This window comes from Haliotis rubra, unplaced genomic scaffold, assembly GCF_003918875.1.
Source record: "Haliotis rubra isolate DU_JTF1 unplaced genomic scaffold, ASM391887v1 Scf222, whole genome shotgun sequence".
NCBI lineage: Eukaryota > Metazoa > Mollusca > Gastropoda > Lepetellida > Haliotidae > Haliotis > Haliotis rubra.
In genome coordinates, this window is record NW_025766248.1 from 1,197,705 (window position 1) to 1,269,793 (window position 72,089).

The following is a 72,089-nucleotide window of genomic DNA, read 5'->3' on the forward strand; positions in this document are numbered from 1 at the left end:
ATGTTCTCTATGCGAATATAGCAGAAGACAATCGGAAATAACATCATGATACAAAATTAAATAAACATCCTTGGACATGTTAACAACAGATAATATATTGATTAGGTTCACACATATGTAAACCTGTTTCCTTTAATGAAGGCCTTTGGAAATACTCAGCAGTGACAATGTGGCCTTGTTCAAAATAGTTTCAGAAGTTGAGGTAACTTATTTCCAGTGGTATCCAGCAATGTTTCAGCCATATACCCATATCCCTGTTTGTGGTGGGATTAACTCGAGGGGGTTCAAGTTTAATTTAACTGTCAGGTCACTTCCCAGATGAAGTGGACAAGAGGAACAGACAATCAAGAGGCATATTAACTCACAAAGTGGTGTTGCCATCACACAAGGATTTACATCAAACGGGTTGGCATACACATATTCAGTTACTTGAGAAATTATCTCATTGCATTGCCAAACTCTCCATTTAGAACCTGCGTTTGAAAATTGGACCGATCAGAACAAAAGTGAGGCGATCTTTTAGTGGGATTCAAAATCAGAAGGATAGTTTTGGGAACTTTGGAATCAGAAGTTGCACTTTTTGTTGGTCCTATTTTCAAAGGTTTCTAAATGTAAAGATAAATACTGAGCAATGTAAATACTGATTTAATGAAGGGCTTTGGAAAAAACTCAGCAGTGATCCAACTAGTTTTCTACTTTTAAAGATATATGCTATTATTCAAAGACAATAACAATTTTCCAAATGAACACAAAATTCTATAAGAATACTCCAAATGTACAGCGGGGTTATTTCACGATTCTTTATTTTCTAGCTTATTCAAGTTAAGCTATAACTGTCAAACGTTAGATTACCAAATGGTTAGCACATAAAGGAAAGATAATAATAATAGAACTTTAGAATGCGTTTTTATTGATATACTGATGTATATTTCCTCTAACAAGAAATATATAATGAAATAACCTTTTTGCACACTGGTGGCAAAATCCCGGTGAGGCAATCTGATCGCAAGATCGCTAAATTTACAATAAAGACACTTTCAAGTGACAGATCAATATACTTTTGTTTCCACCAACATATGATATTAAGATATACATTAGAATGGATGGATGCAATAAAGTTATAATTACTCGTAATAATGAGGAACATGTGTCGATTTATGTGATCACTGTAATCTCTATGCAAACGTGCGGAGGGAGGGACGGTGGGGTTTTGATAAAGGCAGAGTGGCGAGGGGTTGTTACTCTGTCGCCAGCAGCATTTTGTCAGGAAGGCAGCTTCTTAACAGCAACAGTGACAAGAAACTCGACGACTTCATCGACAATGAAATACTTGTCAGCGGCATCCATGTTATACTCAGTCATCATCATCGTCAGCGTCTTCTCCGCTATTATTCCAGCAGAACGTGAGTACATTCCTTGTTTGTTCATGATTGCAGTGAGTGATTTGATTAAATGTAATATCGGAATCGTACAAGTGACTAGAAGCACGGCCAATATCGGCTTACCTCACATTCAGATGAATGACGGTAGTCATTATCAGACTGTTATGTAAGGTATTGGATGTTTGCGAATTTGCATTGTGCATTATATAACTGTTTAACAGTGTTGAGGCATGAATATGTAATACAAACATGAGACCAGTAATACACTAAAACAACATGGTAAGTAGTATACTGACTGGGGTTTATGGATCAAGTCTGAATGTTGACTTTATCTGTGGAGGCTCAAGTCTGGCTCAAGTCTGACATAAGCCTCTATTTATGAAATGAAGCCTTCGTTAACCATTATTTTACGCCGCTATTTCTTTCGTTTGCACCCTAAGTTTACTGGCTATGTGGTCTTATTGTGTCGTGGGGTTCACTCGGTTACCCGAAAGATAGAAAGATAGAAATGTTTTAAAAAGTAGCAAAACGTCTCCGGCAGCCACAATTCCCCAAGGGTGAAATCGATAATGATAGTTGCGCTTCTCCCAATGGGAATTGCGTCGGCTGCCTTTCTCTCGCCATGAGAATGCCCCGCTCAGAGAGTGCCCTTTTCAGGGACTCAACTGATATGATCCTGAGCCTTACTGAAACACCTCATATCACCGAAAGTTGTAAGGACTCCTCTGAGGCAACAGCGGGATATGAACTCATATGTATAGCCGCGCAAACTATACATGATAAGCTGCACCACTCAACCAATTGTGCTACCGGGGACTTAGTAAAATGATCTCGGTTTCACGGGTTTTATGACGTCATTCTTAACTCGGCCCCCTCTATACTTGCTACAGCAGCGCAAAGGATGTCTGGAACCTGTTATAAAACTGGTCACTGTTAAGAGTTTCTTACGGATATATACAATGTTGACTTTTGAAATTCTCATAGTGTGTAACTTAACTTTTATCTCGCTATGTTTCATGTGTATCGGGTATTACATCATTAAATTTCAAAATCGTTTGATATATTATAAGATAGAGTGTGACGAACTGCTCAAACAAATGTTCGTTCCGGATGAACAAAACGACGACAAGCAAGAGACTGGTAGCGCTCGTGGTCGGTGGTAAAGCCAAACAATACTTGGGTGGGGGCGACCACACTCCCGATAAAATTCATAAAATGTCAGCCGAAGAAATCAATAAGCTGTACGTCAGATATGAGGCTAGACTCGGGGCCGAGATGACAGAGACCATAGGATTGGCTATGACACAAATCTACACTGGTATAGTGTCGTACCTGCTCCCCATTCCCCGGAGCGTTGACTTAACCTCTGGGAGGACCTTGAGAAAGACCCATTTATTGAACACGCCTGTCAGATGCGTACTGTACCACAAATACGGCATGTTTTTAGCCCCAGTGACGGCGGCGATTATCATGGCTGAGCATTGCCGATTTAATGAGGTAAAAAATAATAGTGATAGTATACAAGATAGATCAGGCAATGATTCGACCCCAGAGGAGGAGGAAACACCTACACCGATACAAGTCACCAAGAAGAAGAACCATAAAAGAGTCGCAGCTGGTAGAAAAGGTGGCTTAGCCAAGCACCACAAGAATAACTATATGTGGATAGTTGTAGGCGCAACTGCTCCTGCTACTACTCTCTCATTATTCATGCTATATCGTAAATCCCAAAAGCCAACCACAACCCCGACCCCACAGAAACAAGTAGAGGTCAACCCCCATATTATTTTATAATTAAAATTATATCTGCATATTATATACATTATTTCTGAGGGGAAAACGTTCGTTAACGACGCATACCATGCCACCTAGCCGTAGCATACGCTCGTCTAAGAAAAATGGTCCTCAAACTCGACTTCGACCTGCAGGATATGGGCATGCTCATCATAGACCTAGGGTATGGCGATGGCTACAAAGGACATCCTTGTGAGACAAGGGATCATACCTGAAAGGTGTATATAGGATGGCTACGATCGCTATGATGGTCGGCGGGGCTGTAGTAAATGCCCTAGCATTTTCCGGGAGTAATTACCTCTTCTCGAAACTACGGGAGTCGAACACGGCCGAGGTAGAAGCGGAACGAAAACGACACGAAAACGGCACGACATAGCCGTGGGGAAACTACAAGCTGCGCAAGCCGAGTACGCGAAGAAACGTATGCAGAGATTCGAATACATTTATAGATGATCTTGAGCGTGAGAACCATGCCTTTCGAATGTTCAAGGACGTCGATGATGCTGCGAAAAAATACCACATGCTAACCCGTAAACAGCTCAAACCCCTCGGTGAACACCCCACACTCTCTCAGTACTACGCGCCCTCCCCAGGTCAAAAGGACCGGGAACCGGCCTTTGGTTGTGCTGGGCCTAGCAGCGACTGTGTTAATCATAAAACAATTAAACTAGGTACCCATATGAGTATACCAAAGATGAGACCTGCTCCGTATCGTTGTCAGTATGTGCTTATTGGAAAAACCGAGACCTGTGGTAGGAGATCTAGGACCGAGGGGTACTGCTGTTTCCACATGAGGAGTGTCATAAATGGGTTCATGAAGTACACCTGCTCCGTGTGCAGCATCGGGGTGAAATGCCACTACTGCTTATGTAGAGACCACGGGGCAAACGTACTCAGACACCAACTTATTTACGGGAAGAAAAAGGACTACATAAACGATTGTAGGCGCCTCCTCAGTATAGAGGTGTAAGGGCCGCCTCGCCTTGCAGATAAGGCTGACAGAGTTACCTCCCTCACATAGGCCCAGGTAAATATTGGTGTACACCTAGGTATAATAGTGACTACTATTCGATTTAAAGAAGATTCACTACAATTCCTTCAAATACCACCCCCGAAAAATTTTGGTTTGAGAAGTTGGTTGATGTTTCCAGGTGAAAACAGTATCGACTACATCAGACCTCTTATCGTTAACAAACTCGAAGAGGAAATACATTAATTGGGGCATATCAACCTTCAAATAACGGTTGTTACGAGGCTGGATGTCTTCAAAGAATGTATCTTGACTGAATCAGTTGATTTATGTTCATGTATCAGCAATATTCTGGATGTAATAAAACGGGAAAATGACACTGAGATCAGAACTGATATGGTTATTCTAGATATAGCGCTGGGTGGGGGGACTAGATTCGTTGTGAAAATTTAAAAAAATGTATGTGCACTTCATTTTTTTGCCTCCCTCCATAGCCGAATATCTAATTAGAGATTGTATACACCTGAGTATAACAATGCCGACTGTCCCGGAGCTCAGACTGATTGCGAGAGAACGAGTCGAACTGCTGTACCAACGCAGAGTAGTCGATCTATGGTTCGTGAGGCCTGAACACACTTTAGATAATTATCTGAAGGGGCTGGCGGATGAATGTAGACATCGACGACGTCAAAACCCTGATCGCTGGTAAAGTCAATGAGGAACTGACCGACCTGGGGAGCCTCAAATTCCAAATCACGGTGAAAATGTCGCTCGATAAACAGCAGGTGGACGGGTCCATTGAGCACGTTAAACCTTACTTCAGGGGTAAACTAGAAGTCACGACTCAACCCCTCGCTTCAGCAAATACGACAGTACCCAGAACGCTACACGCACAGGGTTCCGGGTGGGTAGTCGATAAAATCGATAAGGACTACCTGGACATAGCCGACTACATGCCGTTCAGAGGTGGATCGTAACTGGACTTACCCCCCTACTACAAGAAAAAACATGCTATGATCAATGTTAAAAATAAAAAGAGACGATTGCATGACGGTAGCAGTCAGGTCAGGCTTGTATCCAGCTAACGTTAATTCAGACAGACTTTCCAGCCATCCTGAAGATGACGGGCTCAACTGGGATGAACCCACCCCCATATCTCAGGTCACCAAAACCAAAAAACAGAACAACATAGCTATCAACGTCTTCGGGCATGGAGGCAACAAAACGATCATGCACAGGATCAGTCCAATGGAGGGCCGCAAGACGATCAATATATTCATGATCCAGCGAGGTGACAAGTACCACTACACCTGGATAAAACACTTCAGCAGGCTTTTGTACGACCAATCAACGCACAGAGAAAAGAAACACTTCTGCAAACGGTGCCTGCACGGCTTCACCAGGGCCGACCTGCTGGAATCCCACTGGGAGGACTGCCTGGGCGTGGGGCAGACGGCTATACAAATCGACATGCCAAAAGAAGGCGACAACACCCTAAAATTCAACAACCATAAGAACCAGATGCCTGTACCTTAAATCATTTATGCCCACTTCGAAGCCCTCATCAAGCACGTTGACACTACCACAAGGCCGCCCGATAAAAGTTTCACGTGTAAAATGCTTGAGCATGAGGCCTGTTGGTTCGGGTTCGTGGTCGTCCGATGTGATGGGAAAACGAATGCTCCCGACGCGGCTGAACGATTCCGTATATATTTACAACAGGAAGAGAAAACCATCAGGAAAAAGCTCTATACCATCACTCCCATGCGTATGAGTCAAGCTGACAGCAATTATGTATGCCACATATGTGGCGCACCCCTGGACGGTGATTTGAACCCCGTGTTCTTCCACAACTTGAATGAGAGATAATTTGGTTAAGGCCAACGATACCTTCCCCATCACCAATAGTTACACCGACGCCGAGACTCGGCCCCTGCTGATGAGGAAGGGCGTGTACCTGTACGAGTACATGGACAGATGGGCCAAGTTCGACGAGACCCGACTGCCCCCAATCGACCGATTCTACAGCAACCCGACCGACTCGACCATCACCCAGGACGATAACGACCACGCCCAGAACGTGTGGGAGAAACTGGGCTGCAGGAACCTGGGTGACTACCACGACCTGTACTTGAGAATGGACGTGCTCCTGCTGGCCGACGTGTTTGAGACGTTCAGGAGGATGTGTTTTAAGCAGTATCAGCTCGATCCCGCATGGTACTACACAAGCCCCGGTCTCTCGCGGGGTGTTTGAGGGGGTTGTTGCCTTTTCATAAAATGAATTGAAAGAGGTGAGAATGATTCTGCAGCTTTTAGCTGCAGTATCATCATCAACAAAGGCACCAGGAAAGGCATTCACGGAATGTGGGGAATCGAACCTGGCGATCGACGTGACTGATTAATGGACAAGGATACCTACTGTCTTGCACAATGAAATGACTGATTCATACTCTTTCTCACAGAATATATGGTTGGGATTGAATACAAATTCAAAAGTACCACTGTAGCAGATAAGCAGAGCCTTGCACATAACAAGCATAGTTTTTTTTTAAAAAGTGGGAGAGTTTAGTTTATGCCGCTTTTACCAATATTTCAGAAACGTCACCACGGGGGACACTAGAAATGGGCTTCACACATTGTACCCATGTGGGGAATCAAACCCAGGAATTCGTCTTCATGTGTTACCATATGTTTTTCTTGAATTAAAGTACAAAATATTATCGTAAATAGTACTTATAACAAATGAAATGTATAAATTAGCAAAGAGTCGAACACAAATGGTCCCTAAATCCTTGAATTAGCATTTAAGAGCATGCAGTTTGAAAACTGTTCTGGGTGGCATACCCCCAAACCCCATGTACAGTAGGGGGTTCAGGCGGTTGGTTTCTCTAAGACTTAAAAGAAGTCTAGATGTACACTTGGAATATTCTCATCACTGACCAGGGCCATGTTACAGAAGCTACCAAAGGCAAATGTGCAGTCGAGTGATGTCAACAGTGTTCCCGTTGAACGTCGGCATGTCAACTAAACATGAGGTGCAAGGCCTGAATGACAATAGTCTCTACATGAGCATGGAGTTGGTCAACAAACCTGAAACATAACTGGGTCGAAACGGGATTCGAACCCTTACAAATTTCACAATAAAATTCAGCATTATGCTGTTATATTTATCTTCACGTTTCTTATATACCTGAATTACGTGATATTCCTTCACAAATTTGATCGTGGCTCTGTGATATGTCATCGATGTGGCAAGAGCCACAACAGCAAAGACTGTTTAAATGTGCTAACTGCCATGACCCACATGGCGCTTCATCGAAATTCTGCGCCGCATGACAAAAAGAGGACGCAATAATGGGAGTGAAATGTGCAAAAAACTATAAACTATCTTGAAGCCAAAAAGTTATTTACAAACGAAGTCCCAAATCCGTGAAATATTACATATTCAGCAGCAGTCACTCTCTCTGTGGCAAACGTCCTCTGTTCCTTGTCAGACTTGGCGTGGGTCAGTTCTGGAAATCTCAATGCTTCAGGCTCAGTTACGACACCTACTTCAACAGTCACTCAGACTATGTCTGCTTCTCACACTGAGAATCTGCCTGAGATGCAGTCAAAAACAGTTAACAAACACCCCGCCTCAGTCAGTTCATCAAATATGAAAGGAAAAAATAGAAAATAATCAGAAAACAGACACCTCCGTCCCTTGACATTCAGAGGTTCCTTTAATGGACCGACCTCTTTGGACCTCTGGACATGGTGGTCTCACTGTCCTCACAGGACAAGAGGAGGAATAGCTCCTCCTCACATTCACGAGAGAGATCGGTAACTGAGCCACTACGAATCAAATGGCAAATTAGTCCTGGGGCTGTTTCCCATATAGGCCTTAATTCTAGAGTTGGTTTCTTGGTGTTTCCTTCTGGTTTGAACAATAAATTTATGAATTCAAAACATTAACCCAAAATAAATCTGTCCGTTCGTTTAAAAATGTGTTTACTGTTGAAGGTTTTCGTAAAATTACAAAATTTCAACATAACATGCAATATGCCATAAAATGATGAATTTATGACAAATGATTCCTTAATAACATTTAGGTTATACTGTATATATTTCACAACAACAATTATGCACTTACAATAATGTTTGTAAGTGCACATGTGATAGATTAGCACATTTTTGTCCCAAATCGTATATTTTTTATCTCAAACTTAAACGCTCACAGGTGCATTGTTTGTTGTATTATGACAACTGTTGCTTTTATACCGTGATGCATGCACATTCTTATGTTGGTATATTTAAACTCTATCACACAGAAAAAGAATTATCAAGATCCAATAAGCCTAAAGAAACTAATTAACATTTCAATATCCCTACCCCTAACAACAGCAAATCTGAGTGAAGAGTCCAAGAACATTGAGTTATGGAATGTGTGAGCAAACGCAACTTATGTTATATTTAGACATTACGCAATGCATTGTCTGCTAGGTAACATTGCACAACTGAATAGGATGGAATGTTGATTACATGACTGTTGGGTTGTGACTTCAAGATCTAAATGATGGAGCCTAAGATAAAACGACCTAGTATAGTTAGTACTGGCAAATGGAGCGAATGTTTATGTCATGGTTACCGAAAAATCCGTGAAAATTGGAAAACACCAACATTGTGGAACACATTCTGTCGTGCTGCAAAACGTCGACAAAATTGAAAGAATATATTGATGGTGAAAGTGAGTTACCCAAGGCTGTGACAGAGTTGGTGAAGCATCTCAACTGTTATGCTACATACACCTTAGGCAAGAGTATTGAACTCTCTGAAAAAAAGCCCAAACAGCAGACACAGAAACAAAGTGAAACATCAGAGAGTAGCTCAAGTTTTGTGCCGGATGTGACAAAGAAACCATTGCCACGATCCAGTGTTTCTCAATCAGATATATGGAAGTGTATCATTTGCCAGAAGGACAATGTCTGCGTTGAGACAGGCGCAAATTAAAAGCTGCCAGTTCAATGACTTCGTATTGAGCTGTTGAAACATTACGGTAAGCTGCAACAATTAAACATGATGAGAGGGTACACATGCAGCTGTCAGGAGGTGAAAGAGGAGGAACCGATAGTATTGCCGTGATGTACTTGTGCATAGATCATGTCGAAATTCGTATACCCACAGTAAACGTCTTACATTTGTCCAAGAAAACACATCCACAGACAATGCATATGATGAGGCATTCACACGTCTTTCAAATGAATTCAAAAGAGAATCATTGATGGATTTGAAGTTTGGAAGATGTCTGATGTTGGAAATAGATTTATTGAATTCTTTTCAAGATGTAGGCATCAATCAGCCCAATTACTGGTAAAAAACCCTGAAGAAACGTATCATAAAGACATTTGGAAAGACGATTCCTTTCTAGCATCCAAAGTTTCGAAGTGAATCTGAGATGATTTTTTGTCTGATATCGTCCCAATAGGCATGTATGTTGAAGTTGGCCTCAAATGTCAGAGATTTGCGGGAGCAAGATATGGAAGATTTTGATGATGTTGGACTACAACTTGATGAGGAAGCTGAACAAGTGCGTCAGGAAAGCTTAGTATTACAGATGGTTCACTGTGAGGTACAAACAGTGAGAGACATGCCTTGGCCACCATCGCCGCAGGACATTTCAGAGGAGTCACTAAGCAGTGTGGTTCCTGTGATTCTATTCAATCTTTTGGCATGGAATATTGTCGGAATCGTAGATGATAAAAACGAAACAATGAATTTGGAACATCGGTCTAAGGTTCCGGAGACAGTAGAGAGGCATATTCTTGCAATTGCACAAGACATAGTGTATTGCAGCCGTAAAGGTAGAATACCTACTCCAACGCATGTAACATTGGCTGCTTCAGTGCATCATCTCACAGCTAGTATGGAACTAGTGTCTACATTAAACCGCTTCAGGCATTGTATTTCAACATCAAAGCTCCCAAGAAGTTGAAAGCGCTCTAGCAGAAATGCAACCACAAAATCAAAGGGCTGTAGTGGTGCTGGTAAACATATCTTCAAATGTTCCAGTATGTTTAGTTTGGGATAACTATGACTTCCAGGATGAGACTCCCCTCTGGCAAGAACACAACTCACTGCACAACTGGAATTGTCATACAGCCTAGAGTATCAACGTGCGCTCTCCCACAAAGAGAGGCAGACACTGCTCCAATTGTGGGCCAATTGATTGAAGAGTATACATATGACAACAAACGTGTTGGACCTGGACGAGTTCAGGGGGCAGTGGAACTGTTAGCTTACAGAACTGCAGAAGAACTAGAACATGCATACAATACATAGATGGTATGGTTCATGTCACAGCTTACTTCGTCGCGGTATGGCTGAGATATTGCCGATGTAACGTTAAATACTCTCACTCACTCACTCACTTGACATGCCCACAAGAGGAACACATCTAGGCCACTTCTGTCTGGTGTGGCTTCACTGCTCTAATGAGAGCATGAAGTCATTCCTTTGCTACACACAGTAATAATAATAATAATGAGTGAATTTGTAACGCGCCAATCTCCAGGCCAGCTGGTATGCTCATGGCGCTACAAATAGAGTCTAGACAAAGTACTTCTTAAATAAAAACGTTTTGAGGAGAGTTTTGAAGGAGTGCAGGCTTAGGGCTGTTTTGTGATCTTCAGGCAGAGAATTCCATAGAACAGCTGATTGGTAGGCAAATGATCTGAATCCAAATCGTTTTAGTCTGTGTCTGGGCACTGTGCACAGAATTTGGGACTGGGATCTGAGAGTTCTGGTTGGATTATACTGGCTTACAAGTTCACACAAATAGGATGGCGCGATAGCGTTAAGGCACTGGTATGCGAGTACAAGAACTTTAAACTCGATTCTAGCTGAGATGGGCAGCCAGTGTAGGGATCGTAGAAGTGGCTGTATATGTGCAAACTTTGGAGCAAGACACACAATTCGAGCTGCAGTATTTTGTATTTTTTGTAATTTTGAAACAGATTCTTGAGACACACCGCACAGTAGGCTATTGCAATAGTCCAGGCGTGAGAATATCAGTGTTCGAACTAATGCAGCGGCATCTTCCTCGGATATAAGATGCCTTACTTCGCCGATGTTTCTTAAATGTAGGGTACCTTCCTGTGATAGATACTCCACCAACAGATCTAAATTCCGCCTTAACCTTTATGCACAGATGAACAAGTGCGTCAAGAAAGCTTAGTATCACAGATGGTTCACAGTGAGGTACAAACAGGGAGAGACATGCCTTGGCCACCATCGCCGCAGGACAATGGAAGCTGATCTATGGAGAATTGTGTTGCGCATGGGAACTTTCCACATCCTACTCAATTTCGTGGCAGTTATTGGGCGGCATTGTTTCGAAGCATTCTCCACATGGGAATGGGTGGAGGATTGATGGAGACATTATAGTTGACTGGATAACCACCCCAGCAGCTCCAACAGCTGTGCTTGAGTGTGTTAGCTTCAAATGACATAATTTCGACAGTATTCGTTGCACACGCACCGGTGTTTGTTGCTGCAGTATCAACGAATGTCAGAATCGGACAAACACAACTACAGATATGGATGAACACAACTTATTATCTGATTTTGACTGAGAATCATCTTGCACTAACCTGTTTTGCACACAAATGTTGCTGCCATTAGTTTTCTCAGAAAGGCAACAAACCAACTATTAACAGTGTTGCACAAATAGAGTAAGTGGGTGAGTTTAGTTTTATGCCGCACTCAGCAATATTCCAGCTATATGGCGGCGGTCTGTAAATAATTGAGTCTGGGCCAGATATTCCAGTGATCAACAGCATGAGCAATATTCTAACCCTCGACCTTCACGGGTATGAACAAATAAAAATCAGCTGCAGACAACATATTCTTATCTAACATAATAGGTCTTGAACATAGGAAAATGTTGATATGCATATGGTATAACTTGCAAACACACATATTTGATCAGATAAAACAAAAATACTAATTATGGGCAAATTGCAATAAAAACACAAGAAATTTGTGAAGTACAAAAATATGTTGTAGATATTTTACTTTAAACATCTCTGTAAATGCTATCATCATGTTACCAGGTTAGTTCTGCAGGTTTCCGATAATTTCTGAGTCGATTTTTAGCAAATTGATTTACATATGACACACAATGTTTTGTTCGTCGACTGGTCATTTTAACCGTATCCTCGATTATAAAACTTGATTTTTTTAACAGAACAGACACTTTTATTTTTGGTTAATGTTTTAAAATCATATAAATATTGACACCAAATATTATGAAAATGTCAAGATACCTATATTGGAGTAGGGGTGCAACGAAAGTCATATTTTCTTGAACAGCCCTAGGACTAAATATAATTCAGTGGAGTGGCAGAGGATTGAAGAATAACTTCAATGAAATACAATTACTCATACAAGATCTTCAGCCGTCAGCATTTTGTCTTACAGAAACTGATAGATTTTTTATTACTGGACTTAACGTACTGTAAAATTATTGTTCTCCCGAGAGGGAATATAAGTCCCCGAAAATTCAAAGTAAATATAAAGTATCCTTTTTATAATCGTAGAATATGTGTACTTTAAATGTATATCTATATGTGTATAAATCGCCAACAGCTGAGGAGATGGTGTAAATCCAGCTAGGGTCCATGCAGGAAGCAAATGTCCCTAGCATGGTGCTCTATCTTCAGTTGTTGGCAATCTTCAGCCTATTTTAATTATGTCTTACCATCTATTGTGAAAATGCTTTAGATTTATGTTTTAGATTTATTTTCTAGTTTTAAATTTATATCTGTGATATATTAGTTGTTTTAGTTTCATTCGTTGACAGTTTGTTTTAGAATTCACCTTTAATTATTATTAATCTAACTTGATATAGTCACGATATGTCAGAAATACTGCAAATGTGTCTTAAAATGTTAACTCGCTCACTCACAGATTTGATATAGTTGAATTATTGTATAACATTCGCCAAATGTTCTTATAAACGTTATAAAGGTAAATATTTCTTGAAGACTCGTTCCTGAATTTAGTCGCGCAGTTTACTGACGAACACAAATAGCTTTCATCGATGTTCAGTATCGGTTACAAGAGTATGTAGTTTACAAACGGGGGATGAAACTGCTTGTCACGAAGACAACTGATGAATACGCTTATCCCATGTTCAAATCACCTTGGTTACATGATCTGTTTAGTGAACTGCGACGCAAACAGAGACACCAGTTCCATAAATAATAATATGTACCTAAATATATCACATCCATTTTGTCGTCAAGGCCATCTCTGTTTCAGTACAAGCTTCGTGACAAACTCGCCAAAAATGTGCAATAGCTTTATGGTCAATACGTACACGAAGGAGAAAAAAACATGCAAAAGAACACAGGAAGCTCGTATCATCTACACAGTGTATGTTCCAGAAGTATGTCCACACTCGCCAACTTCTTTCGCAACATGCATGTAGTCTTTTTCAGGAAACGAAGTTAATTATGCCTGTTGGCGTAAAAACGAAATACCTGAAATGTCCAGGATGTATGTTCCCACATTCGAAGCGTAGAGCCGCTCGTGTTGAAAGATATACGCCAACACACACTGTGAAGTCAAAACTTACCATTGTCGAAAGGATACTTCTTGAAATCAGAAACCAGTAATGGGTAACACGGTTGTCTGAGGAAAAGCTATTGATACGTAATACAGAAATCTTTCTTATTGTATAACTTACTGGAAAATTGGAAAATAAAAGATGATTTCGATACTACGTATATAGGATTATTACATAAATATCAGCATAGGCTTTTACCTTCTTATAATGCATCCCCGCCTGTTGCTACCAAGGTTTAAATGAGTCCAAAAGTAGTCTAATTTCATGTAATTGAATGTACAGAGCTGCATCCTTTAGGTAAGCCAGGAATCTGTGATTAAAGATTAATTGCTCAAAGCGGAGTAAACCACCGACCCACTCATTCACCCAAACCCTGTTTGTAACGTCTTGTTAGGGACGTCACATACACACCATCTTGGGGTACACAACGACGCTGACATTTATATGTGGGTGTTAATGTGTATATAACAAGGATCCGGATGATGTTAATTTCAACAGCTCGTCATATTCTAATATTATGGACTGATTTATACGGGAGAAATGAGCATCGCTTTGTAAATTGTTGAGAGATCTTTTTAGATATATTAAATATGTAGTGTTTTGGATTGAAGAAGTTGTTGGTGTCGTGATTGTTTGTAAGTAAGTTATTTGCAAAACTACTGGCTAAATGCATCGCCTTCCACTCTCCTATCCAGAGTTCCATGCTGCAAGCCAGCATAATATCTCTGCCACAGGCCAGAAAAATGTGACGATTCGTCACATCTTGCACCGTCCTTTCAATTTAATTTACATATTTCTCAACTCTTTTATTTTTGACGAGTCTACACAACTAATTAAACATCTTTGATAGAATGGTTTAGTTTCATTGAGAAGATACCCTGAAACATGTAACACTATTTCGATTTGCGTAGCGATCCTTTGTTTACATAGGTTGTACGGCTCCACGTGCTGTCATCGAAGCTGCTGGAGAGCAAACGATGCAGCCAGTTTGATATCTAAGTATGTACTGTCATAGACCTTACTGTCGTAGTTGTGGAAGAATATATATGTAACAATGTAAAACATTATGAAGAGAGCGCCGAAAAGCTTTGGTGAGTCCAGTCTCTTCTTATTATGAATATGCGCGTTTGATTACAAACAAGAGAAAAGTCCGGTCACGTGATATGCTAATTAGCCTGTGGCAGTGATGTTATGTTAAGTCACAGTGTGATCGCCTTCGTTACATCGGCTTCGTTGAACCGAACTTTCTTTCACCCAGACAGATATACTGTAGTGTAATAACCCGGTTTTTAAGATGTCAGTCAGAATCTTTTCCGTTTAATATTTTTGTTTGTTGGTTTGTTAACTTTGTTTGTTTGGAGTTTCGTTTTTTTAATTAAATTAACTTTGTTAACTTTTGTTTTTATGGGGAATGGCGGTGTGTGTGTGTGTGTGTGGGGGGGGGGGTAAAGAAGAATCTTTTTAGTAGATCATAAGAAATCACTGTTACATGGAAACCATGAGTTCATAAACTAAACCACAAATCCATAGCATGCAGTGCTGTGCAAAGAATATCTACCACAATTTTATTTTATGTGTGTCATGTTGAATACGTCGCTGTTACAGTAGATACTTGACTTCTATTCTAATTACACATGGAAACAGAATATCAATTTGATTACAAATAGTAAATCACCTGGCAACTCTCGCGCGTTATCCTCCGGATTTAAAACAAATGCGTCAAAATGCGTGTCAAGATCCTATATTTGAAGACACGGCTTAACAGTTGTGCAATGTTGTAGCTGTACATCAGTAGATAGATTCCAATTATTTGTGGTGTATTTCTATACTGCATACAGTGCAAATAGATTTATTCAGCCAGGATAAGTATAATTGGCCCCGTCGAGGTTTTGGATGGCCTCTGATTCGGTGTGTTATAGAAATTGCGCAGGGCAAAGGAATAGACAAACCTGGTTATTTAACATAATAATCTTACCTTCACACACAGCACAGGGTCATTTACTGGGAAACCCATGTGTGAACACAGGGCCATTTACTGGCAAACCCATGTGTTCGAAAAAGGGTCATTTACTGGCACACCCACGCCTTGACAAAGGGTCATTTACTGGCACACCCATGCCTTAACACAGGGTCATTTTCTTGCTGACGTTGAGTTAGTAAGTTGGGTTTAATGACCCTTTTCACAGTTTATAAATTTATCAAGCACATCACAGTTCACGTAGGAGGACAACCTGAAATGATGCTGGATGTGTATATTTACCACTTTAGTAAAACCAAGGAGCACGGGTATGGTGCTGATGAGCTGGGATTCGAACTCACCACCAAAAGTCTCTTGCAGGCCTAAGGAAGACTGTTTAGAGATCGCCGACGACAACAAGCCTGGTATTTAATTTTAGTGTAGTACCAAATCCAGCTGGTACTAGGGCTTAACACCCCTTTGCTAATTTCATTTATATCTTACTGTTTCGGTTTTAGAGGAACGAAGCATATTAGGTGCTAATTGCCAACTTGAAAACATTTATCATTCCTTCTTTAAATTGTCCATATAGAGCATTTTTGGTTCCATAAATGCATAAAGCTTGACAGACACAGTTTCCTCGAATATAACTTTATATGTAGTGAAACAGTTCATGTGATGAAACTAACTGCCAGATTTGACCTTGTACATTATCTCATGATACGCAGTCATATTTTCCTGAGTTCATTAATAAATCGATCCATCATATGTTTAAAGGAAGCAAGAATATTGCGATGGTTTTCCTCCAATGTACTGAGACCTCCCTGTGAGTTGTGAACCGAAAACAATGTCCTTTATTTTTTCTAATAGTAAAACGCTAAGGGAAATAAAAGACATTTGGACATTTGAACATTTTTAACTTCGATTTCAAACTGAGAACAAACTATAAACGACGATCGCCAGGTAGAAGTATATAAAAAGGATTTAAAAAGCGATCGGGAACGTCCAAAGTCTGTAGCTGAGCTTGAAACTTAAATTTAGGTGGGAATGGGGTGAGGATCAGACGGCTGACTTTGTGTGCTGGCGATTAGGTAACTGACTCTGAGGGTCTACATTCAAATCCGCGGTGGGACTCAACCCAACAAAATAACTAGAATGTCTATTTTACCGAGAAAGTGTTATCTTAAAGATAACATTTGTTACATTTGGCCACTTTCTAAATGGCATTGTGTATGCAATGAGAGATAAGAATGAAATATAGAAAAATACTTGCATACTATATACTAAGATGACATGTACGAATTATACAGGGAATGAGTGTAATATACAGAGATAATAACTGTGACATGTACAGAGAATTAAGTCTGATTTACAAAGAGAATATACTTAATACTGAGAAGGTTAGTGTGATACATTAATACATTTAGAGCGGAATATACAGAGAGAATAACTGTGACATGAACAGAGAATTACGTTGATTTACACAGAGAATAAACTTAATACTGAGAAGGTTATTGTGATATGCTAATACATTTAGAGCGGAATATACAGAGAGAATAACTGTGACATGAACAGAGAATAACGTTGATTTACACAAAGAACTTAATACTGAGAAGGTTATTGTGATATGCTAATACATTTGGTGTGGAATATACAGAGAGAATAACTGTGACATGAACAGAGAATTACGTTGATTTACACAGAGAATAAACTTAATACTGAGAAGGTTATTGTGATATGCTAATACATTTGGTGTGGAATATACAGAGAGAATAACTGTGACATGAACAGAGAATTACGTTGATTTACACAGAGAATAAACTTAATACTGAGAAGGTTATTGTGATATGCTAATACATTTAGTGTGGAATATACAGAGAGAATAACTGTGACATGAACAGAGAATTACGTTGATTTACACAGAGAATAAACTTAATACTGAGAAGGTTATTGTGATATGCTAATACATTTGGTGTGGAATATACAGAGAGAATAACTGTGACATGAACAGAGAATTACGTTGATTTACACAGAGAATAAACTTAATACTGAGAAGGTTATTGTGATATGCTAATACATTTAGTGTGGAATATACAGAGAGAATAACTGTGACATGAACAGAGAATTACGTTGATTTACACAGAGAATAAACTTAATACTGAGAAGGTGAGTGTGATATGCTAATACATTTGGTGTGGAATATACAGAGAGAATAACTGTGACATGAACAGAGAATTACGTTGATTTACACAGAGAATAAACTTAATACTGAGAAGGTTATTGTGATATGCTAATACATTTAGTGTGGAATATACAGAGAGAATAACTGTGACATGAACAGAGAATTACGTTGATTTACACAGAGAATAAACTTAATACTGAGAAGGTTATTGTGATATGCTAATACATTTGGTGTGGAATATACAGAGAGAATAACTGTGACATGAACAGAGAATTACGTTGATTTACACAGAGAATAAACTTAATACTGAGAAGGTTATTGTGATATGCTAATACATTTAGTGTGGAATATACAGATAAATAGTTCCATGTTCGGAAAGAATGATTGTGATATATACGGGCTATTAGTGCAATATACAGAACGAAGTGTGGTAACCACAGAGAATACGATTGATTCACAGGCAGAATACGTCTCATATACAGAGAAATATATATAAATACTACGGCGAGAATAATTACAGAGAGGATATTTGTGGTATCTAAAGCAAATAAGGGCGATTTGAAAAGAGAACAAGTGTGATATACTGAGAAACATTTATGATTAAAGAGAGTATTAGTGTGATTTAGAGAATAGTGCAACGTATACTGAGTATACATTTGATATTCAGGAAGAATATGTGTGATATACAAACAGACAATGTGCGAAATACGGGAAACGTGTGTGTGATTTACAGAGAGAATGAGTGTAATATGCAGGAAGAATATGCGAGATATAAAGAGATGATTAACGTAACATACAGAGGTAGTATGTGTAATGAACGGAGACATCTTAGAAGATTATTATAATATAAATTAAACAACGAAATTGCTTCTATATGCTTAAAAATATTTTGCCCGAGTGGTACATTTTTGCAAAACAATACACTGAATATTAAAGGTCATTTAAGATTGCTTGGTGTTTTCAGCGTGGCGCGGTCTAACAAACCCAGTGCACAGCCGGAAGAGGATTACGAGCGGAAGTGTTGTCGAGACTTCACATGGGCTGGTGTCTTTCGCGACAGCATACGGTCCACCGGTACTTTGTAGCGGAACACTGATTTCTCCACAGTGGGTTGTTACAACTGCTTCCTGCATGACAAGGTGAGTAACAAAGAATATTCTTAATTTTGATGAATTCATTTATTGAACTACAAGTGAATGCTTATTGTTTAAACGTTGGAAGAAAGCACATAATATTTTTATGTCATGAACATAGACATATATTGCGTTCCCTGGAAACGTCAAGTTGGCCAGTCCTTGTTCATTTCCAGTTCTTCAAAACCAGCTTTTGCCACCAACAAAGACTCCCGTATTTATAATTACTCAGTCGCAGTTTCAAGTGTTCATATATACAATATATTTGGCTTCAAATGGTTGTAAAGCGCTCATGTATAAGATACACGTAACATTGTTGTGTTTTGGATATTTTTATTTGTGTTTTCTGTTGTTCTTTCAGCAAAGAAACATTTGATAACGATTTAAATTCTTTGGTCCGGTTGTTTGCTTTTTTTGCCCCACATTTCAGTAAATCTCTGAACACCTTACAATGAATTATTCATTTCATTGCAGCATTGGTTTGCCATCAGGGTATTTGAGAGTTAGAATCGTACAAGAATATGTTGGTGTTTCCAACATATATTTGGTAAGCAGCATTGTTATATGTTTTCATTTGGCATGTATTGGATCTTCCCTCATTCGGGTGTTGGGACCTCAACTAAACAAACCAGGGCACAATTGCCTGTGTTCTGCACTGTTTCATCCTTTGACTATAATCAGTGTGACAAGTATGGCAATCCCGTGTGACCTCTTTTAATACAGGGACGGCGGGGTAGCCTTGTGGTTAAAGCGTTCGCTCGTCAGGCCAGAGACCCGGGTTCGATTCTCGTCAGAGGTACCATGTGTGAAGCCCTTTTCTGGTGTTCCCCGCCGTGATATTGCTAGAATATTACTAGAAGCGGCATAAACCATATTCACTCGCTCACTCTTCAAACACAACCTATGCCAATACTTGATGTTCATGCTTCCACATTTGGATATAACACTGAAACATCAATTGCAATTGTAGTTACATAGTTATATGGTTCATGTCTTTTTTTTGTAATGAGGAACGGTTGGGTAGCTTGGTGGATACAGCGTCTGCTCGTCTCGCCGAGGTCACGGGTTCGGTTCTAACAATTACAATTTACGAAACCCATTCCTCTTGTCCGTGAGGTTTCTGGAATATTGCTTAAAGCGTCGTAAAAACATACTAGTACTTTTACTCACTCTTGTCATGAGATCGAAACTCGCTCACTAGACCCTGCCATGAACAACATTCGAATTCCTTTTTAAAATGACAATGTTCGTCCAGGGTTTGCAATACATTTCCTTTCACGCCAATTATTATTTATAAAAAGACAAACAAGCAGACAAAAAACAAAACAAAACAAAACAACCCCCTACCCCAAAAAACACCACACACAAAAAAGGCCCCCCCCAAAAAAACCCCAACACACAACAACAACAAACATTCAGCGCATTACACTTTACGAACCACCTGAGTTTCCGACTGGTGACATTACTTCTCTGACATACTGTATTTTGTATACTGAAATTTGTATTAGTTGACATATGTTTTATGTAATCTGTTTACTCTTCCCATTCTATTACTTACTAGTCCATGAGCTGGATTTTAGCATTATTACATAATCAGTTACTTTTCCGTATGGGCAGCTTTTTAATATTTTATGTTTCTCATCGCCCGAGCAACCCTCCTAATTATATTGCCACCCCCCAAAAAAAAACTTTTTAGCTTTGATTTCAGCCCCGCCCGCTCGAACCTAAAACGTACCGCCTCGTCATATAAAATGTTATCTTTTAAACAGTCGCTGCCACAAGTGAAAAGAACGCAAGAAATTGTGATAAGAATTACAACATAAATATGATTCTCCATCTGGGACGAAATTCCAAAGTCATGCAAGTTTCAGACAGTTTACCACCTCAGTGAAAAGTACGAAGATGATGATATCAAGAAACATAATAAGAGCGAATCCTGGATTCGAACCCACGATCGCGGATTTCCTGGAATACCGTTTACTTACCAACGACAATGACACGCTTAGAATAATCATCGAATTTCTTCGATATATGTTTACTTGATGTTTTACAACATACAACTTATGAATATGCTATTTGAAAGTCTCGTAAGACTGAGTAATGTCCCTTTACCGAAGCATCCTTCTATATTTTATCATTTCTATAATTTTCGAGAAAATGTAAATCATCAACTCCTCAGATTAACCACTCTCGATATTCGCTGAAACTGATTTCACTGGACATAAAGTGAGGTTACAGTGAAATTTAAGCGAAGGGTTTGAAATTCAGTGATGACACCAGGTGTTCTAAAGAAGGGTAAACATGCCCTTTCTTACTGATGACACTTTTTGAGGAAAATATGTTGTGCTTATATGGTTAGGTATAAAACGCGAATCTCTTTTTTCAGCACCCAGATTATGATGTCACCTACCCTTACAAAAACGACATCGCCTTAGTCAAGCTCAAAGAGAAGTCGGATCCCTTCTCTGCCATACCCATGCGTACTGCCGATCCGATCACCATGGATACATTTGTGAAGAGAGGCTTCTGTATGTTCACGGCATTTAAGACGAGTCTTTATCTAGGTATGGTAGGGGCAATTTGGTTTTTGATTTGGATTTTGTGTTTTCCCATTTACTTTAGTTTCATTTGGGTGGTTGTAGGGCTTTAGAGAATAGTTTTCGATCTTATTTTGATGGGGATGGATGGGAAGGGCTGAGTTTTCCCGTCATTTGTGGTTGTTTTCCGTAAATCAGTGCCAGTGTTACCAAATAGGTTTCCAGTTGCCCCAGGGGTCGGAAATCGTTGAGTAGTGTAAAGGGCACATGGTTCGAACACCAGGTGTCTCTGGTTGTGTGGCACCTGTATCACCCCGTACTCCCCTCCCATAACTTGTTAACACCACGTGCTATAAATTAAACACCGTTAAAAGCGGCGTCAACCCTTTCTCACTGGCAGCCATTGTCCTCCTGTGCCCGAAACTTGTCTCTGTACTCTGTCTCTACTTCATAAACCGATAGAACAGCTGGCCATCCAAATGGATACTATTCCTTTTTCTCGTGAGATCAGAATTGAATCTTAATTAGTCGGGGTACACTAATACATATTGTTGTCCCAGAATATACAACTGTTATTGTGCTAAGATGAATCCTTATAGAGTGTAACTGGACCTTGAAGGGGAATACTGACAAACCAATAGGTCTTAAATATAGACTGGATGTCTCAAGTATTCACATTGGTTGTTTATCGACTATTGTTGACTAATCGGTGTCATTTTCATCTAGTATGATTCTAAAAAGGTTTTGTTGAAAAGGGATTATGTCATAAAATAAAAAAATATAGAGGATTATCGTATTATTAACCGCGTTCCGTGAATATGTGTACAAACTGAAAGGCTTGTATAGAAAGGTGAGAAGTGAAACGTCCTCAACTGTATCACGAAAGAAAGAAAGTTGATGACCAATTAGCGATTTATGTCAACTCATCTGTGGCATCGCTGTTAAGCACCAAATAAAAACTGTTCCTACATACAGTGCTCCCGCATGCAATTAATATGCACAACGAATTGACATTTGACATTCAACTGCCGGTTCTTGAATAAGAAGGGACATGTACTCATATATCCTCCTCTACCGATAGCCCCATGAAGATCCGGGTTAGAAATGATCTTCAGTAACTCGTGTCGTAAGAGGCGACTACATGTACTGATATCAAGCTCGCTGACACATGGCATCGTATCCCAATTGTGTAGATCAATGCTCATGATGTTGATAATTGGATTGTCTGGTCCAGACTCAATTGTTTACCGACAACAGGAATATTGCTGAGTACAGCGTAAATCTAAACTCACCTACTCACTCACTCTGTAACCGATATCCCATCTTGCTGCCAGACTGTCAATCGACAATGCGCTCCTGTACTTCAAGTGAGTGAGTGGGTCAACCACCGCTTTCAATAGTATTCTAAACGTGATGCATGTCGTACACCAATACCACTTCGGTACACCTGCACGGGTAAGGTGCTGACAAACCTAGAAACACAATGGGGCGAACCGGGAATCGAACCTACCGCATCCCTGTTCAGTGAATTGTGGCGCCATATAACCCTTCCCTGCCTGTACGTTAAGTCTATGTTAAAGTGAAGGTCGTTTTCTTAACCTCGCTCCAGTGCTCAGACGGAGGCCACATTTCAACATGCATTGTGAGAATTCGATAGAACTTTTTGAAATGTTGACAGTGTACGTATTGTTTGTTCATGCGCAGGTTCATTGGAGATTGAGAAAACGTACTGCCGTGCAGATTTCATTGGACGTCGAAATTGCAGCGAAATGTTGAACGAATACGCACAGCTGGATGAGAACGCGATCTGTGTTGAAAATCGATGCATGGATCAGGTACGTCGGACACACAGTCTATCGTTATAGTCAAAGATCTTTGTGTCGAGTGAGTGAGTTAAACTTTAACGTCACTTCGGCAATATTTCAGCCATATTGTGACGATAACAATTGATTGTATGCATAGCAAGTAATGGTAAACTATAAAAACCTGTCAACCAAGGACAGTAAAATAACTAGATTATCACAGATTTGAATTTAAAACTAGTAAATAAATTTAAAACAGTTTAACTATAGATGACAATACAGGGTAAAAACAGGCTATATATTGCCAACAACTGAAGGTAGATAACCATACTAGGGACCTTGGGGACTTACAGTACATTTACTTCCTGCATGGACCCTAGCTGGATTAACACCATCCCCTCAGCTATTAGCAATGTTAGATAATCTAGCCATAAATTAAACGAACATATATTATACGATTAAAATGGTAGTAGGTTTAAATTTACTTTGAATGTTTTGGGACTTACGTACCCTCTCAGGAGGACAATAATTTTACGCTACTTCACGCCCTTTGAGGGCACTGCCACTAACAATCTAAGTTACTAATCAAATCTACCAATAATTAAAATATACTAAAAGCCATTAAAAATGCAATTTGACATTCATACTTTCTTTACTCACACTAATTTCAACATATATAAACCTAACTGGCAGATATGTTTTAAGTGAACATCTGTGAATAATTTCATCTGAAAATGTCCAGTCGACAACAACATCAGTGACGCAACAACGACATCACACAAAGGAGGGGTCACTTGCAGTCAATATCGTGTGTGTCCACCGTGCGCTGCAAGACATGCTCGCAGTCTTTGGGGTATTGAAAGACACCCATTTCTCAGGAACAGCTGTTGCATGGTCTGCAGCCTGTGATGGTCAGTAGTCTGATCATGACACCACCCCTTCCAAAACGATCATGTTCAAGGACACAGTTTGGCGCAAGTCTTTCCCCTTAACGTCGATAAATCTATTGACGTCCATCTGCAAAGAATAAATTAAACCCGGATTCATTTGAAGAAATGACATCTGGCCATGTCCTGTTGCCAAGATTGGCCCCATTTGCTGCCAATCGCTGTTTGGCAAGTCTGTGGCGATGCAATAAGGTTGGACCACGGTACGGGTGACGACACCGGATGTTGAAGGCAGCAAGGCGTCCTTGCACCTTTTGGGCGCTGATATGACGTTGACTTGTCCCAAGTGTCCTCCTTGCCTAATCATCAGCTGTTTGGAACCGATTTCGTAAGTATGAGACTTGGATGTTGCGGTTTTGTCGAGCTGTAATCACAGGTGGTGCACCAGGTCGCGGACGATCAACAACACTTCCGGTAGCCCGAAAACGTTGTCTGAGTCGACTTACAGTGGGTGGATGCACATTTAAGTGCCTGGCAATCATCACATCTGAAGCACCTTGGCTGACCATACAGATAAACTGATTCCTTTCGTCTTGTGTCAAGTGTGGCATTTTCTCAAATTGTTTGAGTTCCACAGTTCCATGTGCTTTTACAGGGCCTGGGTGTAGGTAATGGATGTGCACAACGTGTTTCATGACTGTGGTTGTATTTAAGAGAAATGTCAAAGGTTCAGTTTTAAGTATTAAAGTTCATGTGAGAGGAATGCTCCGGGACTCGAACTCGAAATGGGCCAGAATAACAAAATCTGCAATAGAACTTTTGTAAGTTTCAGGACAACAAATACCAATTGCGTTTTATTGGCTTTCAGTATACATATATGTACAGAACATATTATTCAAAATTCATTCAGCCAATCATTAAATGAAAATTAACAGTGTTAAAAAGATCCTTAACTGTTTTCACATTGAAGTATTTATCCCTTATGATGGAGAATTCAACACAGTCAAGCAGGACATGCTTGACCGTGGTTCTCTCAGCACAAGGGATACAAAACGGAGGATCCTCACCTTTCAATAGGTATGCATGAGTGTATCTAGTATGGCGAATACAACATCGTCACATGATGACCTCTTCAAATCTGGACTGACAACCCAAGTAAGTGTAAACGATATAGGGTTTTATTTCATGTAATTTATTGATACCTTCTTGGGTGTCCCACTTCTTCTGCATCAGATCACAGATGTAAGTTCTTATGCCAGCTTTGTAATCAGAGTATGGTATCAAAAGTGGTGTCACAGATTTGTTGAGTGCTGCCTTAGCAGCAAGATCGGCTATTGTGTTCCCAGAAATGCCAACGTGGCTGGGTAACCAACAAAAGACAATGTCGCATTGGCCAGTAGCAAGCTCATTATACAATTCAATAATTTCAATTAAACGTGGATGTTTACGAGAAAGATTTTTAATAGTCTGAAGACATGAAAGAGAATCGGAAAATATTATGTATTGTTTATATTTGCGGTGTTAATTGATATATTTAAGAGCTGTTAAGATGGCGTTAGCTTCTGCTGTGAAAATAGAGCTGTTGTTTGGTAGTCGAGAAGATATTGTTCGGGATCCAATGACAGTGGCACAAGCCACCGTGCCACCATCCTTAGACCCATCTGTAAATAAGGATTTGTATGTATTATATTTACTTTTTAATTGATTATACTCTTGTTTAGATTGTAATTCATTAGTTTCTGCTTTTTTAAATGCTGTTAATGTTAGGTGAACTTGTGGCCTAACCAACTGCCAAGGAGGAGAAGAAAGAAGGCGGGAAGGAGCTATATTTTCCAGCTCAATGCCATCAACGGAAATGAATGGTTTAATTCTTAAACCAAGAGGTGGAAAAAGAGAAGGCTTTTTGTTGTACAAATCCGCATAAAGAGGATTAAAGACACATTTGAATAGAGGGTTAGACTCGTTAGAATAAAGTTTTGTTATATACTGCAAGGACAATTTTATTTGGCGTTGTGTAAGAGAAGGTTCATCTGCCTCGACGTAGAGACTGTCAACAGGAGAAGTTCTATAGGGTCTTAGACCTTGGTGATGGACAGAATCTAATAGTTTTAAGTTGCTTTTGCAGGCTCCACCATATACGATGGGGCCATAATCAAGTTTCGAGCGGTCCAATGATCAATATAGATGTAGGAGAGTGGCTTGATCCCCCTCCCCACTTAGAATTTGAAACGACTTTCAACAAGTCAAGTGCCTTCAGGCATTTAGTTTCAAGGGATTGAATATGCGGCAGAAACGTTAAATGAGAGTAAAAAATTAAACCCAAGGACTTGGCCTCCTATACAACTTTGATGGGAGTGCCATTGAGAAACATTTTCGGGTCTTTATGCTGTGTATATTTTCTACAAAAATGTATACAATTAGTTTTGGAGTTAGAAAATCGTTTTCAAGACACCATTTAGTTATTTTATTTAAACACAGCTGCAGTTGCCGTTAAATAGCATGCATATTCTTACCGCGACAAGAAATGTTAATTAAAATCATCCACAAAAAAGTGATCCATTAACTGTATCGGTTAAACCTTTGATAAACTGTTGATGTTAATGCTCAATATAGTGACAGACAAAATACTGCCTTGTGGGACACCCTGATCCTGATTGTAATGATCAGACAGGGTAGAACCCACTCGGACTTGAAATTGTCTGTCATTTAAAAAGTTGGCTATAAATTGAGGCAAGCGGCCTCGCAATACAAAGCCACGTAAATCTTTAAACAAAATGTCATATTTCCACATGTAGTGTCATGTGCTTTTTCTAGATAAAAAAAGATAGACACAGCCTGTTGTTTATTAATTAGAGTGTTTTTAACAAATGATTCTAAACGCACCAAGTGATCGACAGTACTTCTGTTTTTTATGGAAACCACATTGTATATCTGTTATTAGGTTATTGGTTTCCAAGTACCAAACAAGTCGATTATTTATCATGCGTTCCCTGGTCTTGCAAACACAGCTAGTTAGTGAAATTGGCCTATAATTGGAAGGATCAGTATGATCACGTCCAGGTTTAGGGATGTGCACAATTATAGCATCACGCCACGACGAAGGAAATTGTCCAGATGTCATAAAAAATAAGGAAGAGCGTCTCTAAACATGATTCAGGTAAGTGTTTCAGGAGTTGATCATGTATACCATCAGCTCCTGAAGCAGTATCGTGAGTATGGTCAAGAGCAGTATAAAGCTCATGTATCGGAAAGGTTTCATTGCAGTCTTCCCCATTGTCTGAATTGAAATTAATAGATTCTTTTCCTGCTGTCTTTGATATTTCTGGTATTTTGATATGTTTGGCCAAAGTTTCTCCAAGTTTATTTGCTATGTCAGATTTATCAGTCAATAATTCATCTCCATCTTTGAGATGCTTAATGCTAGATTTAGAGCCCTTACCTTTTATTTTCTGGATCATGTTCCACACCTTCGATATCAGTGTGTGCGAATTGATGTTTGAGACATAGTTTCACCAAGATTGGCGTTTACTTTGTTTAAAATTACGCCGTATTTTGGCGTTTAAAATTCTAAATTTGTTGAAATTGTGGACCATAGGATGACAACGGAAATAATGTTCAGCTTTCTTCCGTGCCTTACTAGCTTGTTTGCATTCAGCGTTAAACCATGGTTTACGTACATGAAGAACTGCAGAGGATTTGGGGATACACGTGTCAGCTATGTGTCTGAGCTCATCTGAAAAACATTTTATGGCATCAGGAAGATCATGAAAAAGTTCAGGTTTGAGTTTTTCAGCACAGAAAGTTTCATATAAAGGCCAGTTATCCTTCTTAAAGTTCCATCTTGATGATGGAGGAACATCAGATGGATTCACGTTTTTAGCATTGTTGGGAAACGGCCATCCCTACACAGGTCGTCGTGGACCGACCACTCAAATTCACTCAATAAGTCTGAGTCTATAATTGACAAATCAAGGGCTGAATAAGTTCCTGTGTTAGAACCGTCATTACATATGCAAAAATAATTATCTGAACAAAAGTCCCCCAACAGTTCACCTCTAGCATCAGTAGTTGCACCACCCCAGAGCGGATGTGACCATCTATATCTTCCATAATGATACAAGGTTTCGGGAGTCAGTGTTCTGAAGGGTTGAAGACGGTGAGATGTATAAAGAGCACAATGTGAACGCAACATGTAACGTCAGTCGTACGGCAACCGCCTGGAGATGAGTATCAAGTATAACAGGACTATGGATAACATTTTGTTTGATAAGTATCGAAGATCCTCCAGTCGCCCGTTCTCCTGGTGGTGAAAAGGAATGGAATGCATTCAAATTGCGTAAATCAAATGTTTCCGTCTGTTATAAATATGTCTCCTGTCGACAAATGGCTGATGGTGTGAAGTCCTGGACTAATAGCTGCAAATCATTTAAATTATTCCTTAGTCCTCTGCAGTTCCACTGTACAATATTGTTAAAAGACATTAGCTTTTGGGGGGATTTATTGGGGATGTACCCCTTGCTTACCTTGAGGGCGATAAGCCATGTGCCCTAATTTGGATGTTTTCGGACACATCCATGTCCTCTAAAGATCCAAACTTATTAGAAAAATTGGATCTTGTCATTTGAACGTTTGGGGGCTCTGCTAATTTGACATTTGTGCAAATCATTTCTGGCTTTGACTTTATGTTTGGTAAGATGGTTCCCAATATTTTGTGATTGATGTTTTGGTATGGGCTGTAATGACGATGACAGTGATTGTTCTTGAGAAGATGACCGTGACTGAACTTGAGCTGTTTTTCGAACTGATTCAGCTGTCTGTCGATACAGTTGCTTTGTGACTGACGACAGAGAGTGCTCTCGTAATTGAGGCATAAGATGTATTTGGTTCTGGTGTGGAAACAAGTAGTTTCTTAGCATCAGCAAAACTGATGTTCTGTGTAAATATAATTTTATTGAGCTCCATTTGTTGTTTCCATATTGGACATTGTTTGGAGAAAGAAGAATTTGTCCCTGAGCAGTTGACGCATTTTGTAATGGTATTATTGCAATCCTCAGTAACATGGGTGTTCTCACTGCACAATGTTACCGAGTTAGTACAGTTATTGGCACAATATCCTTACTTCAGGCATTTGAAACATCTCAGGGGATTGGGAATATAAGAATCAACAGTGATATTGCAATATCCTGCAATATTTGTAGGTTTTGTTTCAGAGTTTATTCGGGGGTAAATCTTTCACCAAAAGTCACTCCTTGCTCTTTCATTTCTGATACGATGTCAAGTTCAGTCATATCAGCAAACAATCGATCTCTATCTCTGACAATCCTTTTGCTTGTGTTCAGGATTCTGACCTGTGGAGCCGAGACGAAAAAGAGGTTGGTGGATTGTTGTTTTCTACTACATTCTATAAGTAGAGAACCCGAACGCAATCGTTTGATATTTCTGACCTCACCTGCGATGCCTTGTATACCTTTTGATACTGCAAAAGGGTTTAATTTAATAGGCGATTTGTCAAGAGTATCGATAACGAGAAATCGTGGCCAATATTCGATTGAGTTGGACGGTCCAGGTTCATCATTATCATCATCAGTGTCAAACTGACGTTTGTTTCTTTGAAGGGGGGTTGTGTAAGCCATAGCTAATGTAGTATAGTTCATCATCTGAGCTCCCCACCCACCACGGAGTATCACAAGAACAATACTAAAAGTAAGTGGGTCTCCGACTTGCAGCACCAAGGATACTCAGATGATATACTCCGGCAGACGAACTAACAGAATAACTATTCCACTGGATTGGCCCATGAGCCACCACCATCTGGGCATACGACACTAGGCAAATTTAAATTTTTTTGAATTTTTAAATCAATAAAAGCTCCGTGAATTAATATGGCCAATACCCAAAACAGGATCAATTAGTGAAATAACATTTGTGCAATATGAAATGCAATGCACAGGGGATGGCGTGACCAGCCGATTGGTTGAACCGGGCCCATTCAACCACCCGTCTAGGTGAAGTCAGGGACGAAGTGGTGTGTTGGGCAAAGGAACACTGTTCCTGGAACCAGTGGCCTCAACCACCAGAATCCCGTCCTCCACCGACACAGGGGCGCAACCCACGGCAAACGGGTTGGTGGACAAAATATACCGCCGGGTCCACAACGGGGGGTCGAAGAGCGCTTAACGTTACCACGAGGAGGTGGCTCTTCACGTGTGCCTCTTTGTGACGAACAGTGATATGTAAAACATACGCTTGTTTCGAAGTTAGAAAAAGGTTCGCGCCACATCTTTCGTAATTCATAACGTTTCAGCTCTGTCACACCTCTGGTTACTCAGAAGATCCCTTCTACTTCGATGTTTAGTCATATGAGAATATAAGCACGCGTACATATTAGCCAGTATAGAATTTAGTATTATCTATGAAATCTTAAATCTCCACTTGCTTTGAGAATGGGAATACATTCTATTATTAGGAAATTGTATGTGCACACTCATTGTACACTCTTATACCCTCTCTCTCCTTCTCTACCTTTCTGTCTACCTCAGCCCCTATCTCTGCTAATACGTCTTCCTCCATCGTTCTCTCAAGAAACAGCCATTCAAAATCGACATCAGCTGTTGTCAGATTCCCAAATGAATGACATGTACCTTAAGTATTTAGCTCATTATTTAAAAGATGAAACGAGGAAAGCTGAAAAAATAATGGTGACCTTTAAGCGGCTTTGGATGAAAGTTATTGGTCGTGGTGTGTATTCGTTGGTATTAGTTTTCAGTATTTCGACTTTACACTCTTGATCTCTTGGAGTATTTAAGTCCACATCAATAGACCTCGAGATGAGCATCATTTTTTCTTTGTGACAGAAGACCAATACTTCTCTCCTCAACAGCCTCTCCATCCATTCATTAAAATTCGTTTCAAACGAGGTGGCTTTGCAAATATCACATCTTATTCTACCCTTAAACGATGACTTTGTTGAACAGTGTTGTAGGTTTATTAGTGGTAGGACAAAATGTATTTTTTTAAATCAAAGCGGTCAGGCAAAACATGAATCACTTTAATGAATAAGGGTTTAAGATTTAAGATACTGCTCTACGAAAACTATTTTGGAGGATCGTCAAAATGAACAATGGCCGTGAATGTTGGCATCACAATTGCGCCCAGTGTTCATTTCTAATTTGGGTCTCAAAGGTCTGTTGAATGGGTGAAAATCTCCACATTCTGAAGTCATCGATTTGAGTCTCTGTTGTTTTCCAGTATCTTCATGGCAGTCCCCTGACTTGTGGGTACAATGACACCATCTACCTCGCTGGAATCCTCTCCCATATGCATTATAAAAACCAAAGCCCACTCGTCTTCACGCGTATCAATGACGAGGGTATTGGTAGGACGAAGACCATGGCCATGGAATGGTTTGCTTGAAGAATTTTAACAGTTTGGAACAATCTCAGTTTTGGATATTCTACAAGAGATTCGTTGATATCTTTGGGATTCAAGTCACATTACGGCTAACAACATCACGAGGTTAAACTGTTTTAAAACTTGTTGATATATTATAAAAACAGGACAGTCGTGGGAATACTTGATCTGAGTTAACTGAGAGACTTCCAATTGGAAACAAACCTAAACGTTCCTGAATGCGTTGAAACTTATATCATATCGCTAGATATATTAAAACGATGCTCATTGGCAATTTGTTTTGTTTTTATTTATTCTAAGAAAAAATGAAATACAGTAGAGAAGGTGCTGATGCCATTTCCTTAACCAACATAAATATCTGCTCAAAGAAGAGTGCAGTGTTCATTTCAGACAATATTATAACCATGTTTATGAATAAATATCACACTGTGCTAATACAGGGTGTTCGCGAAAATGTGTGATTATCTTGCCCAACCAGAAGAGGAATTGTGCGACCTTAAAAGTAAACATATTTTAAGTGAACATTGCGTTTGCATAAATGTTGCTGCTAATATATTTTTTCTTTTCGTTGAATACTACATACAGAATCGTGCAAAAAGTATTCGGACACTTGATGTAAATTCTATAGACTTACATATTAATTTAGTGTAGCATAAATACTTTTCTTGAATTTAATTTTCGTAATATCCAAAATGTTGCTCATTTGTGAGGAATCATCTTACCTACAATCACGTAATTTCTGTTTAATTTTCCTTTGCTTGTTTGTCGAATGGCGACCATTTAATCGACATTTGTACAGTGCCGTGAACTCCTGTAACATGGGGCCCTATGGTATTGTGCACTGTGAAACCATATGTAAGTTGATAAATGTAATGTTATTAGTTATACAGACGAGGGATGCCATGGATTTGATAATGGCTGTATGTTGTAAGGGTGCAAACACCCTAGAAAGACGAAGTTGAAACATGATCATTTCAGACAACTATAAGGAGTCGTGATTGGTCATACACTTGTTTAGAAGGCGTGGCGCCGTCCGAATCAATCTCTGAGTTTGAGATACCCATGACCACTTCTGTTAAAGCTCTGCGGATAACGCCGTACACAGCGCATATGTTTCTTGATCAAGTATGCTGCATTGGTGATAGAGGTTGGTGTGTGGACGTATGGGCTGGTTTGGGTTAGAGGGATCGGGACTGACCATTGCTTTCTGTTGACGTTTACCATGCAAAGTGCAGTGTTTTGGGATCGTTTGGTTCTCGTCTGAAACTGTTAATTTTTCAAAGGTCATCTTCCTCCTCATATTTGAGAGCATCCCTACTTGATATGGCAAGTACGCTTTGTCAAAAAGTGGTACAGGACCTGCTGAGGAGGACTAATTAATATGGTAATGAATGCAAGACGTCACAGGTCAGAAAGGTGAAGGGAACAGTATTTCGTCGAATGTGCTCATGCCTTTTCGAAAGAAGGCCCTCCTGAAACGAAAACAAAGCGTAGAAACATAGTCAATGAAGGTCTTAAAACTCGACTAGGCTGCAAAACCTGTTTCAAAAAGCGCGCGCTCACCAGTTGCGAGTTGATGACGACCCATATTCGCTGTTTGGTCAAGATGAATACAAACCATTTTCATTCAACGTACGGATTCGTTTATGGATTCGTTTATAGGTATACTAAAGTGTGACTGTCAGCTTGAGTTTTATCCTTTCACCTCCTGAGAGTCAAGTCTTGATTTTGACTGAAAAGACTACCATTAATGTTTCTCTGAGGCTCCTTTTCAATACTTAATGAAATAGCCCTTATATATGAGAGAGTGAGTAAGCATTTAACGTCACATCGGCAATATCTTAGCCATATCGTGACTAAAACAATTTATACAATAAAAAATGAAAACATTTTGAAGTTTAAAACCCTTACAACTCGCATGGAAAACTAAAACATTTTAATGAAAGCAGACAATACAATATACAACACGGGCTATAGATGGCCAACAACTGAAGGGAGATCACCATACCAGGAACCGCTCATATAAGAATACATATATAACTTTTCATAGGTTTTTCATAGGTTTTTCCCTTACTTCAGTCAACTGTTCTAAACTAGATTTTGCAAATTATTCCCAGTTAGATTTTGTTAATTATTCCATACTGTTTAAAGGTACCGTTTACACTAAATCGAAATTCGTAATGTTGAAGATACTATAATAACATTTTTTCAGTTCGAATTTTGAAGAGTCCTGCAAAATATAAGTTGCTAGTTATATATGAACTAAATACGAATTTAAAACGTGTATATAGTTAATACGTATTGTTATAAGGCGAAAATGCATACGTTACTCAAGAAACGTATTACAAATCTATTATTAAGCATTACGAGTATTTATTCATAAAATCAATACTGTTTCTGATGGGCAATAAATCAAGGAATAGAGAGCAGGATAACTGTCAGTGACAGAACAGAAAAGTAGCAATCAACGGTGAGTCATCGATTAGTTTACAGTAATCCTCTGATCACGAGGTACGACATGAGACCATGGAATGATGTAACTTTAAACGAATCAGAGGGATTGTATCTGGTCATGTGACAAGGGTGGAGCAGGCTCGAACACCTTAAAAAGAAACCGTCAACACTAGAAAGTGGTGCGGGTTACAAAGTCAGCAGAACGTTCGCATCGAGATCGATCAGTTCCATATCTGGTGAAGAGCTTGCCTTATCCTGTCCTGACCACGTCACCTTGTAATGACGAGAGAGATCGAGTAAACCTATGTGAGTATAGAACCTAGTGTTGAGTTATTCATTGTATGCTAGAGTGCCAGCACATGAATGAAATGTGTTTATTGAGGAGTTACAGTCGTCTGACCTCTCACGCCTAGACTTAACAACCCCATGGACCACGCGAGTGTGTAACTTGAGCTTCCATCACCCCTGACAATGTGGAACGGCCATCTGAATAGGTGACTGGTAGTAGGGTTTATTAACACCCAAAACCCAGTTACGACAGTACCATACTGTGTAACTTTACAAGTACAATACAATACAATACAATATAGTTTATCATAGTTTATCAATGTCTCACCATTTTTACAACAGAGTTTAAAATGCAGCATTGAGAATTTTGAAACGTAAAGGTACAAATTCCACCCAAAAGGTTTATGAGAGCCTATGTTCTAAATGATATCACAAGTACAGTTATGCTTGACGGAACATATCATCTGCATACATATAGCCATTCAAGGCGATGGGAAAATGGTTTCGTTTAATGGCAGGTTGGAATTCCAGATACACACATACATTCATCCATCCATCCATCCATCCATCCACCTATCCATCCATCCATCCATCCATCCATCCATCCATCCATCCATCCATCCATCACACCACAACATAAAACTCATGCGCATTGGTTGCTTTCTACAAGGTCTAGCTCTTTTTGCATTTTAATATAGAGTATCAATCCCTTTTCAAACATCCATTAAAACACCCAACGCGCAATAGTTCTTTCAATAGAGAATTTATTATCAGAGACATCCCATGACCTTTTTTGGATTTAGCAGTGAATCCTAACTAAGATTTGAACAGTGACTCTTCAAACCCGTAAGTTATATTTTGTCAAATTAATTTATTTAAATGTTGTTAGATTTTATAGACAGTTATGGGTAAATATTCAACAAGTAATGATGATTGTTTTAGTGAAGCAGTATATGTTACAGACGAAAATATGTATATCTCCCATTCAAAACGTTTTCAAAACCACGTATAGAAGCTATTTTATATCTAGCGGGATTCATAGAAACGTTGATTATTTAATCACCTCGAATTGCGCACACATGCGGGACAGAATGTTCCAGAAAGAATAATCTATCCCCCGCACCAGGGAGAACGCTCCAGCAGCGAGAAGTGCACCAAGTCTTTTTCCAGAAATGACGACTTGAAAAAGCACAAATGTCCCTTCTCGCAGCAACGCCTTTCGGAATACCGATGTAGTGTAAGTTTTGAAATAGAAATAGTCTAGAGAGAAAGACCATGGTCCTTCTTTCACATATTTAAAACCGTGCTATAAGGCAAGGTGTACTTACACATGTCTTTTACATGTGATGTGTGAACGAACTGGCAATTTCATAAGATTTATTTTTAAACATGGAGGCGAATGTCATGTTACTCACCTATTCTCACGAAACATGGACACTGTCGAAAAATAAAAGAGTTCATATCATAATGAATATTTGTGTTATGAAAACACAACTGTTATTCTTTAAAGAACAAGAAACATCAAAAGTCAGGGTGTGGTGTTATGTCTCTAACATTCAGGGTAAGACACATACCCTATTTTCTAAATTGTCACTGAGCTCAAAGATCTTGAACGGTTGCGCCAGAAACGGTAAAGCCTAGATGTCATGTCGTTTCTATTTGCACCCCTATGCTGTGAATGTCCTCTCTACATCACTGACAAAGATCTTGAACGGTTGCGCCAGAAACGGTAAAGCCTAGATGTCATGTCTTTTGTAATGAAACAACCTTCTGATACGAAATGGAAATCCGTGTTTACAGAATCAATTTTCGTCTTGGCCACCCCGTACTGCTCTCTCATCATGTTAACCATCATAAAGCCACTTTAGCATTAGGTTGTAATTATCGTAGCCAACATTATGAGGACCATTTGTGAGCTTCCCGGTGCACCGAGATCCTTCGGTTCGAGCATCTTTAGAAAGAACTACTCCACTATCAGTGAGTGATGTACTGTCGGGATAACTACATTCTATCATTGAAAGGCGTTCATCACGAACAGTAAACCAGTCTCTCCTCGTCCAACCTCTCTCACTTTGAACCTTGTTTCAGTAGAAATGTTACCATGTTTAGTCTTGATGTCACAGGAATAGCTCAACCCGTGTATAAATCTCGCGGTCAGTTTCAGGAACACATGAATGTTAATAAATTCGGAAATCACTTGTCCCTTGCAAAAACAAGTGTAACAAACACCAGCGCCATTACCAGCGCCATTGCACTTGTCAAATGTCTTTGCGGTTTCCGGATGGTTTTTGAAGAGTTGGAAGAGAACGATTTATTCGTCGAAACTGAAGAGAGATATTTTCCATGGTTCGTGGTGTTTGATTTTGAATGTTCACTCAGGCTGATTGATAGTGGTACCCAGAAACTGAGATGGACGCAAGAACACCACCCCATATCTGTCAGTACATGGAGGGATTTACTTCACCCCACCGGCCCTGATCGAGTATATGACGCAGATTGCCACGACTGTAAAGGAACTAGCCACAGAAGACGAGTGGCAAGAGTCACTGCCTTTCCCTGACAATGTCGACTTCGAAGATAAATACACTCTTCAAAAAAAGAAACGCAAAACCCAAATATCAATGAAAATTTTGTTATTCAAGGACGTGTAGATCAGCCGAAAACAAAGATACATGAATGAAATTTTGTGCAGCAAGGCATAGCTATCATGTCCATATTTCATGAGAATAACAGTCATCACACTCATTACTGCTGTGCACCAGGTGGTGTTGAAGTCAGTACCTCGTATGACCACCTCCAGCTGCTACCACTTCCCGACACCTCCTGGGTACAGATCGAATCAGTCGTTGGATGTTTTGTTGTGGAATCCTTCTCCATTCCTCCTGCAACTGTTGAAGATTCTGTGGTAGAATACGACGTCAACGTACCCGTCTATCGATCTGATGCTAAAGGTGTTCGATTGGGTTTAGATCCGAGGATCTGGATGGCCAGGGGAGGGTATTGATGTGGTTAGTGGCCAGGTAGTCCGCGGTGGCACGTGCTGTGTGGGGCCTGGCGTTGTCTGGTTGGAAGAGCTGCCGTTGACGATCTACAAAGTGAAGGACGTGCGGATGGAGAATTTGGTCGATGTATCGATTGGCCGTCAGATTGCCTTGGACAAGCACAAGTTCCGATCTGCGGGTGTATGAGATCACCCCACACCATAGCACTCCCTCCACCGAATCTGTCCACCTGTCTGATGCAGTTAGGAGCAAAACGTTCATGACGTTGTCTGTAGACACGGTCTCTACCATCACGTCGCCTGAGGAGATAACGGGATTCAGATAACGCTAAACCATATGCGCCTCCAGTTTGCTAGGTTCCATGGCAGCACCGTGTTACACCATCTCACTCGTCGTCGTCAATGTAGTCGTGTCAAGGAGGGGGCAACTTTTGGACGTTTGGCACGTATTCCTACTTCTCGGAGACGGTTCCTGATTGTCTGATCGGACACTCTTCGGGCTCCAAACTGTTCTTGTGCTGTGTCCAGGGCGGTATGATGGCGGTCACGTACGTGGGTTACCCGGATGTACCGAACTTGGGCAGTTGTGGTGACGGTCATTTGTAGAATTTGTTTGACAAAATCGATCCCACAATCGAGTTATTGTGCTGGGATGAACGTTGAAGATCCTTGTCGTCTCACTCTTTGATTCGTCAGCTTGCAATCGTCCAATTGTCTGATTTGGATCGGCTTGGTTGAGACGTCCCATTTTCGTGTACAGTACTTGCAAAGATCGTGGATGAAATTGTGAGATTCATTCGGGTCTTTTATAGTCACGTGCTGTACTCATGCTTTGCACGTGAGAAACAATCACTGTGCCTGATATTCGTGCTGCATGACATCCACGCACATTATGACAATCCTGATTGATAAAACCGTTCAAAATCATTTTTGATGCTTTTGGTCAAGCATGATCTTCTATAACATTCCAGAAACAGTGTGCAATCCTAAAAAAATGTTTGAGTTTACATATGTGTACAAAATTGTAAGTATGATTCTTGCATTTCATTTTGCGTTTCTTTTTTTTGAAGAGTGTAGTTTGGTTTGTTCAACCTAATTTGCCTTGTTGAATTCCAATGAATCCCGGAAACTGAACAAACCAAACTAGTGAGAAGCGTTTTTGCAAGGTACTCTTTCAATGTAGCACGATCGTGGATCGCAATGTGGTTATTAGCCTCTCGCGGTCTACTTCGCTGTCGCCCCAGATAGGAGAAACGCCACAAGAAGGGTTACGCTATTATCTAAGGTGAGTGAGTGAGTTATTATTTAACGTCACATCGGCAATATTTCAGCCATTTAGTGACGCATTATCTAAGGGGGAAGATAGGTTACGTCATGTTCGAAATGAATAACTGTCAATATAATATTCAAAACAAAATGAATTCAGTCATTTTTTCAATTAAACTTGATGAGGAACATATTACATGTCTTCATGTTTATCTTAAGTACTGCAATGCCACTGGAATTACAATGAAGATGAATGAATTCCATTTTATGCTTATGCTTCCACCTCATATAATCTTAAATAGATTAGTCCAATCAAGGATGATCAAATGGACTCGCTGACTTGGTTGACACATGTCATCGTTTCCAAATTGAGCAGATCGATGCCCATGCTGTTGATCACTGGATTGTCTGGTCCAGACTCGATTATTTACAGACTGCCTCCATATAGCTGGAATATTGCTGAGTGCGGCGTAAAACTCAGCTCACTCACTCACTCACCAAATGGATTTGATCGTGTCAAGTTAGGCCTACTGTTAGGCTGACATTTATGGTAGAATTGTGTATGCTTTGGGTTTGCAGAGCAGTTCATTTGTGAATATACACCATGGAAAGATATTATTTTATGGCTCTTCTATCACTTTACTATTGTTGTGAAAGCCTAGTGATAGCGAAAGGCACTTACCTTGCTTCGTAAGCTTAGATGGATGGGGAGATCAAGGGTTCTGTAAGTTCTGCAATTTGCGTCCGTTCTGGTCAGTGTCTAGTCTTAATCTTTCAGCTGTGACCTGTCAGATTTGGCGAATAAGTTGATCACGTGCCCCGATTACAGCCGGAAACATGCGAATATCACTACATTCCTCCCTCTTTTCTGGACTTGCATCCCCACTTGGACTCCAGTGAGTCGGTCTGGCTTAGGGAGGATCCAACAGGTGACCTCATCAGGACATTGGCTACGGTACTCTGTCAAGCTTCAGCCACCAGAGTTGCAACATCACCGAGAAGTCTTGGGCTGTTAATCCCTTGGCGACCTGGGCGAGGCCACAGGTAGGGGGCATTGGTTTCCAGAACAAACCGTTTTGCATTAAGGGACCACAGGGCTGAAAGCTGGTGTTAATCAAAGTTAGCGACCATTCCTGTATACCCAAACCACGTTTACAGGATCCCCAAAACAGTGTAGATGGACCTTCTGGTTAGGTTGAATTCCCGCTACATGTGCGATCGAAATACACTCCTCAAGTTGGGCCCTTTGATACCTGTCTTCGGTTGTTCCACGGAGGTCAAGAATAATAGGTTTGTTGGTGTCGGCCATCCACAGTGGAGGCAGTGTCCAGTATATAAACCATTTCTCCCACTTCCGATACAGAATGCTCAAATCATAATTCTTCTTCATATGGCGTTGCGTAGTTTGCAATTTTTTACGGGCCAACTGATGTACATCACCAAGTACTGAGGCAAGCTGACTTACGTACGTGTCGGGGTCCAAAGATCCCGTGTGGCACTGAAGACTAGCTCTGCAGGTTGATTGATTTCTCTACCTAGCATCAGCATATTGGCGGTATATCCCATTTGTCGATTTGCAAGAGAGTGCGATTAAATCGCTCTACTTGTCTATTTGCAGAGGGTCGATATGGCTTTGTGTATCTGAAGTAATGTGCAAAGCTCGGTGAACTATTTGCTCTCAAATTTCCTTCCTTGATCCGTAAATACTTGGAAAGGACATCCAAATGGTGAGAAAAAAACGTCTACGGCAGCTTTGGCTGTCACCTCAGCCGTTTGGCTAGGCAAAGCCATGTACTCCACCCATTTGATGAACTGATCAACTATCATCCATATGTATTGGTTACCCAAATTGCTCTTGGGCAAGGGACCAATGAAATCAAGATTAAATCTTTCCATGGGTGCCCCTGCATGAAAGTTGATCATTGGTGACCGGGCATGTCGTACAGGTCCTTTGTTTCGGCTACATGCTGAACAGGTGCTTACATACAATTTGATATCCGGTACCATGCCATGCCAGTGGAACCTGGTTTTGACTCTGTAGATAGTTTTTTCCATTCCCAGATGTCCTGCAGCCGCTATATCATGGTTTAACCTCAGCACTTCTTGCTGTAAAGTTTTCGGGACCACCATTGATGCCATGCCTCGTGTTGTCTTTTCTATTATGAGAGGATCAACACGTAGTAATCACTGACTGTCAATCCGAAGTTCGGTTCAGCAGGACTGTAGGACTGGTCAGAAAGAGTTTTGATTCACTCGGCTCTTCAGCAGTTTGATTCCAATTCACTATAATTGCCAGGTCAGGATCAGATTTCTGCTGATTGATTATCTCCTGAGTAGAGTACCCAAATTGTTCTTTATGCCCGTCATCGGTTCCTACAAGTCTTACTGCCACTGTGGTGGTATTCAATAAGAACCCCGAATCCCCATTGGATTGTATTTCCATACAGGAGACCGGCAGGCCACAATCATCTGGTGAGTCATCATCAGAGAGGCAATCCTGCCCAACCTGAGCCAGAGGTATAGTATCATCTACATCCTCGAAAAAACTATTCCAATTTTCATGACCTCGAGTGCAATATTTGCATCCTACACAAGGTAATTTTTCCAACAATATTCCTGGTTTATAATTGTGGCATTTATCCTCTTGTGGAATCAATTCTTCCAGCCACCTAGCCAATTGGCCATTTGGATTCTGAAAGTTTAATAGCCATTGCAGACTACTGTGATCAGTCCTAACACTGAAACGTCTTCCCAGCAGATAGTGTCGAAACTGTCTTGTAAATCTAATTACTTCCAATAGCTCTTTTCTGGTTGTACAATATCTCTTTTGTTCTGCTACTGAAACTGCCAAAACAAACCATTCTCTCTTCACCATTTTGAATTTGGATCAGCTGTGCACCGATTTCTTCATTGGAGGCACCTGTATCTAGGATGAAGGGTTCTCCTTGATAGGTAATGCCAAAACAGGTGTATGGGTAAGAGCATGCTGCAAGGACGAGAAAGATTGCTCCTAGCAAGGAACCTTTCAACATCCTTTGTACAAGTAGGGTGAAAATCTAGACACCAACGTACTGTATTATCATGCTTTCTTATTAATACAGTGCAGCCCACTCTGATACAGAAGGTTGGATGACTCCAGCATCCAACATTTTCTTAAAATGTGCCTCCTCCTCCTTTTGGAGTGGTGTCCCTTTTCAAATCCAAGTGATGTCCTTCGCATGCACTGTTTAATTGGTTTGCCATGTCGATGGAATGTTCAAGCACCGTAAAGTTTCCCAAATCCATCTTACTGTTTCTGCTCTATATCAGCGAATTAGTTACAGAGTCAAGCATGGGTTACTGAAGAACTGTATAGGCAAATACATCCTAATAGTCTGTAAGTAATTGTGCCAGTTGCTGAATTTCCTGACCTTGAAGTAATTCGGATGACCTTTCAAACAGACTTTTCAGATGAGCAGGGATGTTGGGTTGACTATTTGTTTTCACAGCCGCCGATTGTTCAAAGGGTGATTCAACATGATCTATTTCCATGGCAACCCCTAAGATTTGACGAGGCTGTAGCACCATGGGGGTACTTCCGCCTTCCTGTGAGTTGTTTTGAAATAGGACATTCAAGTTGTAGTACAGAATTGGGTGGAATAACGGTTTTCTTTGATACCGAGATCCTTGATACTTGTGGTACCTTTTGAGAACGTCATAGAGCCATTTCAATGATATCTGATCCCATCTGCAGTACTTGTTGAGTCAAGTCCAGATGAGCCCCCTGGGGAACTAAGAAGTCAAGTCCCAGAAGAGCATCATCTTGAATGGGACCCACTACCACAGTAATCGAATAGGTTTGAGACCCTAGTTGCAACTGGAGTGGTTCTGTCACAAAGGAAGACATATGTAAGTCTCTCCCTGCAGTTCTTAACTTAATGTCCTGTTTCTTCTCGGGTTCCCGTGAGAGTTTCTTATAAAAAGTGTCTGATATTATGGTTACCTCAGCCGCGGTATCCACCACTGCAGGGGTATGCTGGTCCTGGATTCCGACTGGTACCAAAAACATAGATCCAATTTTTAATTGCCTAACTGTGATCTCTGGAAGTGATGAACTATCTTCTTCCGATGAACTAGTTGACTCATGAGCAATGGACGAAATGCGGGAGGTCATTGAAGGCATGTCATGTCCAGTGGGATCTAACAATGGCAGATATTGTGTCCGAGGATTCTCAACCAGTTGACCATCCACAACTTGCAGTTGTTGGCCTTCTTCAACTTGGATCGAGGTTAGGCCTCTGAGCTCGATACGGACATGCTTAAAGCCCCAGTTGCATCTTGTAATGCTTTAACATCCTTTTCCTGTGCATTAAATGTGACCCTTTTCTCTCCTCGTTTACTGAATTGATTGGACAATCTCTGCGAAAATGGCCTGTTTTCCCAGATTTGAATCACTCCCCCGATCTTGTTGGCGATGACGAGTTGCTTCTAAACCTTCGACTCAAGATGGCTGTCAATTTCCGTATGTCTGCTGACATCTCCTCGACATTAGCTTCCAGATGGGTCAAACATTCCACCACATTGTACCTTACGGGTTGTGATGAAGTTTGCCGCTTATCCTGAAAAGAGGTGTGATTTGCGACACCAAGTATTCATCTTCTTCGGAATCATTGGCCAAGTTCGATTGCTTCACATCTCGCCTAATGATTGGTCTACCATAGACTGCCTGAGTGTTCTGGAAGTATTTCTGTACAGCATCCATGGCTGATTCCAGAGTTGTCAATCCCAGGTTTGAAACATAGTGGGCAGCTTCTGTATTAGCACATCCTTGCCAGAATCTCCGCACCACTTGTTGTTCCACAAAGTCATCTAGTAAATCCGGGAATGCAGCAATCGCGACTTGGAGTACACGCTCCGCCCATTCTTCCAAGGACTCGTCTGAGTTCTGACGAAGGTTTGGAAACTGCAGTTGGGCAGTCTCTGGATGACACTGTTTCCCAAACCGCCTATCAAGTTTCTTCACCATTCCTTGGAATGAGATGAACTCATCTCTCTCTAGCAATAAGGCAAAGAAGTCAGCTGCTTTACCAGTTAGGCAGTAACACAACTGATCTACCTTTTCTTCATCCTTCCATGACTGAGAACGAGCAAAACGTTGAAATTTCATATAAAAGGATGACCATCTTGTACTACCGTCATATACCATCCGCGGTAGTGAAGCTGTTGGTTAATCCCCATGTGCTGGATGCCTCCCCACAATATGTTTAGGATGCACCTCATCTAAGTCGCTATCCAAAGAGTAGCCTAATGGTTCTCTCCAGGCGGCTTGATGACGATGATGGAGCTCTCTGGATCCTGTCTACCCTCTCGTTACGTAAAGGTTTACACATCCTCTGCCTACCTCTGGGGGCAGGTGCGAGACCATCATTAAAATATCCAGAATGATCCCAGAGTGCCTGGAGTTCCCCGCAACAGATTGGTTTGCGGGCCACAGGATGTGTACCATCCACCCGGCATTAATTAGGACCTTCTCCGGAATAATACTCCCTTGGCTCATGGTTGATATAGTCTCCATATATCTGAGACCTTTGGGAGCGGGAAAGGTGATGGCTACATTAAGAATGGTCATGTGTGTTTCCATATACAGCATACTCCCTTAAGGCATGTTTAATCCTAGGGTACACATCTGCATATCTTGACAAACCATGTTCTGTCCCTGATTCCAGATAGATACATTTCCTCTCTAGGCCCAGCAGGGGTACTGGAAGTAGGAGGCCAAACGGGGTCGCTCCCGTTCTGCTTAGACAGATATACATCTCCTTCTAACTCTCTATCAGAGATTCCCCTGCTTCTCGATGTTCTCTCCCATAGACTGTCATACCGCTGTCCCTTGGGTGGATGGGGTTTCACGTGTGTTATTCCCCTGGGCTGAGTTAACTAGGATTGGTTGAGGGGCCATACTTTTGGTTTGGCCTGTTCCCCTCCGTTGCCTATACCCATGGGTTAGAGCATGTCTCTGATGGACATTCCCGTCAGCACCTTGGAGGACCCGAGGGTCGACCTCCGCAGTATTGGGCTTTGTTCTTGAACTCTGCCGTGACACGTTCATACCATGTACCACAGAATGAGGGTTGGGCATAGGTGCCTTGCCAAGACATCGGATCTTTAGGGTTACTGGCTTCCAGATTGGCAAGAACATCAGAAAAAGCTTCCATTTCCCTGTTGAAATCATGAGAGGCCACCTACCACTGGTCATAGAGAGCACTATGACTTTGTGGAGTAAGTCCTCTACGCTTGGCCTGCAAGTTGGTTTCCGCATGTTCCAACTGTCTTAAGTTGGACTGAATAGCATCAGCGTCAGTACTGGTGACTGGTTTATGGAACCTTAGGTCAGTATCGGACTATCTACCTGGTGTACCTTCGGTGACCGGGGTAAACTGACCATAGACTGATTTGGGTCTGGGTTTGGATGGTGCAGCTTTCCCTGAAGCCTGTTGCTCCACCATCCTCGGAGACCAAGAGCCTGCAGTTGAAATACCAGGATATTCCACAGCAAAAGGGATAGCGCTAAGAGCCTGCTCAGGGTTCCTGGGAGATTACGGAAAACCTCCTCCGTCAGGACACCTAGGCTCTCTCTGAGTTCCACAATTTTCCTGGCCAGTTTCATCCCTGTTCACGGAATAAGCCAGAGTTCCTCCTCAGAGCGCAGATTAATAAATACTGGTGGCATTATTGGATTATCTGAAATAATCCAACAACCATATTTAATATCTAAGTTAGTACAAGTTATACATAACCCCATTTTTTGGAACGAATACAGTTGGGAAAGGAACATAAGTGTTCGGGCCTTCCCTGCAGTATTCTTGCTCTTGTACTACAACCTGAGGTAAGACCAAGCTGACCTATAGGTACTTATATGGTAGGTGTATAACCTTAAACTAACCTAGCTAAAGAGTTGCCAATATTATGGATAAGACAAACTCTATATATGTCAAAGGATAGAAGGTTGAGGTTACAACCCATGTGACGAGTCTACACCTGAGCAAAATAGACCATGGCGGAGAGAAGACCCGAGACATACGATCAACCACAGCCACCACCGATAGAGAACGGATACCAACCCGAACAACACTGTGCTACACGTTGCTGACAGGGCGAGGCAATGGCAGCAGTTTGCGATGCCCATTGTCCGAAGAAGGATAGAGCACCAGTTGATCGTGAAGAATGTTCCACGTTGCCGAATATACTGACTGCGGACCAGTAGAATGTTGCCGTTCGTATGGAGGACAGAGCATTAAAGTGGACGGCATATTGTCTGCAACCGGAATTACAGGCTTCACAAACCAGAACCAAGTGAACGATATCTTTCCCCGGAGGACAAACAACTCAGACACTAAGCATAAGCTACCCTTACCTAACACTACCAGACTTACAGATGCACACACACAACATTGCAGGCAAGATAAAAGAACTGTACCAGCAGTAAACTATGGCAAATGGCATACCCTAGAATAATGTGTACGGTCAGCGGGCGTCCAGCTATGATAAATATAAAACTAAAGAGCATTGGGTTTTTTACTCTATTAGCCATTGAAAAAGCTTAAAACACTCCATACAGCGAGTTTTGCTCTAAGTAGTATATACAATGATTGTCTGAGATCAAGTCCAACAAAAGTCTACCTTGGGGAACAATCACAAATAAAGCTTTTGTCAGGCCCTTAGATCTCGCCACCATTGTATATACTACTTTTGAATCCCTAGTTAACTTCCCGGCCCCACGTGACACAATAGTCTCACAATGACCGCGAACTAGCACTTGACACTATGTCGCTTTGACCTCGAGGAAACAGTTTAATGTGAATCGCATATGATCTCTTTGGTGTCCTATGTACTTTTTTTTCTCGTCTTCTCTGATAGCAGACTTACGAGACTTGGACCGGATTTCTTGTTTCATCTTACGGTACTTGTCGAGTTCAGAGAGGATTTAACGAAATTCCTCCTCTGAGATCTTACTGTCAGTGAGTGCTGTGGAAATACTCTCACTTACTGTGTTCAGCTTTGCTTCAGCCAGAACCCTGATCTCGTCGTGTTTCAACGCTTTACGATGCAGTCTGCGGGATGCAAACTTAAACACCAACCCTGCCACCCCTACAACCCCAGCTGTTATTTCAATGCCTAGCACTATAGGTGCGGCCACGATGGTGGCCAACAAACCAACACCTGCCACCCCTAGCCCGATGCTGGTTGCCATAAGGGCAGTATCAGTCCCGTCCACGATATTGAAAGCTCTATGGTACTTCTTATATAGTGCTTCACGCGTGTCGTGGTCTTGTTCTAGTTGGCGTTTTACATCACATAACTGTCTCAAGCCGAACCTGTCTACGGTTTCCAATGTCTTCTCGACTTCCTCTACGACTGTGCATATAATAAATTCTAAAAAATATCTTTAAAAAGTGCATAATTTACGTTTTGCACAGTGTATTTGAAGCTTACAAGTCTTAGACCCTCATACAGGGAAATAAGGGAGAAGGAAAAAGGTAACTTTGCATCCACACGAACATCATCGAGGCTTACTGAGGGGACCCGTTGAAGGGTCCGGTTTTATGAGGATACGGCAACGGTCGCCCAGGACTAGGTCGCTATAGTGTATTATCACCCTGGGTAAAAGTTGCAGTTCTACAGGATCACTCACCCCGAAGTAGACTTCTATGGCTAGTGTGGAGCCTGGTTTCACCTTCATAAGGTCCAATTGGGAATTGGGTACGTCAAACCTTAACTCGTCCTCCAAGCTTGAAGCAACTAACATGTTACCCGTGTGATACGGGCTTAGTTGAGTACTTATACTATACTTCGGAACGAAACCCCGAACAAGATACCGTTGTTCCTTATTTCGGAGACATACCTTTCGTTGTCAAACGAGATATAAAGTTTGGTGAGCGTCATGCTGAGCAACCGTTTGGGTTCTATAAAGTGGTCTGGCAGACGACGCCGCACGTACATGCCGTTTCTTAAGTGTAGGACGTACGAGGCGTCTTCCTGGCTTGTCTCCTAGATCGTTAAGCATGGGGTTGAGTGGATGACTAGTCATTGTTATATTACTATCATAAGATAGTTTCCAACTGTTTTTCTGATAATCTCTCAGGGGTGCACTTCAACCCCATGAAGTGTATGTTGTCGGGTAGGGAGATCTTGGTGAGTGATATCGTGTCTTCCACGGTTTCGGTGACCCCCTGCAGACTGGTGTGGGAATCGACACCCACCCGCATGTAAACAGTGCAAATCTGATACTGGTGCCGTTTCACCCACTGGAGTTTGATCCCCTTCACGATTTCGACTTCATCCGGAGATGGTTCCCCTAGGTAGACTTTGATGACCAGCGTGGAGTTCGCTGGTAGGCTCACCAGGATGTTGACCATGCCAGCGAATTCAGACACCAACTGCACTCTTGCACTCCCGGTTTACTCGATAGCATGTGGGCTGCCATACTGGCGACTGGGCTGATAATTACACTACGTCTCTGCAACGGGACATAAGCCACGAGCAGGGTTCCATTGTTCGCGACTTTATTAGGTAGTTGTCTTTGTTCTCCGTGAACACGTAGGGGGAGCCAAGCCTAATGTTGAGAAACCAGTTGACTTTAGCGGGCAACAACACCCACTTGTCGTCGTCGGTGAAGACGAGCGTATATGATTTTTTTCTGGCGATGGTCATGCTATCAACATCTGCTAAGTCAAACAGTTTGCCCCTGAACGATGGGTGTACCACCCATCTATCATCACGGATGTGGACTAAGTCGAACCTAGTGTTGAGGGCCGCTCCTGAGGTCTCATGTATATTACTTAGGTTTCTAGTACCACCAATGATGGGGACTTCAACGCGTTTGTAAATGTTGTTATTCAGTTGGAAGGCGTACAGTTTACCATCTTCTCATGGGTCGTCGAATCCGCGTGTGTCCCCGAGGGCGGAGATCCCCACATTAACGCATTTTCTCAACTTCATCCCTGGACCTTGTGCGCTGGTCATTTTATGTGCAGCGTAATCCTGAGTTATCCTATATTCACAGTATTATCTAACACCGATATTACCAACTCAGGGATTGTGCCCCGAGTTAACCTCTTGTACTGCCCCGATGAAAACGACTCGGTTCTACCGTCGTTGTATTTCTCCATTTTCACGGATACGGCTCTCAGTATCATGGAAGGCTGGCCCCCTTGAATGTTGTTAGTCATGCTCAACTGACCGAGATGAATGCACAGCTCTCGGTACGGTACTAGGTCGGGTAACTTCGTGCCTGTGACGGTAGTTGTGGGTTTTATCTCATCAGGCGGTATACCGAGTGTCCTTGCCAGTGGTCGACAAAGCCTCAAGGGGTTTATTCTGTTGTTGGTTAACACCACTGTGCTGATTGAGGCATATATCTTGAGTTCGGCTCCCAAGGGTTTGAAGACCTCGTCGCTTAGCGAGCACACGCTGCAGTAGCCGGCAGTTATCTGGTTGTGGGCGCCACTAACGAACAGCTTGTTGTTGTTGGTGTTGATGTTTATCCATCGCGGGACATAGTTGATATCGCAGAGTGCGACTTCAAGTTGACCCGACGTGTTATCAATCGCGTGCATCACCTAAACAGACACCCCCTCGTTATTCCCGGTAGTGTTATGTGCATGTTAGAGTATATATACCTATTATACAATACTTCAAAAACATGAAAATCGTAATGGATGTGCCTGGGCTGTATTTCGAAACCAAGTTCATTGATGTGTTCAAAAAGTATAGATTTTCAAAGACACATGACAAGATAGTCTTCGCATGGTTTAACAATCCTATGCAGTTCTGGCAGAGTCAGTTCAATTTCGCTGTGTGGTGTGCGACGACTGGGTGTGTCTTGACCTTGAACGACTTTCGTGATGCCCTGAGTTGGTCCGTGTTAACGTTTCACTTATACTACCAGATCAATAATTCTCTGCCTTTTTCTTCGCTTTTCTGGCTTGCTTACAATCTGTATTTAAAAAAAAGGGTTTTGTACATGTGGAGTTGTAGAGGACTTTGGTATACAGTCATTAGCTATTTCATATAAAACGTTAGAAAATACCTGAATGGGATCATCTATATCACTGAGACATTCAGGTCGTTATTTAATTGTGCATAAATTGTGAAATAAGGACCAGTCTGCCTTGGAAAAATTCCATCTTGTGTGTGATGGATAATCAGAAGGATAAATTTCTGACAGTGTGGTTGGAAAGTGGTCACTTCCACAGAGGTCATTGTGGACTGACCAATGAAATTCATTGAGAAGGTTAGAGTCTACGAGAGACAAATCCAGTGAAGAATAGGTGCCGGTTGAAGGATGCAGATACGTGCTTGAGTCGTTGTTAAATATACATAGGTCATTGTTAGAAATAAAATCTTCAAGTATTTTACTTTTAGTGTTAGTGTGTGTACCACCCTAGAGTGGGTTGTGGTCATGATTATACAGGGTTTGGGGAGTTGCTCATAGGGATTTTGAAGATCGGCCTGTACAAGTGTTGAAGACGGTGTAATGTATAGAGAGCATAATGTGAAAGTAGCATGTTCAGTAAGTCGCACTGCAACGGCTTGGAGATTAGTATTAAGTTCTGACGAACAAGGATTGATGATTCTCCAGAGGCTCTCTCAAATACTGGAGAAAAACAGTGATATCCACTGAATTCAGGTAATTCAAATTTGTCTGTCTGCATTAGAGACGTTTCCTGCAGACAGAATACTGATGGTGCAAAGTCCTGTACTAATAAATGTATTTCATTGAAATTAGTCTTGAGTCCTCTACAATTCCACTGTATATTTTTTTAAATAACCTATCGTTTGGGGAAAAGATTGGAGATCTACCCCGCACTTTTTCGCGGGCGACATGCTATGCGTCCTTGGATGGACTTTTTCGGACACTTCCATATCCTCAAGTGAACCATATTTATTATAGAGTTGAATTTGATTACTGACCCCTTGATACTCTGTCACTTTGATGTTTTTTGGAAGACTCTGGTCTTGGTTTATTTTGCTTTTACTGACTTGTTTCAAAGATGATTGAGACGGTGATTTCCCCCGTGCAACAGATGTGTCCTTATTATCCACTGATTTACACTGGAGTTGAGATGTGCTTGGAATAATTTCAGCTGTTTGTGTGGATTGTTCTGGTGAAAATCTTTCAGGAGTCTCATTTTTCACCCATGTCAATACTGTCTGGCACGCTAGTGATGCCGTTATGACTTTTGATAGTTTGGGACGTGTATCAGAAAGTGTGCAGGTAATGGACGCATATGTTTCTGTCAATTATGGAGTTTGTACAAGGTTTTTTGCTTCTGCAAAACTGATGTTTCTACTGAATTGTATTTTGTTTATCTCCATTTGCTTTTCCATATTGGGCATTCCTTAGAGGAAGATGAATGTGCTCCAGAGCAGTTTACGCACTTTTTGAAGTTACTGTCACAATCTTCTGTCACATGCGTCTTCTCACTGCAGTGAGCGCATGTAACAGATAATGTACAAGTATTCATACCGTGGCCAAACTTCTGACACTTGAAACATCTGAGAGGGTTTGGAATATATTTGTCAACCCTAATATTGCAGTAACCAGCCTTTATAGATTTAGGAGCAATAGGAGATGAAAACGAAAAAAGATAGGTGTTTGTCTGAAGGGTTTCTGAGTTTCTACGAGTGGTTAATCTTTTTACAAAGATGACACCTTGGTCTTCCATTTTAGAGACAATATCAATTTCTGCTATGTCAGTAAACAATCGATTCCGGTCTCTCACAATACCTTTGCTGGTATTTAGTTTTCAGTGTGCAGAGACTCCAACGGGAATACCAACAAATGAATCGGTTGACATAAGATTGGATGCCTGTTGTCTCTTGGTACATTCAATTAACAGTGCACCTGAGCATAAGCGTTTAATATTTTTCACATCTACTGCGATGCTTTGATTGCCCTTAGATATTGCAAAGGGATTTAATTTCAGCGGAGATTTATCAAGAGTTTCAATAACAATGAAACGGGGCCGGTAATCAATAGTTTGTGAGGGTCGCTGTTCATCGTCATTCTCAAGAGGATGTTTCGTTTTTTTGGAAGGAGTTTCATAAGCCATGTTTAATGGATAATTATTCATCATCTGAGCTCCCCACCCACCACGGAGTGTAATAAAGACCATGCTTAAACCAAGTGGGTCTCCGACTTGCAGCACCAAGGATACTCGGATGATATACTCCAGCAGAAGAGTTATTAATAACTAATCCACCAGATGAACCCATGAGCCACCGCCTTCTGTGCATAAGACTCTAGGCAAAGTTCATAACAACATATTTCAAAATCATAAACATTTTATATGAACAGTTATGCCAAGACCGAAATTAAAACAGTTCCAAATCAAATTTGTGTAATGACATATAGATATAGTCCATACACAGAGCTTGGCGTGAGCAGCCGATTGATTGAATCGGGCCAATCGGGTCCATTCAACCACCCGTCTAGGTGAAGTCAGGGCCGAAGTGGAGTGTTGGGCAAAGGAACACTGTTCCTGGAACCAGTGCCCTCAACCACCAGACTCCCTTCCTCCACCGACACAGGGGCGCAACCCACGGCAAACGGGTTGGTGGACCAAATATACCCCCAGGTCTACAACGGTGGGTCGAAGAGCCGGCTTATTATTATAGGAGAAACTCCCCAAACAGTATCAGTCTCTCGGAACGAGTTACGCCCACATTCTGAAAGCGATCGGAGTGCGAGAGAATTTTTTTCCTGTATGAATATCTCGACACTCTGGAAAAGTTGGAAACAGAGTCTCGGTTTCCAACTTTTGGTGAGGATTGGTATTCCAGCCTCAAACAGAAATCCGTCCTCGATGATGTCTTAAAATCGGTCGAGGACAATTATGCTGATCTAGAGGCCATCTGGAGACGGGAAGGTATGTCAACATTCCGAGATTTCCTCAAGTGGTATAACAATTTGTACGTGGGTGCCTTTGTGGAAGCCATGCAACAGTTGTATTTCGAGGACGGCATCGACATCATTAAAGAACCATTTGAGTCTTATCAATGATATTTTCAACAATGTCCAGAGGAGCAGCAACGCTTTCAAAATGTTTCTTGGAAGGGATGAGGAGGACATCTTAAAATTTGACCATCCAGTGACATAACTACACATGGTTCTGATGAATGCCTTAGAGGAGGGTATACACATGCATCGTGAATTACTGAGGATTCATTCTAACCCAGACCTTCACGGGTCATCTGACTTGTGACGATCCGGTTTAGAATTATTCTTCAGTAATCCATGCTTGACTCAGTAACTAATTCGCTGATATAGAGCGGAAACAGTAAGAGGCCCACCATAGAGCCTTGGCGCATTCCCGTATGACATGTGAAATAATCACTCAATCCATATTCAGTTCTAACACAGGGGTTAGTTTTAAGTACGTACCTCTCGAAATATTCAAAACTCGTCCATGAATACCAAAGTTTATTAGGTGATACAACGGATGATTATGACTGTCACAGTCAAATAATTTTGAAAAATTAATGACACCCCCCAAAAAAACAAAAACAAAAACAAAAACAAAAAACCCACTAAAAACGCCCTCCCGACATTGATAAGGACTTTTGAATCATTCCATGAAGAGTGAGTGAGTGAGTTTAGTTTTACGCGGCACTCAGCAATAGTCCAGCTGTATGGCAGCTGTCTGTAAATAATCGAGTTTGAACCAGACAATCCACTGATCAAAGGCATACTGAAGCACCGATCTGCGCAAATGGGAACCGATGACATGTGTCAACCAAGCCAGCAACCTGACCACGTTAGTCGCCTCTTATGACAAGCATGGGTTACTGAACGCTAATTCTAACCCGGACCTTCTGACTTATGAAGATCCCTGTAAGAATTGATCTTCAGTATCCCATGCTACTAACTCTGTAACTAATTCGCTGATACAGAGTGAAAACTGTATGGGGCTCAGCATATAGCCTTACCCCGTTTACCATATAACAATCACTCAATTCATGTTCTTTAACAGTGCTCATTATTATCATCCCTTAAAATAAAAGTTATCACAGAGTTTTGGGATGACAATTTAAACAATAAAAGAACTACAGAGGAAAAGAGGGGAAGTGGGGCCATAAATCGGGACCTAAATTCTAATATGGACATTTTCCCACTTATTATTAATCTAATTATAAGAAAGATAGTAGATATCAATATTTATACAGTCATATAACACTCAATTCATGTACAGCTCTATAACAGGGGTTCAGTTGAGGAGACATAGCAGGATATGAAGTCAATTGAAACATATCAGATTTTATTGTTATCAGGTGAAGGTGTTTTAGGTAGTTATGAAATTATGCAAATTGAAAGTGTAAACTGTTATACTCCAAAGATATGTTTAACTTTCTTTGGTGAAGGGTTATTTAACAAACATTGTGGTTGTCTGAAATCGGATTTACAAAGCTCATAAAAGGTTTTGTTGAGGGTTTGCTGGTAAAATTATGTGTGGTTGAGGTGCATCTGAATTATGCCCCTTTGTGGAATATTATGCCCCATATGAGTGTCCAAGCACATGGCACTTAGCATCCAGCCTTGCACAGCCCAGCACAGCAACAGCACTGTTACTTGCCAAAGAAAGGTTAGTTTTAATTTATAGTCTTTTTGTTTAAATACACTAAAGTTGTTAAGGGAATTGTTATTTATATTGTTTGAATAAAACTTAGGATATATTACAGATGAATAATTATCAAATTATTTCTAGCATGATGTGTAACTGTAGTGTATTCACTTATGTATGCCTTTGCAATTGTGTGAAATTGGCAAATGTTGTTTGCAGGTGCCAAACAGGGTAGAAATGTTAAACTCCATTCCATAGATTGGTAAGGTTTTTTTTCCTCAGTACACTGTTTACTTTCCTCAGTACATTGTGTGAATGTTTTAACTGGTGTGTGTATTTGTGTAACATTACTATATTTTAATTTAATAAATGCAACATATTGACACATATTTGTAACATGGAACATTCTCCTAGAATGATTGATTTTGCTGTCCATTTAATAATGTCAAATGTTTCAGGGTGATGCTTTGTGAAATCTTGTGGATTGTGAGGCGCTGACTACCCTAAGAAATAAAATGTCCTCACCCCAACCAGCAGCGTTGTTATTCTGAAGAACTGGTTACGTACGTATGTCTCTAAAGATTCAAGACTCGTCCATGAATACCATAGTTCATTGGGCGATACCACGGGTGTTTATGATTGACACAGTCTAATGATTTTAAAAAAATTAATACAAAACAGTGAAAACGCCCCCCTGACACTGATAAAGACTTTTGTATCATTCCATGATAAAGTAAAGATGTTGTTGATAGTGTTATATCCTGTTCTGAATCCGGCTTCATATTCATAGATATTATTCGTTTGAGATCACAATTGTAAACTTCCATGGAGTATTTTTGAAAAAAGAACACTTTTCGTGTGACGGGGGTGTATGATTCTCGATTCTGTCGGGAAATATCCGCTGTCTAATATCTTACTTAAAAAGTTGAACAAATAATTTCTGTTTTCGATTGGCGCAATAGTTTCAGCTGTAATCCTGACACATCCCGTCGAATTCTTCCTTTTGAAGTTCTTAGTACTTCTGGTAACTTCTGACAAAGTTATTCGTGCATTAGGCATCTCATTCACAATACAGTCTACGCACTCATCGTCCTTTGTATCAATGCAGTCTTTAACTGTATCTTCACTTTCATTTGAGTTCAGCAGTTGTTGAAAGTGGTCAACCCATTCCCCTCCAGTTATTGCGTTAGTAGATTTAGATCTTCTTAGTTTCTTGAATTCCTTACATAGATTGTCTGTTTCAGTCTAAATATTATTCCAATTATTCTTGATGCTATCTTTATTTCGTTTCTGTTTTCGTTGAGAACACGTCGATTTGAAAAGTGCTTATAAGTGTCTATAATGTTGTAAATATTCGTCTGTCTTTGTCTGTCGAAGCCTGTCGAGTGCACGATACTTATCTGCCGTGGCCGTCTGACAGTCGCTGTCCCACAACACTGGCTCTGCGTTGTCGGCAGGCCCGTGTATCTTCATACACTCGTAGCACGGTTATACAGGCTACATATCAAATCTACTGATGTGTCAATATCTGTATCTATTTCAAACAATACATCTGCAATCATCGTCTTGGAAACATCATCAGACATGAGTTGTGTAAATGTGCTCTGATCCTCCCGCTGAAACTTGTAGTATGGCGTCACACACGAGTCGCAGTATCATTATACAACATGGTGTAATTCATCAAGATTACAAACTCTAAAATCTGAAATAAGATTTTAAAAAGTTGTAACTAAACTAAAGTGCAATAACAACACTATGACCATTGTTTGAAACGCATGTAAAATGTCCATCTTCATCACCAGATAAATTCTGCCGTTAAAAATATGTAAACAGTGAGTTCGACAGATATCAAGCAAACGTCGACCAAAGGATTTTAAAAAATGATAAAACTCAGCTGGTAACGCCGCTGTTCGTGGAGATTGTGGACGACATTCTATGTATATACAACGCAAGTAATGAACTTATCACATATTGGAACAAATTCATTATTATGGCCAACAGAAGATTACCAACACATACTTATCTAATGCTTTATCACCTTGATCTTTCTAAACGTATTTCATGGATATCATTCTTAAAGGTCATTTTGCATAAATTAGGATTTGGGATCGTATGGATAACTCAACATGTTGGAAGCCGTGAAAACTTTCTATCAGAAGTCAAACGACGCATCGAGGTTATCGACATGCAACAGTGGCGCACTTTATATTGCTGAAAATGCAAGACTAAGTTATTACGGCAAGGCATTATTAAATGTGGAAACCTATCTCATCGTTATACAGGAGCAAGTTTATCGCCAAGCTTTCAGTCGTTTTAGATGTGGCAATCTTACTTTAATGGTAGAAGTAGGACGTAGAACTATTATTGATATTGAATCTAGATTATGTACTTACTGTTCATGTTATTGATTAAATTATATTGAAAATTTATTCCACTTTTTATTGATTAACTGATTTACGGAAAGGTATATTACATGTAGCTGTACTGTAAATCCATCACAGGAATCTTTTAAAAACCTAATGAACTCAAATTGTCCATCAACTATTCTAAATCTTGGTAATTATATGTATTTTGCTTTTAAACTTATGATACACTACGTAACAAATTGTAACAGTAGTAAAAAGTTGTACTTATTTATATGCTTTGTACATATGTCAGTATACATATCTATTCAATTTGGGGACAAGTGTTTATGTGATGCTTTTGTAAGTCATATGTTTGTGTATTTGTGGAATTGTATTGTCCCATGGGCTTGTGGCCGCTTTGACAGAAATAGACTACATATACATATTCACGTTGATTCGCAATTGCATTACTTCTGTTTAATCGGACAATATATGTTGCATCTGGACCTGTAGTAGTGACGAGACCACAAGAACATGCTTCACGATTCTTGTTTTCCCGAAGTGGGGAAACGGACTGGTTGAATCATTCTCTCACGGTACCGTTAACCCGTTCTCATTGGCGACAATGTCTCACACGTGAAGATCCGGATTAGAATTGGTCTTCAGCAACCCATGCATGTCGTAAAAGGCGACTAACGGGATCGGGTGATCAGACTCGCTGGCTTGGTTGACAGCACGTCATCGTATCCCAATTATGGAGATCACTGGATTGTCTGGTCCAGACTCGATTATTTTCAGACTGCCGCCATATAGCCAATCTCGTCCCACAGAGGTTACTCAAGGCATATCTTCCCACGTTACGTGGGAAGAGAATCCACTCCACATGGCTAGCTGCAAACCCAGAACTGTTTGATGTGAACAGCTAAATTTGTAATTACGGCTGCTTTGAGGCCAGACTGTACATACATATCCATGGTCTGAACAAAATAAATGTAATGTTACGATACAACGCTATTTGAGAACTATGTTGTTAGCTAAATGTCAGCCCACTGACAGCGTAAGAAGTACAACCTTTTAACATCTTTTGGAATGATTCGGACCAGAGGTCGAACCTCAGACCTTCCGCTCTACGGGGGCATGTTCTCTCTGCAAAACCGTGGGGGTTGTTAATAGAAATACTCAGCCTAACTGAAAAAGAATTATAACATACAAGAAACAAAGAGCAACATCAAAAACAGACAAACAACAAAGACACCACCCCCACCCCTCCCCAATAACCCAAACAAACCAAAAGTAAAATAATAATATAAATAAATAGAAAAAATAGAGATGAAAACAAATAAATAAACATAAAAAATAAAAACACGAAAATACAAAAATGCAACCTAACAAAAAATAACAAAAAATAAATAAAATAAAATAAAATGAAAAATAAAAACCCAGAAAACGAGAGAAGCAGATGAAATTAAAAGTCAACCTACCACTTAAAAATGCCTGAGCAACATGGAACTTTTTAATGTGACCTTGAGGGAGTTAACTAAAATGAATTCGTGAGAGCGTGTTGGTTCTTCTAATGACACTGAGCGATCCTCCAATTTTGTTCCACGCGCCAGTGTATGCAAAGGACTACAGAGTGCGGTTCAGAATCGATGTGATTAATTTTGTTATCAATTCAGTACTGACTTTGACATTAATGAAACCTGAATATTTCCACGAGTCGTATTGTGCCAAAGATGTTCCAGTCGATCGTAGTGTTTACCAAGATGAGCTAAGCTGTACTTTATTTAACCTGTCACCGTCCATGTTGATAATGCATGATCACGCCTAATGCTCAAATTGGACATGGACCCAGTATCGTTGAGCCTTCTGATGACATTGGGTAGAATGCGTTTCTTCACTGTGTAAGTCCCATTGCGGAATAGGCCTCATATGCTTAGTGGTTGACGTAAACACCGACCACTCGGAATCAAAATAGCAATGTTGCGATGTGTGACCTCGTCTGCGATACAGGCTGTGAGTTGTTGATGCGCACCCGTGTTGCTAAAGAGTAATACATTCAGCAGGGTCCCGATCCATAAAGCGTTCTTAAAGTTACGACCTGTCGTAAGAACTGATAACGTGGAATCAAAGATAGGGATGTTGGAGTGTGTGAGCTCGCCTGCGATACAGACGGTGAGTAAAGGGACGTCCACTCGTCGTTTTTAAAGAGTAATACATTCAGCAGGGTCCTGATCCAAAAAAGCGTTCGTAAAGTTACGACCTGTCGTACGAACCGACCACTTGGAATCAAGATTGGGATGTTGTGGTGTGTGACCTGCGTACGCGATACAGACAGTGAGTTGAGGAACGCACACCCGTCGTTTCTAAACATTCGTACATTCAGCAAGGCCCAGATTCACAAAGCGCTCCTAACGTAATGGCATTTCGTAACTCTATAGTGTATTGTAAGATTACGAATATCGTAACTCTACGAACGTTTTGTTGATCGTGACCCAGATTTATAAGTAGAAGGCTATACGAAGCGTGAACATACTGCATAGTTTAAATTCAAAGTAGGAAATGTAAATAAGCCATTATCTCTCTGCTGAGTTTATCATATGTTGGATTTTCAATTGAAAATATCCTTTAGTTATCGATAATATGTAAGAAGACCCCCAAAAACTGTTCTAGCACTTAACCAACACACGTTTATATTAAATAAATGAAAAATTTAGTTAAAACCTGTTTAGAATCAAAACTAAATTTCTACAGTACAAACTGCTGATGAGTTTGTTATTCATAATTTCTTATAAAGTCAAAACACATTTTGATTTTTGGGCCAAATGTAAACTATTTCAAATATGCTCGGGGTATGTGGTAAATTTGTCTTCATTGAATCATTTTTACACAAAATTACCCAACCACTGAATGATGGGTTAATAGCGAAAATACAATCTAATAACAGTTATTTCAATTTTCATTTACACAAAAAAGGAAGAACTCACTATATTTTCTTTTGCCCCTCACTTATTTTGAATAGAATAACATGGTTACTAAATGAGAAGTGTCAGATCACAACACGCAACCGCCTGAACTCGGCGAAATATTAGTATCAACCACTATCTGTGACTTTATAATTAACGGATCGCCAGTGGAGAGTTAACCACGCCCACAAAAGTAAGGGAGATAACTCTCAAAAGGTCCGACAACATAGCTGTCAAAACCAACTGTCAAAATGGCAGTCGTGATATCGTTTCGAGACATTCCGGATGACATTCGTTGGCCCGAAATATTTGCCTAATGAACCGACCTTTCGACAAAAACAACGTGGTATGGCTTTTAGTTCGGCCTCATACCTTCATTCCGTTACTTTTCATTCATTTTGTGATACTATCGTGGCGATTTGGGGGAAGATTTATAGAAGTCAACGGAAATCCAAAGCTCCAAACCTATCCTTTGACAGAATGTTAATTATTAATTAACAGGCGGTCGTTAATTAACCATTCTCAAGCACTGCACTGAGAAACAACGACGTTATCTCAGGATCTTTGATGTTCCGTCAGACGTTACATATGTTGTATCTTGCATAACACCTTTTCTGTAAAGTACAGATTCTAGTACTTTTTGTGGTTGAATTCCATCCGGGATTCGAACCAACACTCACAGGGTCAGGCACTTATCACCAGCACGCAAAGTGAGCAGTCTAACCCACTCAGCAATCGCGGCATCCCGTACTAGAATCTGTACTTTATTGAGAAAGTATAATCCAAAATATACCATGCTGCGTCTGACCCCAATCTAAATGACATTGTCTATTCGTTCCGTGACACGGTTATTGTTACATGTTGGATCCATGGCCATTGATGGCTCATATATATATTTATACATATATTCATATATTTATTTATATATATCATTATTTAGCGATGGTTTACGCAGTATTGGATCGAAATGTTCCTTTGTGGGTCCACGTAGCCGTATCTTCTTCATGCTTTCACCGATAGGCTTCATGTCTCCAAACCCCACTAAACAGCCCATCTTATCTACCACATCCGACTCCTGAGACTACGGACTGAAACTATGGCCACCGAGAAGATGGTTATGTTTGCCGAGTCAGCAGTAATGTTCTTGAACTACAAGACAAGACGCTGTTATCTTACTGAATTTACTATTCTCTCAGGAATTAGTCTTTGACCTTGGAGAAATACTTAGAGAAATACTTTATAGTAGATACCAATACACGGGAGACTGCGGTCAGTCGGTCAGTAGATCGCACAGAGGCCATAGGTGACCGCTTTGAACTGAAATGGTAATGGCGTTATGGCTTATTTAGCAGTGTTAAGTGAGACCAACGATACAAAGATGGGGTAATTTTACACTGATGATAACGCTAATGATATGCTCACACATAACAGTTAGAACCGCATACTGTGATTTGTTTCTGAAAGTTCTTCTTAAATGCGATCCCTCAGAGAATGCATATGATTTAGCGCTGAACAGATTTATCATTGGCTAACGTAAAGAACTCGATAAGCCTCCATCTTCTAAGCACCTGTGTATGAAAGCCTAATGCTGCAACATTTAAATTTGTTGAATATTTTGCTTATTTTCTTAACCGAAATTTCTCATCATATACCAGGGCGTATATATTCACGGGCGTCCACACCATTTGTATTCATTTAGGACTAGGCCACATATCTTCACGGGCGTCTAGGCCATATATATTCACAGGCGTCCATACCATTTGTATTCGTTAGGACTAGGCGACATATCTTCACGGGCGTCCACACCATTTGTATTCATTTAGGACTAGGCCACATATCTTCACGGGCGTCCACACCATTTGTATTCATTTAGGACTAGGATACATATCTTCACGGGCGTCTAGGCCGTATATACTCACGGGCGTACATTTGTATTCAAGTAGCACTAGTACGTATATCTTCACGGTCCTCTAGGCCGTATGTATTTACACGTGTCCACACACAATGTATTCACGTAGCACTAGGACGTATATCTTCAAGGGCGTGTAGACCGTATATACTCACGGGCGTACATTTGTATTCACGTAGGACTAGGGCGTATATCTTCACGGGTGCCCAGGCCGTATGTATTCACGGCTTATGTGGATGCAGATTTTACATACCCCTGGAGTACTTGGATGTTTATTGCTACAACGCTGGTTTCCAGCACTAGACCAAGAATATGTTGCTCCCTCTTTACCACCATAACATCAACACGTTAAAAAGACTGAACTTTTCATCAGCTTACATGAAATATCCCAGGCTAGATGGATAAAACAGCTCCCGGTCCCTCTCGAAAATAGATGACTTCACAGTCGTGGTGTGAGCAATAGCAATGTCCACACTAGCACAGGAATTTGTCATAAAGAACAGATTTATTCATGAAGTTCCATGTGTATCCTTGGGGTAGGCAGATTTCATGCTGATCGATTGTGTGTTCGTCCGAATAACATCTCCTTGCCCTTTCGTGGGATGTTTTCAAGATGGCATATATGTGCATGTGTCATTCTTACGTTCACCTTTAATATGTTTCTAATGTTCATTCTCACAGGGATTCCGGTGCAGAACTTGTCATGAGTACTTCGTGCCTGAGTAGACTGGGATGGGGTTTCGCTGTAGTCAAGTTCTGTTTCTTGGTTGACCGTATGTCAAACCCTGATTCCTTCGCTCACTCACTCGCTCCCTCCCTCCCTCACTCACTCACTTCTCATTCATATTTCTTTAATTCCTTGCATTCAGAAAATAGATTTCTGCGATGTTTTGAACGTTTGCCAACGTTCAACGCGAATATAACACGGGTCGTTGAAGTGTTTCTATTTACGAATCCTGTGGATATGTCATTATACATTGAATCTCAACAAAACTACCCGTGAAGATCCGAGTTAGAATATTTATCTTCAGTAACCCATGCTTGTCGTAAGAGGCGACTAACGGGTTCGGGTGGTCAGGCTTTCTGGCTTGGTTGACACATGTCATCGATTCCCAATTGCGCAGATCGATGATCATGCTGTTGATGAATGGATCGTCTGGTCCAGACTCGATTATTTACAGACCGCCGCCATATAGCTGGAATATTGCTGAGTGCGGCGTAAAACTGAACTCACTCAGACACTCAACAAAACTAAGGTGGGATGAAAATTATGCCAAAATGTGTTTGATAATTGCCACCGAAATTTTGGACCATATATTTGCTATTTTCCAATTCATAAGCACATGACATATATACACATAATCGATCTTCATTTTGAGGTCAACATTCAACTGACAAAAGAAACATAATTTTGGGATAACAACTTCCATCTCCTACTGTTATAGCGACGTTTCGTTATGAATTCTGGCACCATAGTCAATTAATCCTGTATAATGCGAATATGGATAAAATTTTGTGTGATAGGCAAAAGATTAACAGCAACACCAATTTGCATACACGATGTGATTAACACGAATGGGTTAAACACTAAAACGATACGGATACTAGCCTTTCACATGATGTACAGAGATCATGACAAGGAAGCTGTCATATTCCATATTTCAACAAATGAAATACTGTCGAAATAATGTTACAAGGCTGCAAAGGCATTGCAACACTATTGTCATGTTGCTGCCAAGGGTAAGTGAGAAAGGTTTTACGCCGCTTTCAGCAATGTTCCGGCAATATCCCGGCGGGGAACACCCGAAATGGGTTTCACACATTTTACCCATGTGGGGAATCGAACCCGGGCTTTCAGCGTGACGAGCGATCGCTTTTAGCACTATGCTGCTAATCCGCCCCACGTTGCTATGCTGCAAATAAGATCAATGCAAAAGGGTTTCCAAGTGCACCATTTTTGCATGTACAAGAAAGCTACAAGGACGTTATTACAACGCTGCAATGGCGTTGTCGAAACACTGTCGCAAAACGCTGCAACAGTATTGCAATGCTGTCATAAAGTAAGACCAAAAATGGCTCCCAATTGCAACCCTTTTGCAATTATATAGCAATAACGTTGCAGCATTTCGGTTATGCTGCAAGAATGATTATTTTTAATGTTAGTTACTTTAAATTTGTTAACAGATATATTAGCATGGATAAAGAACTCGAAACCGAAATATTTTGCAAAGATTCCATAAAAAAGTTATTTAAATACCCTGGCACTGAAAATTGCATGACTCGGTCCTTGTTACCATGTGAAGAAACATACAGAGTACATACATCCAAACACCACTGTGTCGAATTACGAAGAGACTTTGAGTTACAGAGGTTCGATAGAGCCGGAAGATACATAAATTGAGAAGGAATACACGGACCAATATTTTACTTTAGACAACCAGAAGTTCGATACAACAAAACCGAGGGACACAACTCTGTACACCGAAACGCAGCACCTTAGTCGGGAAAGGTGTATAAATCAGGTACTACGCAACATATAGCTGCAAAGTTCCATGTTAATACCTTTCCTCGCAGATGTTGAAATAATCATCAGGATTTGTTGTATAACAATTCAGCAAGTAGCACATGGTATAAACATCTAAACGTTATCTCCAACACTGACACCATCACAAACAAAACCAATGTGGATATTGCGTGCACCATCAATGGGACTTCGTAACCATACGTTGAAATCCAATCCATGTCCCACCTTAAGGAAACGTAATTACGAAGGCTCGGGAAAATCAATCATAGACTGATCGAAGGATCTCAGCTATAGGCGTTCCTTTAGGCTGTTGAGGATCATACCCAACACTTGAAGCAAGTTCTTGCGCTAATTATCTGGGCTTGTTGTATCGACCACAGCAGGCTGGGTGTTTACTGCGGTTCATGGTACACCATTGGTGGCGTTGTTCAGACGATTGCTGCCAGTCTGCTATTGTTAATCTGTATTATTATCATTAAAGCCAATTACCCCTAAATTAATCTTCTTGTTGGTTATGAGGGCAAGGCGTCTATACGATTTCCTTTTATCGTAGATTTATCACCATGGTGTTAAATACCCAAACAGTGTGGCGCTATGTTACGTAGTCACTCGGATCGAGTTACGTGTAGACTACCGATACATCGTTATTCACAAGAAGTGAATGAGTGAGTGAATTTCATTTTACGCCGATTAGCAAAACATCTTGCAATATTACGGCGGGTTCCAGCAGAAATGGGCTTTCCACCTTGTACCTGTGTCGGGAATCGGTCCCGGTTTCTCGGCGTGACGAGCGAATGCTGTACCACCAATATTCACTTAAAATACTGAGAGGAAGATTGTGAGGTTAAACTCCGAAAAAAATTGTATAAAGAAAATACCGTTTCCCTCACACTATTGCGTCCCTCAGTCGTGTTAGGAACCAAGGGTCGTGTGTTCGAATCCCGGTTCCCGCTGTTTGTGTTTAAAGGTTTTACAGCATCATACTCACAGACCCGTGAAGATTAGGGTAAGAATTGGTCCTCAGCAACTCATGCATGTCGTAAGAGGTGACTAACGGGATCGGGTGGTCAGGTTCGCTGACTTGGTCGCTGTTGATCACTGGGCTGTCTGGTCCAGACTTGATTATTTACGGACCGCCGCCATATAGCTGGAATATTGTTGAGTGCGGCGTAAAACTCACTCACTCATTCACTCACTGTTGGCATGACAACATACTAAGCACGCTGATACTGGCTATTAAAGATCCGATTATTACTCCGTTCTGTTTGACGTACATCGATTCCTTACACGACAATCAATCAACCGATCGATCAATCAATCAATCAATCAATTATAATCATAGACGTTGGTTTCATAAACGTATAAATATCACAGACCAGTATTACTTGGGGCTTGTCAACCACATTAAGGTGAAACGTCTTGACATCACAAATGTTGTGCAAACGGTGTTAGATCATATACGGTTCACGCTTCATCATATTATACCGTTCATTTCTGCATTATTACATTTCACGAACATATTTGTGCACCAGTCTTTAAAAATATGTTTTCTCGATGCCAAAGGTTTCACGATGATGCAGACCTGAGCTACTCGGGACCAGGGAGGTCAAATTGCACAAACGGCAGGACGAGTTAACTTCATTAAATAGAGGAGCAGAAAATGTTATTAATGTTGCGATCGTGCAAAACATGCATGCATGGATTCATTACAAAACTTGTCCCGGAAAACAACACTTCTGAAAAAACCCCCAATCATTTCATGTTTTAATTGAGTTGTTTATACAGTCATGTGCTATCTAGTTTGGTTTACTAACTTTACAACGTACAGACGTCAGTTACTTTCACAATCCGATTCACTCTCGCTATCACTCTCTACACCCAGTTCAATTAACACTTTTTCTATTTCATGTTCAACTGCAATGTGTTTGTAGCTTCATTCTTAAAGAACGTTAGGATATTGCTGACGATTTCTCGACACTGAGATGTCAAACGGCGACCTTGTCTCGGCTGTTGTCAATGTTGTCAATCGGACATGTTGTCAATCAACTGACAGAGGTGCACCCCTTCACAATAATGGACCCAACCAGTTGTGACACGGTCATGCAATTCATTAGTACTCACTTGATCAGGTCAAGCTGAACAAGCTGTAGTTGAATAGCGTCTAGTTCAAAAGGACAATGTATGATAAAGGCCCTTATTGGCCTACAAAATTTCATGATATTCAAAGTTCTACAACATGATAATTTTAGCATAAAAAAATGCTAAATAAATTGTTGAAATTACCTCCATATGTTTTTTTTTATATGTTTTAGTGCTGTTTTTTCCTCTTTGAAGACCTTAAAGTTAACCTATTTTACAATATCTTCGAAAAACCTGCATTTTCATATTTTCAGAGTGATAAAAAAGTGTGAGCAAAAGCTTGACCCATCCCAATTTTTTCACCACACATGAAGAGAGTAAATTAGAATGCACTCCTAAAAAATTGTGGTGGGTCACGCTTTTGCTCATATCAAAATGTTTAAAAAAGTACATTTTTTCTGTTGTATGAAATAGCCCCATACAACATCTCAAAAATAAACACTGGCGTAAAGTAATATCTCTGAAAACTATCCGTCACATTTACACAACTATACCATGATTCATTACTATTTTGAATGTTTTAGAGCACTAAAGTGAACTTATCAAACATGTTTATTAAACAATTTCAATATCGTAAGGGACTCTCAAGGCTGATTACTTTGATCAGGCAGCAATATGATCAGGCAGCATTCTAAAGGTGAGAATCTTTGTAATAATGCTAGAATTTTATCATATTTGTTCTATCATCTGTTTAGCAAACCCCTCTGTGTCACCTGTCATTGTCAAATAACACTGGCATTCCACTGGATGTAACTGTGTATAAACATACACATTTTCACAAAAACAATGTACCTTGATGTTTTCTAGGATATATCAGGCTACATTTAATATTGTCAGAATAAGAACATTGTATCAAGGTCTAGCAGATTATGAAAAACAAGCAGACGTCAAGTGACACATTGTTGCAAAGTATAATATATAAGCTTGAAGTGACAAATAGTAGCAGTAGAATCTGTAGCCTAGTTGTTACAGTGATGGCCTGTCAATTTTTTTTCTGTTATCAGACATTCAGGTTCAAATCTTATGTTTTTTTCCTTTTCTTCCTTTTTTTTCTTCAAAAGTTAAGTTAAACATTGTAAATTGGCTGACAAAACTTGTGCACATGAAATACAAATTTTGTAAAAATAATTTCTTAAGTTTGGTAATGTAAGTTACACTGTTCAAACAAACTTGTATAACATCATGTAAATCTTGTTTAAGCCTGAAGACACTGACTTTTCCACTTTGTTCCCACACAATAAAGAACCTGTAGAAGGTAAGCATTGTTTCAAAATGTTAGTATGGTAATTTCTTTAAGTAAATATTTACAAACTGTCCAGAGCTGTTAATTAGTGGTGCACTGATCAAACAAATAATTAGTTTATGGATATTTTGTGGGCTGCCAGTCAATTACCGATAACCAAATCACATAATCAATTAAAGCGTTCACTATTTCTTCTTAAAAATATGTTTACAGAATCAATGACTATTGGTTTCAATTGTCATATTAAAACTGAGGACTGATTACCTTTGTTTTCATGTGCTCTGACAGTTGTTTTTATCTTATATCTATAATTGATCAAAAAGTGGCCTCAACAATTGATTATGCTTTTGGAGGTCAATTCCCTTCCCTATATAACTATACTATTGACATGTTTAGCATTAGAAAAATTAGAAAGCACCAATTTCTTGAACATAATGATAATTCTTTTATGATTTCAAATATTTGTTTTCAGATAAGAGAAATTTGCTTGGACTGATTTCAGGAGTGTCATTTCATGAAGATGACAACTTAAAACTTGAGGTGGAAGGTAAGCAAAATATGAGTGCTAAAAAATAACCAATATTTTTTTCTTCAATTTTCTAATTTAATGTGACAGAATTTCAGAAATACTGATGTCTCAGTGGTGATAAAATCTGCATAAGCCTTCAAGGCCAGACTACTGACATTTGAAAATAAATAAGTAATGTTACCCTTGAATAGATTTATAATATCAAAGTTTTAAAACCGAATTTTCTTTTGATATAAAGTCATCTGTTTTTCAGTTTAGAGAAGATCTGGGTATGGCAGCACCAAAATAATATGCAAGTTTCCAGCAACTCTAGTGATATGATACACGGTTGAATGCAGCAGTTCTTGACAGTGATTCAGAAACTGATTCAGAGATTGATGATCATGTGGATGAAGAGTGAAAGTGGATGTTTTATATATCTTTGCAGTGAATGAGTTGTGAATAATTACTTTTTGAAGATTTTTGAATATTGACTTTTAACACTTACTTGGTGTCAAAATCAAGCTGTGCCAAGAATGTAATTTCACCTGAAATAGGCCCCTTTGAGGTAAAGACCTGTGCTTTTTAGTGCAACATGATTGGTTATTATAACAACATGTTGAGAATGAGATGTTTACTGTATATATTTGCAAGAATGTTGTAAATACTGACTTTTAACTCTTACATGGTGTTAAATCAAGCTGTGCCAAGAATGTAATTTCATCTGAAATAGGCCCCTTTGAGGTCAAAACCTGTGATTTTTAGTGCAACATGATTGGTTATTGTAATAACATGTTGTGAATGAGATGTTTACTGTATATTTGCTAAAACCGGTTGTGAATACTGACTTTTAACACTTACTTGTTAAAATCAAGCTGTGCCCAAAATGTAATTAGACCTAAAATGGGCCCCCTGTGATTTTTCGTTGGACATGATTGGTTATATATATATATAGGATATTTATATAGCGCACATATCCACGCACTAGTGCATGCTCAAGGCGCTGGTTATCATAAGTACATGTTGTAAAATTGACCTATAGTTAATGTTTGCAAAGAAAGTTGTGAATAATGAGCTTTTTGTAATCAATTGGCAAGTAATTGAATTACTGTCCACAATGTATTGCAACCCTAATTGGGCCCCTTGAAGTAAAAAAAATGTGATTGATGTTGACATGTTTCTTCATCATGAATACCTGTTGCAAAACTGATACTGTTTGTATGTAAATAAACTGATAGTTGTATATAAATCATTATGGCAGACTGATATTTCAGATTTCTTGTTATTTTTTCATGGGAACTGATAAAACCCATTTTTGGCCCCTCTGCATTGAAATATGGCCTCAGATCATTTAAAAAGTAGCTTTTCTATGCAAAGCCATCTTGTCTCTAAACAAATAACATGTGTTTAGCCAATTCTGTTTGTGGGCCAAAAACCACCCTTATCATACTTTGTCCTTTAAGACATGAGGTTCGAAGAGATTTCAGGCTCATTAAATACAGTCGAACACCACTTTTGCAAACTCTCCAGGGCCAGGGACATCATTCGACTTATCAGGGGTTCGACACATTGAGATAATTTCACATAGCCTTCAGACAACACAGGACAAACGACGATTGAAATTATGTCATCGATATAGTGAGTGGCAAGTGAGTGAGTAAGTGAGTTTTTACGCCACACTCAGCAATATTCCAGCTTTATGGCGGCGGCCTGTAAATAATCGAGTCTGGACAAGACAATCCAGTGATCAACATCATGATCATCGATCTGCGCAATTGGGAACCGATGACATGTGTCAACCAAGCCAGCGAGCCTGACCACCCGATCCCATTTTAAAGACATATCTGTCAGGTTCACTGATATGGTTGATGCATGTCATCGTATCCCTGTTCCACCCGAACTGTGTTAATCTGTGGGCAAGCAGGACAGCCCTTTCTATAATCGCCTCTGGACTCCCAGAAATCCGTGAAGATCCGGGTTAGAATTGGTCTTTAGCAACCCATGCTTGTCGGCCTCGCTGACTTGGTTGATACAAGTCAACGTATTCCAGTTGTGTAAATGGATGCTCATGCTTAATTTGATCACTGGAATATTGCTGAGTGCGGCGTTAAATAACAAACAAACAAACAAAACTGATACAAGCTGTCTGGAACTCGACGTTACACCAGATTTCAGAAAAATATATTCGAATCCCAACTATTCGAGTCTAAACATACCATTGTACAAAACCTAATTGCAACTAACAACAAACAAACAAACAAACAGCCAGGGCTCCCAGACTTCTGTACTGCCATAACATAGTTCATTGATAAGGTATGAAAAACCCACTGACAAGAATGTCCAAAAGAAATATCAAGCCCTTTACCTATGATTGATCATTGATGCAACAGTTGTTTACCATAAAGCAATTGCTACGAGTTTTACAACGGTTGCTTCAAGAACGAAAGTGCCCAGAGAGTTAAATGTCCATTAGAGGATGATATTGAGAATGTGTTAATGACACACATGTTCATGGACATAGGTGTGGTGTTATTTTGAATAATCACCATCTACATCAATAACAACAACGACGACAACAATGACGGCGACGACGACGACGATGATGATGGCCACGACGACGCTGGTCGAGTAATGGCATGTCGCACACTGGGAATTATGTCAGTTGACTAAGATGTCACCCATATTTGTGTCATGCTGTTCCTGACCAGCTGCAGCTAGCAGACACGCATGTTACAGATCTGAGCCACACACTATTCTGGGCAATGAAAGCCGTAGGCATATGATATCCTGGAACATGCTTCGAGATATCATGCTTGTACAGTCCTTGGGCCTATCTCCTTTGAGAATGTCTCTGTTATGATTATAGCATGAGGAATGAATATATCCATCCATGGGATTATTCATAGAATTTTGAACTCAAAGTTGTGTAAGACAATTCGCTGTGCAGTTGTGTCCCTTGGGTGTCAATAATCCAATAATCATGGTTTCGATGCCAGTTTTCGTTCTGATTAATAGGATCCTGTGGTTGTCATTGTTGCATACAGCAGACATCTCGAAGGACAAGAATCACATGGGGTCATCATTGCGGAAGAAAGAGACAAGCTGTGAAAAGGGAGCCAGTTCATTCACCCATTGAAGAATCAACTGACTCTGTTTGTTTAGCAGACTAACATTTCTAACATGTTGATTTACCTTTCACCTAATTCTAGTTTGACCATATAACGACCTTTTCAGCAACAAACAGCGTCAAACATCGTTGTGTTGAACTGTGAGTCGAATGTACGGTTGCCTCGAACTAAAAGCTTGGTCCCTGTGTATTCCTCATCATTCAAACCATCATTTTCCGACTCCGACGAACCTAGGATAACTCGAAACTTCCTAACTTCCTAATGAATAGTCTGTTGCATACTACTCTGTAGAGCTAATACATGCTTCTTCGACGACTTTGCCATCGGTGCCCACGGCATTGAGGGAGACAATACTATGTACTATGAAGATAGATTTTACTGTTATGGTTACAGTAACCAACACAAGGTTATTTCCTCAATAGTTTTTGTTATGTTGTATAATGTTTGCGAGGTGAACAGCTATATCCATGGGTCAGCTAAATAATTATTTGTTTTACTTTTTATCCTTTTTCACAACCTACAGCTGTCTTTACCTTGATAATGAGATGTCCACTGTCAGTATCGAGGAAAGGACCAAATGACCATTAAGACAATTCATCCGATATTTGAATCCAGAAATGTGCGTGTGTGTACATTGCAATCCAAATATATTCCTAATGGTGACACATTGGTTATACTGTACACACTGAAATAGTTTATTTGCTGACCTAATGATATTGACGTTGTCGTAAAATTTGTGAAGGAACGCCAAATTAATTGGTGATACTTGTTTGATTTCCTTTGATGTGATGTTCATAATGTAAAAAACGTTTATTTAAGGTAACCTTGGATACCGTATACACAATGAAGGTAACCTTGGGAACCGTATACACAATGATGGAACCTTGGTTACCGTGTGCACAATGAAGATAGCCTTAGATCCGTATACACAGTGAAGGTAACCTTGGATACCGTAGTGAAGGTAACCTTGGATACCGTATACATAATAAGGCAACTTTGGATACCGTATACACAATAAGGCAACTTTGGATACCGTATACACAATAAGGCAACTTTGG

At 40.3% G+C, this 72,089-nt stretch overlaps 1 protein-coding gene across 1 annotated transcript; it reads left to right on the forward strand.

Moving 5' to 3' along the window:
* Positions 1 to 1,264: 1,264 nt before the first annotated feature.
* On the forward strand, positions 1,265 to 31,935 carry LOC124277475 (urokinase-type plasminogen activator-like). The gene is made up of 7 exons (XM_046713171.1): positions 1,265 to 1,403; positions 18,857 to 19,031; positions 19,500 to 19,572; positions 21,412 to 21,589; positions 23,267 to 23,397; positions 29,591 to 29,623; positions 31,500 to 31,935. Exons 1-7 carry the CDS (start codon positions 1,322 to 1,324, stop codon positions 31,662 to 31,664), a joined length of 837 nt encoding a protein of 278 aa, XP_046569127.1. The 5' UTR covers positions 1,265 to 1,321; the 3' UTR covers positions 31,665 to 31,935.
* Positions 31,936 to 72,089: the final 40,154 nt, after the last annotated feature.

Excerpts from the sequence above, each read along its gene's own strand:
- LOC124277475 (XM_046713171.1), top strand. The coding sequence starts at position 1,322 with ATGAAATACTTGTCAGCGGCATCCATGTTATACTCAGTCATCATCATC. Across the intron at positions 1,404-18,856 it reads CGCTATTATTCCAGCAGAAC|CGTGGCGCGGTCTAACAAAC; the intron begins GTGAGTACATTC and ends TGGTGTTTTCAG. Across the intron at positions 21,590-23,266 it reads TAAGACGAGTCTTTATCTAG|GTTCATTGGAGATTGAGAAA; the intron begins GTATGGTAGGGG and ends GTTCATGCGCAG.